General features: G+C 38.6%; 1 protein-coding gene across 4 annotated transcripts; it reads right to left on the minus strand.

Annotated features, from left to right (window-relative positions):
- Window positions 1–20095: 20095 nt before the first annotated feature.
- On the minus strand, window positions 20096–48417 carry LOC120484831 (NACHT, LRR and PYD domains-containing protein 3-like). 4 transcript variants are annotated; one of them, XM_089122354.1, is made up of 10 exons: window positions 48300–48415; window positions 43734–43767; window positions 43514–43627; window positions 42477–42602; window positions 33612–35339; window positions 31111–31182; window positions 26957–27130; window positions 23149–23322; window positions 21749–21922; window positions 20096–20573 (listed from the first exon to the last, which is right to left on the minus strand). In XM_089122354.1, the coding sequence occupies exons 3-10, from the start codon at window positions 43561–43563 to the stop codon at window positions 20567–20569; spliced, it is 2505 nt and encodes an 834-aa protein (XP_088978480.1). In that variant the 5' UTR covers window positions 43564–43627; window positions 43734–43767; window positions 48300–48415; the 3' UTR covers window positions 20096–20566. The 4 variants fall into 4 exon arrangements, with proteins under 4 accessions (XP_088978480.1, XP_088978486.1, XP_088978487.1 ...); XM_089122360.1 differs by lacking the exon at window positions 42477–42602 and having other exon boundaries at window positions 48300–48417; XM_089122361.1 differs by lacking the exon at window positions 21749–21922 and having other exon boundaries at window positions 48300–48412.
- Window positions 48418–72089: the final 23672 nt, after the last annotated feature.

Below are 72089 nucleotides of genomic sequence, written 5' to 3' on the forward strand. Positions count from 1 at the left end.
TCCTACGGCGTCATCTAACTGACGCTAAAGGAAAGCGTCAGTTAGAGGACGCGGTTAGGTTTAGGTGTGGGGTGGGGGTAGGGTACACGCGATCCTAGGGCGTCATCTAACTGACGCTAAAGGGCGCCTAATATTATTATTGATAGATATTGAAGCATGTCCAAATGCTTCCCAAGGCGTCAGTTAAGTGACGCCTTGGGGGTGAGAATGGGCTGTTAAATATGTTTCACCATTTAAACAAAAGACAAATTATATATGAAGAACACAAACTATTGTTTGTTCTGCCCTAACTTTATGTAACATGCAACTTTATTTTTTCTTGTAGAGCTTCCAGGGATATTAGCATCTCTCAAAGAGGCCCTGGAGTCCATGAAACAAGGTTCATTCAGCTCAAGCCCAAGATCATCTGAGCTGTGTCTTCCTGAAACCTCAGAAATGGTTAGAAAATTCTTTATGATAAAGAAAAATCCTATTTATTATAATAATTATATCTGACTTTTTGTGCATTAATACTTCAGTAAGTGTTCTGAATTAAGTAACAAAGTGACAGCTTTTTATTAGTATTATAAATGAACAAGTTTATACTAATGCTTGTTTTTTTTTTATTCTTGCCAGATTTCCCTCGGTGGTTCTGATGTCCCCAAAAGAGTCTATGACGGACTGAACAAGTCAACTTCTCTTTTTACTCAAGAATTGGCCACTTTACTTTTTGCTATTGTATTTCACTTTGTTTGACTTAAAGGATTAGTTCACTTTAAAAAGAAACAACTTTTGCTGATAACTTACTCACCCCCATGCCAAGATATCCATGTCATTCTTTCTTCAGTTGAAAAGAAATTAAGGTTTTTGATGAAAACATTCCAGGATTTTTCTCCATATAATGGACTTCATTGGGAACCAAACGGTTCAAGGTCCAAAAGACAGTTTCTGTGCAAACTGTTCAAAGGGCTTTAAACGATTCCAGACGATGAATAAGGGTCTTATCAAGCGAAATGATCGCTCATTTAATAAATAAATAACAACGTTTAAGTTTTATAAGCTCAAATGGTCGCCTTGCTCTGTTCTTTTATGCATGTTCGTGACTCTCCTATTCGAACTCGTTCATCAAAATTAACAAATCTTTTTCCGATTCATTAGGTTCATTCAACGAACGAAATGAATGAATTGACTCGAAAAAAGATTTGTCAGGGCTGCCAACTCTCAAGCATTCAGCACAAGACTCTCGCAATTGAGCCAATTCTCATGCTTTCACGACAAATTGACTGTTAGCCATTGGACCTTGAACCATTTGGTTCCCATTGAAGTCCATTATACGGAGAAAAATCCTGGAATGTTTTCATCAAAAACCTTTTTTTTTTCGAAAAATTTCTTTTCGACTGAAGAATGGACATCTTGGAAGACATGGGGGTGAGTAAATTATCAGCAAAAGTTTTTTTTAAAAGTGAACTACTCCTTTCAGTTTGTTTATTTATTTATTTTTGTTCTGTTTAATACCTCTGCAAATCAATGCATTTTATGTTAAAGTATTTTGTTTAGTTTTCATAATGCTTTACTGATGTAGTGCATTAAAGTTTATCTTTCAAAGAGTGATTGTGTGTTTTGTAGAAATATTTTTTTACTGGGTGTTGTTGAATTAAAATGTTTAACTGTATATTTAAAAATATATTATTTTTATATTAAATGGTTTTTGGAAAAAATATATTTTTAATATGTTAATAGTGGGTCCTATAGTGTTCTACTAATACATTATTAATAAGCTGAAATTATATTTAAAATGTACTCAGTCAGAACGCATTAATGTGAAGCTAAAAATATACTAATGCTGTATTTCTAAAGTCGATTTAAAGTGTATTAAAATACACTTTAAATAAGTGCTATTATATTACATTAAATGTACTTAAAATGGTTCCATTTTAGCACAATTTAGTATAATAAAATATATTACTATTACCAACTTAAATACATATTAAAGTACACTTAATATACTTGAAGTTGTTTCAATTTAGCACATTTAATACATATTTAATACGGTACACTTAAAATACATTAAGTATATCAAAATAAGTACAAATTTAAATATATTTCTTTTTCACCTGGGAATTAGTCTACTATGTTGTTGTTGTTGTTTTTTTACAGTGGGTCATAATATATCATATCTTTTAGTTTGTCAGTGCGTTTTGTGGTGTTAGAAATTGTTTTTCTGTGCATTTCTGCACTAAATCAAAACATGCGTGCATGTACACCACCTCCTGAGCTGGCGTAGGATTCGAGCGTGCCGTACGCCAACGTCCATATTGATAAATCTCAAAGTCACCATGGTTTTGGGTGTACGCCAGGTGTGCGCTGGAAATTTGGTGTACGCACTTTTAATAAATAAGGGCCAATGTGTGGATTTTTTTCTGAGGGTTGTTGTAATTACCATGTTCATGTGGGTGATAGGGGGTGGGTAACTACTGGACCTATCTACGAATTGATATTACTCTGCCAAATTTTTATTTATGTTTGTTTTGGGATTTTATTTTATGGCGCGCCGCTTACCTCTCTGTATACACAATATGGCGGCCAATATAAATACAAGAGGTTATAATGGTTGCCCTGCTAACTTCATAAGTTGGAATGTTAAATCACCTAATCATCCAGTGAAATTTAAAAAAAGTATTCTCACACCTAAAACAGCTCAGTGCAGATATTGTATTCTTACAAGAGACACATTTATGTTCTTGTGATAGTTCTCTCCTAGTTAGGGGATGGCCTCGCCAGGTGTATCAATTAAATTTCTGCTCAAAGGCTAGGAGTATTGCTATTATGATAAGCAAAAATGTACAGTTCACACCATCTCATGTGCAAACTGACTCTACAGCACTGTAAACCCCAATAAGTTCATATTACTCAAAACTTTTGTAGAAACCGATTACATAATAACTTTTAAGGTAAGTACTTAATTTTTTTAAGTAAGATTTTCTTAAAAGTTACAATCTAATCAAACTTAAACATTTAAATATTATTTTTAATTGTTTTAAGTGAACCATGCTTAAAAATATTAAGTTTCTACATACTTAATTATATATTATTACAAAATAATATTTTGATCCAATGGTTCTTAAATAAAAATCTATTAACTCAAAAATATATTTATTTTATACAAAATATACAAAAATCAACTTCAGCTGTACATTTTCTTTTTTTTTTCTTTTATTCAGTCTTAAAATGTTTATACAAACATGTCAGAACACTTCAACAGCAGTCATTTTTTAAAACTCTGTTCTAGTTCAGAGGTGTCTAACCATGTGCCATGATCCGCTACTAGTTTCACCACCCAATAACTGTAAGTGTGTTAACCAGTGAAATTACCTGGTGAAGTATTCAGTTGGAATGAAAACCTGCATTGACACAGCACAATTAAACACCTCTGCTCTAGCTACAATTATAACTAACATCTTTTAAACTCAATTAGTGTATGGTTGTGTGTGTGTGTACACATGTCTACATATTAAACTGGATAAAGATAATAAGGAACTGAGCATCTTAAATCACTTAATATAAAAAGTATGGAAAGAAATGCTGATTTCTTAAAACTGCATTAACAGCCATGATGACCATGCAGGTGCAAAGTAAGTTGGTTATGTGGGCACAGATAAAACAATCAATATAAAACCAATCAAATTATGCAATCAACCTCTTTACAAGTTAATGATACAAAATATGATACAAGATTTGTTGTATACAAAACAAAAGTGTTAATGTAACTTACCAATAAAGTTGAGCTCTGGTGACAATGAATGTAGGTCTGCACATGCACACAAAAACAGACAGCAAGATAAGTTGTTATTCACAAATATTAGCTCAAGAGATAGTGTACGGCCAGCTTTATATGTTAATAAATTAGGCTCCAAATAAAAGAAATGGTGAAAAATAGGTTACAGCCTAAATGAGTCACCTTGACTTTGGGGAATGCACTTCTCTGCACTTCTTACGATTCAACCTGTAATGAAAAGACGTTTGTAAAGGTTTAATGAAAACTAGCAGAGTACATTTCGTTAACTTATTTCCATAACCTTAACTTGAGTAAAAGTTACAGCTAACTTCCCAGATAGCAAACTGACATTGAATCAACGTGGAAATATGACATCGAAACAACGTTGATCTGACATTGTTTTGCTCATCGAATTAACGTTGAACCAACGTCAGACGCGTCATTCTTTCAAAACTAACGGAAAATCAACTTGAAATCAACGCGTTGTTTTAACGTTATGAAAGCAAACCAATTTTCGATTTTCATTTAGCTTTGAAGAATGCCGCGTCTGACGTTGGTTCAACGTTAATTCGATGAGCAAAATCAACGTTGTTTCAATGTCATGAGAGACGTTGTTTCCACGTTGATTCAATGTCAGTTTGCTATCTGGGTTTAGCCACTGCTAGCTCATTTGGGTGCATGTAGGAATAACATCACATTCAATTTACCAGAGCAGGTCACTTAAAGGAGAACTCTGGTGAACAATTAACCTTTGGTCTAATAAAACATCAGTACATAGTCAACCGTTCTCTGAGATTTGTTTTCATGATAATCGAATGTAAAGAGTTTTATCTCTAAAAACTGTTTAGCGTATAATGCTAGTAATGGGGGCATTGAGTAAGTAAAATGAAATCGCTAGTTTATACCACTAACAAAGCTCGAAATAGCCCCACACAAACGCAGTAACATAATGAGACTCCATACATGCAAAACGAAGCATTGAGAACTTTGTAAGTGTACAGACCGTTTAATTAGAAGATCCTTTATGAAGACAGTTCACTTTGTGTATACAGACAGGAGCCATCTTAAAAAATAGTCTCGATAAGTCAAACCACGAACGTCGTGCTGAGTGATCTGAACTGTATGAAGTTCAGCGAACTTCTGAACTGTATTCATATTCAACGGCGTTCGGGGATCGACTTATCGAGACTATTTCCTAAGATGGCTCCTGTCTGTATACACGAAGTGAACTGTCTTCATAAATGTGCCAGTTTTGCGGTTGATTTGAGTGTCTGATAGTGTTGGAAATCATCGTCCAGCTGTGTGCGGTGCCAGGTTATGAACGCCATTTTCTTGGCCTTGATTGCCTCTTGGACGTACTTACTCCACCACCATACTTGTTTGTCTATAAATCGCCACCCTGGCTTTGTCGAGCCAAGGGCACCGGTGGCAGCATCAAGAATGCTGGAGAGGATATCGTCCCAGATTTTTTCAACTGATTGGTCGAAATTGATGTCTAGTGCTTGGAGGGCCATCGCAAGCTGCTGCTTTTGTTCCTTCAATTTCCACCACTTGACCGGCTCAGGCCCAGTGATTCTCGGTTTAGGTTTCCGCTGCAAATTAAGTTGGAAGTTGAGGACGAGTGGCCGGTGTTGGGGGCCGATATTCTCTGAGGGGATCACCTTGGCATCAAGTGCCAGTTTCAGGTCACCTCGTCGGATCATCCAGTAGTCGATCTGGGCTCTGTGGCTGCCACTGGTGTAGGTGGCCAGGTGGCTTGATCTCTTTTTGAAGAAGGTGTTGACGACGACGAGGTCATGAGCTTCAGCGCAATCCAAGATGCGGGCTCCCTCGTCGTTGCGTGTACCTAGCCCCTGTCCTCCATGGACTTGATCGCATCCTCCACGATCTTCGCCAACACGGCCGTTTAGGTCTCCTCCGACCAGGATGTATTCGTCTGTGGCGATTATCTGTAGGTGGGTGCCGAGGGTTTCCCAAAACTGGTCCTTCTCCTGATCGGTACAGCCGACTTGAGGGGCATAGCATGAGATGACTCAGAGGGTGGTTTGGGCCGGAAACAATCTTGATCGAGATTAGGCGGTCAGAGATGTTATCAGTGTTGTGCATGAAAGCGTTCAATGAACGACGTTCACTGAACTCGTTCATATTTTCGCAAAACGCTGAACTGAACGAATCACTTTTCATACAATGAACGTGAACAAGAGCGGCGCTCACTCTGTCAGGAATAAACGAGCAGCACGCACAGTTCACGTTCACGCTCATTTGAAAAGTCAGGTTTTACCTCCAACCCCCGTTTTGAGTCGCCAAATCCACCCCCCGAGAGTATAGTGGTGGAGACTTTGTCTATTATCACTGGGTATGTTAGACGAGGTCGAAGTATTCATAGTACGGATAGGGGGTAACTTGAAGGGAGGGTGGGGAGTCGCAATAGTGTGCATACTTGGAGTGCGCGCGCGAGGCAGATCTGGCCGCGCTCGCGCTGCACGTATCATTATGATCTGCGCTTTTCCATGACGAGTGATCTTTTGAACTAAACAGGTCTTATCTACTTGTGTTTGTGTGTCATATGAATAATAAATGCCCCATACATGGAATCAGAGTGCCTACTGTATGTAGTAAGTTAAGTTGTTCAGCTGCTAGCTGGTCATTTTCTTTAGACAAATATAATCAGGAAGATTGTTTTATTATAAATGAATGTAAATGGCATTTTCATCGTTTACTCACTGTTTACTTCCTTTTGAAGGTGTGAAAATTTGTTGGTTGAGTATTGCACATTGAGCAGGGTAAGCCCAAGCTAATTTGACATTACAGTACATGACTACTTTGGCCTGGTTTACATAGTTACTGCCGTTCAGAATATGCTGGATTTTTGTCAGTAGACTGATCTTTTCCCCATGAACCTGAATATACCTTTTTAAAGTCCTGGGTAATTTGGTTCATGCTGGCTAAATAAAAGTTTCATTGAACATACAGTATACCTTGATTGCACCTTATATTTTCCAATTTCCATATATCATGATTACACATTATTTAAGGGGTAAATATATTCTCTATCTCAACATTCTTTTTCTCCTGGCTATAATTATTGTCTCTTGTTTATTGGTACAATAATTTTGATTAGTTTTGGAGTGGCAGTGATTTGCAGCTGGTAAAGGATGGTAAAGAGGTTCTATTGAGTAAGATAGTGGCCTATCTTAAAAAAAATTAACTATGAACGTGAACTAGTTCATTATCATCTGTGTGAACTGAACTTTGAGCTAGTTCTTTTTAAGTATGAACTGGCACAACACTGGATGTTGTCGACTTCGACTATGCTGTCTCGTAGTTGTTGGCAGACGGCCATGTCTACTCCATTTCGGCTTGATGTGACACCATGATAGATGAGTTTGTACCAATGTTCTCCAATGTCTCTTGCCTTTCTCCCCTTCCACTTGGTCTCTTGGATACACGCGATGTCGATGCGTCTGGTCTTAAGAGTATCAGCCAATTGCCACATGAAGTGCCAGACCGTCCATGGGCTAAGCTGGGTCCTGACATATTTACTTATAATGGAACAGATCACATACTCGTTGTTGATTATTTCTCTAAGTACCCTAAAGTGGTGAGTCTGAGAACCAAGACAGCACAAGAGATCATCAACAAGCTGAAGTCTCTTTTTGCCAGGCATGGAGTGCCGGACATGCTGGTGAGTGACAATATGCCATATGCCAGTCAGGCTTTTCGCCAGTTTGCCGCAGATTGGAACTTTAACCTGGTGACGTCTGGTCCTACATATCCTCAGTCTAATGGATAGAGTGAGAGGTTTGTACAAACAATAAAACAGCTTATGATTAAAGCAGCAGAGGATGGCAAGGATGATGTTTTTAGTGCATATCACCTCATTTAGTTTGGCTCCAGGTCCGTAGAACTGAAAGAGCCCAATGTTCCCCACAGAACAAGCCCACACTTGCTGGCCTGAGCGAAACCTCCAGCGGGAGTGTAAACACACTCGTATGAAAGCATCTCTATCTGCGTTTAGCAGGAAGGGTGTTGATTTCCCGGTGGACGAAACACTGCGTACACAAATCTTTCTCTCTCTGACCCACTGTTATTGCTGCCCCAACATGCATCATCTTTGAGCAAATAAATAAAAATGCATTTGGCGTTTTTATTAAATTCCTGCATAAAACCCCTTAATAAACACAGTTGGACTTTTTTCTGCAGTTGGGAGCAAAATCTTTCTAGAAAAGATTCCGAGGCTAAACAGCAAACAGCTGAAAAGCTCTGCCGGATGGGAACTTTCCAGAAATCCTGGCCTTACTGTAAAAGATTATCATGATTTTAATGGCAACAGAGTGTAGTACAATGCTATGGTGACAAACTGTTAATTGATTAACAGAAAGTTCCCATACTATTGTGACGGATCGTCTGCCTCTCCCTTGTAATCAGCGCTGCCCCGTCCCTTAATTCGCCACCCTCCACCAGGTTCCCGACTGGAAAGGGTGTAATTGAAGAGGAGGGTCGCTGATGAGGAGAATTGGCGGCGTGTGATGAGGCATACCTGACGAGAATGAAGCCTCATCACTGCCACCTGTTAAATGCTGGACGGGAGACCAGTCTCTTCCCTGAGCATGCACACTGGTGTCCTAGTGGGTCCAGGAAGGGAGCGCGGAGGGATCCCCCTTGTCATTTACACAACTGCCATTTCACTGAGGGTGAACTCACTCAATAAATAAAAATAATAATTAAGCACTGAATTTGGTGAAGGTATTTTAAAGCTGTAGTTTTTGCTATGTTAAGTGACTAACATACCTTGTGCCAGTTGGTGGGAAAGAGAAGAGGCCCGAAAGATTCTGGAATCATGCACTGAGCCAGGCCATTTTGCCTCTACATTTGTGTTGATGCAATCAGCATCACAAATCATCTAAATAATTAAAAATGTAGGTCACTACATTGTGCGCACACGCACACACACACGCACACACACACATATATATATATATATATATGAGAGAGAGTTGATAATGCATTTGCTATGAATAGAACACTGGTGCCCAGCTTATTGTAGAGAACAATTGCTTCTAGTCTACAATATAACCTCAGTGAGACTGTACCTGTACATTGATACTGTGTAATAATTCCTAATAACGAAATCTGCTTCATGCGGACCAGACGGGCGCTTTATGCGCACGTGGGTGCAGTCCAGAGCTCTGATAACATTTGGGAAAGCCACAAAAGTTGAGAGTGTTTTTTTAAGTGCATTAACAGACAATAAATATATTCATTTTCTATATAGTTCTTATTTGAACTTACCAGCGATTCCATAAAAGGCTGTTTAATACTGTGAATCGCTCTGTGGCCAGGGAAGGTGATGAACACATTAAGTCGTTTTTTTAAAGACAGGTAGGCTACACAATCCGTACAGAGCGGCAAACCGATGCTTTGCTGATATTCTCTGCATCTCCAACTGTGTACAAAAATGTTCCGCTGGCAAAAAAGCGCTTTATTGCGCCGTGTGCTATTTGCGATGTGTGGGCTCAGTAATCTACAAATATATGTTATCCCTTCCCTCGAGAGTCTATACCGCTCATGCAGGTAGTAGTCAGAAAAAGCCAACGGGTCTGCCCTGTCCCCGAAAGTACGTTCTCTTCGAAATGCTCTGCGTATGATTATCGCTCCCTCATCCTCATCAATGAAAGGACACGCCATGACTACGAGTCCTCCTATATGGGTGGAGGTCCCTATTTATAGACATTTAATTGATTCATTACAAAAATCACACCAATTAAACAAATAGGCCTATTCCTTTACTTACATTAGTTTTACTTTTTGTATGTTCGAATGTATTACATTTAAACTTTTTAAAGTGCATTTGTTTTTATTGTTGGACGGATAGTTACATTAAATATAAGTGGCAGCATGCCAGAGAGCCCAATGTCACATTCCCAGTGGGTCAGTATTAAAACGGTAGTCTGGTTAAGCATCATTAGCCTGACAGTTAGCCTGCCCCGGACCAGGCTAGTTTCCCAGCATAAGTTTCCAGGGTAACTGAGTTTAAACTATTTTAAGTTTGCTTTATGAAACAGAAATCACCGACAATAAGTTTGACTAACCAAAATAAGCCTGCCTTATTTTCTAATCTTGTTTTATGGAACAACCCTCTGGTATCTATGTTTTCGGCATTATCCAAGGAATCTATTAAGATCAGTTTCATTGCAATATGTCTTCAAAAGTTATTAGCATTTTCGGAAATTAATTATAACTTTGGACCAAGAGGTGGCGCTGTCTCAAAATCTTTTGAGTACCTTCAGGGCATGCTGCTTATGGCACACACTGAGTTTCGTAATGTTAGACCAAAGCATTTGTTTAGTATAGCATTTTATTTCACAAAAATGTATTGAAGTCAATGGAAATTTCATGTTTTGTTCTCTTATAGTGCAAACAAGAAGCTCAGTCTCACAATTTTTTATTATGTGTCCTCAGAGTGAGCCCATACATATGTGTCTCAATTTTAGACACATTTATACACATTTATATGAAAAAACACGTAAAAAATGACTGAAACATGACTTTGATTGAGTTTTACTACCCCTTAGAATCAATATTTTCGCTTTGGGCGTTTTAGTGTATAGCTATCAACCTATGTTTCCAATTTTCTGACGGTGGTTCAGTCTCGATCGGAACAGCGGTTTCAAAGATATCGCCAAATGTTTTTTTCGCACTAAATCGCTACGCTACACCAAACGTAAGACGAAACCCAGCATGTTTGGTATCGTTGGACTCGGCAACGATTCAGGAACTCAATGAGATGACTCCCATGAAAATAAATCAACCACAGTCAGAGTTATAAGCATTTGAAAAATTATTTTTACCACTAGGTGGCGCTGTTTCAAAACTTCTCAGGCTCCTTCAGGGCATCGTACTGATGACCCATACTGAGTTTCGTAACAATTTGTTCATGCGTTCAAAAAATACAGCATTTTAGCACATAATTCAAAATGGCCGACAGCCAAAATGGTCGATCTGGGAAAATTGGATATCAGTCGACTCGGCATGACGCCCTGAATCTAACAAGACCAAGTTTATGATTTTTGGACAAACCTTTCAGAAGTTATGAGCAAAAATAGCCATTTTTCATATCTCCTGACCACTAGGTGGCGCTGCGTTGAAACGCAGCATGTAGCCTCAGGTCATGCTTGTGATGACCAAGGGGGTAATCCATCAGCCGGATGTTGAAGCTGCCTACTTTCGCAAAAGTAGTTTTTTTGGACAATTCAAAATGGCGGCCATTTTTTTATGACGGAAAATGATGTCATAGGGTGCGATCGAATCGTCATGAGCTCAGGAATTTTGTTGATAGGCCTTACGGTTCAAAAGCTATTAGCATAATAAAAGTGAAACTTTGGACAGTTGGTGGCACTAGAGGGAACGAGTTAGAGACACCAAAATTGGTGTATTTTATGTTGGGACTGTCCTCTATCAGAATGTCAAAAAAAAAACTACTTTCCCGCAAACAATTCTATGGGCTGCCATAGACACCCAGTCGGAAGAACAAAGAAAAAGAAGAATAAAGAACGGGAACAGATACAATAGGTGCCTAAGCACCTGCGGTGCTTGGCCCCTAATTACAATACAAGTCAACTCCTATTTTCACTTTAGGAACATTTTAATGTAAAGCGATTTCAGACACCCCTATTGTGGACCGTACCATTTTTAACCACCTTGGCTAGAAGCAACGGAGATAGAGAACGGTTTTCTGCTGACGTGCATGTAGGTACAGTACATGCACGTAGGCACGTGCACAGGGAGGAAGGACTTTGGGTGCTTGAGCCCCTGCCTTTTTTCAAAATTAATCAAAAGTGCCCCTCTCAAACAAATAATGATAATATTGTTTTCAATAAATCAAAATGCATTTGATTATAATTAACATGAGTACAATGTGTACAAAACTAAAGTAGCCTAAATTCATGTTTATTTTTACGTTTCTGTCAGTCCAGACTGATCTCATGAAGTAGCGTGTGTATGACACGCCAATTCGTATTTCCATTTTTGGCGTGCTATCAACACGCATAATCGCCTTTCAGCGTGTTTATGAACGCCGTTGACTGAACGTTATATAAATATATGACTTACCTCAACCCCGTCCCTAAACCTAACCGTCACTGGGGTTAATGGCATTTATGACTGGAGATTTGACTGCGTGTACGGACACGCGGAATGACGCGGACGTTAATGGCGTAGACATACACGCATACACGCACATACACACATACACGTACTCGGTCGGGCTTTTCACTCGTGGGCGCGAGCTAAAAAGCAGCACTGGATGCAAGGGTGATGCTGACCTGGCGATCTTGTTGATGGATTAGTAAGTCAATCTTTCTAAGTTTGTGTGCATTTTATTTTCATTAAGTCGGGCCGCGGGCCGGGTTCGGGCAGATAATTCATGTTGATGTGTCGGGTTACATCGGTTCCGGGTCGGGTCGGGTAATAATTTTCAGGCCGGTGAGTGGGGAGTGGATATTTGCAAGTAACGGAGCAATACAGTTTTTTGACCATCGTTCCATATTTTGTTGTTATACAAAGTTTAAAGGTTGTTATTGCTTTGAAGTACAAAAATATACAAGAAGGAAAAAGGAATACAACAACTTGGATGAGTTCGTCGTGTCAAACTGTTTGCTTTGAGAAGAATGGTACATAGCATAGAAGGAGTGCCGTTACAAACCAAATCAATATTTCATGAAATAGGCAATAGGCTTAACTTCTAACTTTTGGGAGTTGATCAAAACAGTTCTCTGTTGGATATATAATAACAATGAGATATCCTATAGCCTGCTGATTATCAGTTTGTTGCACGTTTAGACCTTGTTTGTTGCACTTGCCGATCACAGTGGGGATTGATATGGTAGTGGACCATGATGGTCATAGAAGAAGTGAAGGATCAGTACCCCAAAAATATGGTGGGGTAATTCGCACTCTGCACACAGACACAAACTCAGTTCAAACACCAGATGTAATGTGTCGATGAGAAGTTCACTGACATGATGCTAAAAATGAAAATATTATAATCTGGAGATTGATAAAAACAAACGAGGATTTCAGCTGCGCTACACCTGTCTCTCAGTTATTGAATGGATTTATGATCAGTATTAATTTCTTATCCCGACATAGGCTACGTTCAGACTGTCAGTCCAAGTTCTATTTTTGTTCTTATCTGATTGAAATCTGATAAGAAATAGCTAACGTGAACAGCACATTAAATCTGTTTCAAGCTACATCCATATCAGGAAATCCACATCAGTCTGAATGCTCTGATTGGATTTTGCGTGGTTTATGTGACTGTCTCGTCTCTCACGCGTAAAATGTAAACGTCAGACGTTATTATATAGGAAACATGCTGAAAGTCGATGCCAGTTCAAAGTGCCGGAGCAGAAAATGATTACTTTTACAAACATATTTTGAAACCAGCGGTGAACAAGGGCACGGAAAAAAGGCTGTGTGCACACCAGCCTCCTACAGTTCTTCAGCAGGCTCAAGACACAGTAGTCCAGCGTGGCGAATACATATTTCCATGTTGTAAAATTTAAATAAGACAACATCTTTATTGCAAATGCAAACCTCTCCATAGAATACAATAAATCAGTTATGCAGATGACACGACAATCTTGGGCCTTATCAAGGGTGGGGATGAGACAGGGTACAGGGAGCTGGACAATGACACCGTGGTCTATGGAGAGGAAAATGACCTGTTCCTCCATGTAGACAAAATTAGAGAGCTCGGCATAGACTTCATGAAGAAAACCCTCCTCTGAGCCTCTCACCATCAAGGGCACTGTGGTGGAGAGGGCCGACAGCCACAAATTCCTTGGCCTGCATCTAACTTGAGCTGGACTACAAACACTGTTACCACTGTGAGGAAAGCACAAAAACATTTTTATTTTATTAGGCTTTTAAAGAAGGCTGGGCTTGGGATGTTTCTCGTGCCTACAGAGCACTCAGTCAGCATTACTAAAAACCTGGACTTGCGCAGATACTTTTTCTTACCAGAAAATTCAATGACAGGTCCCTGGCATAGGAACTCAGTACATTTAACTCTCATCCAGTTCTGTCCATTTAACTCTCACCAGCCATTCATGTGTGCATAAATTAGGGTCATCTCTGACGATCTAGCTCAGATGGGATTAAACACATATTGCACTCTTATTGCAGACCGCAAATCTGCTCTAAAGCTGCTATTTTATATTGATAATCATGTCATTCCAATCCTATTTTCTTTTTTTCAGGAAAAACAAAAATGGAGTTGTACACTATTTGTGGTAGGTAAAAAGTGTAGGGTCTGGACCAATCAGACACGGACTAATTATTCATATTCATTATGTTTACTGAATATAAAGGTCTATGAAACTCCTTACTTACTATGTCAGTCGGGTGTCCTGTTACAGAGCACCTTAAGACTGATAAGAGACTTTTATGACCTAATAGGAATGTAACCACATGCACACGAGAGAGACAATGGGAAGACAGAGACAGGCTTTGCTGCACTCATTTATGGATAAACTTCTCTATAAAATAACATGTATCTCCGGACATTGTATGTGATCAGTTACTGTCTTGTATAATTGTCTTTTGAAACTGTTATCTGTTTGAAACTGTTTATAACTGACTATCATGTACAGTATATACTATGGCAAGGCAAGGCAAGTTTGTTTATATAGCACATTTCATACACAATGGCAATTCAAAGTCCTTTACATGGAAGAAATTAAAATAATCAAAAGAAATCAGAATAATTAAAACAGTTTAGAATAAAAAATAAGAAATAATGAAAATAAAAATAAAATACAGTAAATTAAAACCATTTAGAATAAAATGAAGTGCAGTAACAGTCGGACGAACAGTGGCACAGTGCTCATTCAGTAAATGCACAGCTAAACAGATGTGTTTTGAGTCTGGATTTGAATGTGACTACTGTAGGAGCACACCTGATCTCTTCTGGAAGCTGGTTCCAGCATAATAGCTAAAAGCAGACTCTCCATGCTTAGAGTGAACCCTTGGTATTTCTAGCTGATGTGATCCTAATGATCTGAGTGATCTGTTGGGTTTATATTCAGTGAGCATATCTGCAATATATTGAGGTCCTAATCCATTAAATGATTTATATACCAGTAATAATACTTTAAAATCAATCCTAAATGTAACTGGCAGCCAGTGTAAAGACCTGAGGACTGGTGTGATGTGTTCATATTTTCTGGTCCTGCTCAGAATCCTGGCAGCAGCGTTCTGTATGAGCTGCAACTGTCTTATGGTCTTTTTGGGAAGGCCAGTGAGGAGGCCATTACAGTAATCCACCCTGCTGGTGATGAAAGCATGCACAAGTTTCTCTAAGTCTTGACTGGAAACAAAGCATCTAATTCTTGAAATATTTTTCAGGTGATAGTATGCTGATTTAGTTATTGCTTTGACATGACTATTGAAACTAAGGTCTGACTCTAGTGACACACCAAGATTCCTGACTTGATTTTTAGTTGTTAGACCCCTAGCGTCAAGGTATGCATTCACCTTGAGAACTTCATCTTTGTTTCCAAACGCAATAACTTCAGTTTTGTCTTTGTTTAACTGGAGAAAGTTTTGACACATCCAACCGTTTACTTTATCAATGCATTGGCACAGGGAGTCAATGGGGCTGTAGTCGTTAGGCGATAGGGCTAAGTAGAGCTGTGTGTCGTCTGCGTAGCTGTGGTAAGCGATTTTGTTCTTTCTCATTATTTGGCTCATTGGGAGCATATACAGGTTGAATAGGAGTGGCGCAAGAATCGAGCCCTGAGGGACTCCGCAAGTCATGGATGTCCACTCAGACTTATGGTCTCCCATACTCACATAATAGCCTCTCCCTTCTAAGTATGACCTGAACCATTTTAGGACTATCCCAGAAAGCCCCACCCAGTTTTCCAGCCTGTCAAGAAGTATGTTGTGATCAACAGTGTCAAATGCAGCACTGAGGTCGAGTAGTACCAACACGGATAATTTGCCTGTATCAATATTTAAGCGAATATCGTTTATTATCTTTATGAGCGCTGTCTCCGTGCTGTGATGCGATCGGAAACCAGATTGAAAATTGTCAAAGTATCCATTTGAGCTTAAAAATTTGTTCAGCTGATTGAAGACAACCTTTTCAATGATCTTTCCTATGAAAGGAAGATTTGAGATCGGTCTATAATTGCTCAAGATGGTCTTATCCAGATTGCTCTTTTTCAGGAGGGGCTTGACAACTGCAGTTTTCAGGGAGTTCGGAAAACTCCCAGAGCGAAGTGAGGCATTTACCACTTCTAGGAGATCTGCTTCTAAACAGTTTAACACACTTTTGAACAAAATTTAATTTATTTTTTTAATTTAAATATCAAATTTTAATAATAAATGCTTATTTAATTTACACAGTGACTTGCAGTGTTTTCATACATTTGGTTACTTTTCGATTTATTTAGTATTTCTTATTTCTAGTGCTTGAAGGTTTTCAGGTAGGCCCTTTTCACTTGTGCATTTGTTCTATCGTAGATCGTTTTCCAGTATGCTTGTAATTATTACCGTTTACTTTTTAGTAAACATGAAAGTTTTTTTATTTATAGGAAACTATTAGTTTAAATGATATGGAAAAATTTTGAAATTTAAAGTAATAAAAACCTTATTTAAAGCAAAAATAATTATATAGTGCATGATTGTGATGGTGAAATAAAATGACTCATCATCACGATCTACGATTTCGCTCCTGTTGGCCACCCCGAAGCGTTTTTGACGATCGGAGCACAAATGGACGATGATAAATACAGGTGTAAACGGGGTCTGAAATGTTTTGAGCTCGTCCCCTTTCCAACACTTCAGAGATGGTTGAAAACGCCTTCATTTTGCAGCGGATTGCTTTCGTAGTGTAAACGCTCATGTGGTGGAAGGTGTTCAAACAGCCACAAAAGGCCATCTACTGACCTGACTCGTAAACATTACAGGAAGAGTGCAAGCCAGACGGGGTTTAACCTTCGTCGGCTGGAGACACAAAAACCGTATCGAGCACAATGTTCTCTCCCCACAAACACACAAAGGCGTTTGGCGAAATCTTGCGTCTATCAGAGCAGAAACTAAAGCTGATGCTCTCTATATGTTTTTCCGCCGTCTCCGGTGGCGTGTAAACATGTAAATTGCGTGAGATAATATTAGGGCTGTGAAACGATTAATCGCATCCAAAATAAAAGTTTGTGTTTACATAATACATGTGTATAGTTATTTTGTATATATAAATACACACGTGCATGTATACATTTAAGAAATATTTGCATGTATATACTTTATACAAAATTGTTCCATCCCTAACAGATACACTGGATAAATTAAACTCGATCTCTTTTGTTACAAAAGTAGTTTAGGCACACACACTTGAAAATTACATATTGCAATCTTGAAGATTCCCTAAACACACACAGCACACACTTCAACACACCTGCAATTTATAAACATTAATGATGGAATTTAAAGAAATAAAACACACTTTCCTACGAATTATATTTAGTGATGCATCCAAAGTTATTTTCTACCAAAGCAGTGATTAACATTTTCATTTAGACGCAAACCGAAACCTGATATTAATCAAATTTATTTAATAATCAACAGCAGTTGCGTTATTTAAATAGCACTTAAAGTTTTTAATTATATAATTTAACTTGTACTCCGATACATAGTTGAAATGTAAACATTAAACCATTGCAATAAAAAAAGAAAATTGACAGATTTTTCCAGACATACTTTAAAAAAAGACAACAGGTGAAGTAAAAATATATGCAATAGTGCATATAAAATGCTCCTCTGCTCGCTTGTTATTTTTTTCTAGCCAACTAAAAAATGGTGGACATTGAATCATTTTTCTGAGGTAAATAAAATGTGACATGACACGTTCACAAGCTGTTTTATTGACATCTTTCCGCAGTTAAAACACAGATTGTGCGATTCCATGAAACATGAAACTAGTTTAGTGAGAGATACTCATTTTACTAAGTTGTTCTGCCTCTTTCAACATAACTTCAGATGTCCATTCATGTTTATTTGGTGCTAGAACTAGTAGAAAAGAGAAGGAGGTGATCGGTTTATTGTTTTAATTTTGTCAGAAAGTTTACAGAATTTGAAACACCAGACTATATTTCATATCAAAAGTAACTGTTAAGGCAAAAATTCAATGAAAAGACATCACCGCGTAAGAGACACTCAGAGTCAAATTAATAAAGAAAGAGAAGTTTATTATAAAGGAAAGACAAATTACCTCCTTCACGGATAGCAAAACCATAAGCCATTCCTCTGTTATTATATAGATCAAGGTTATGACAGATGCCAGAGGTGGTGTGAATCCGGGCCAGAACTAATAAATGGAGCTGGCCCAGTGCCTGTCCAGATCTGGCCCGGATCCAGTATGGAACTGGTCCAGATCTGGCCCACCTTTGGGCCAAATAACTAAAATAATTCTCATCCGTTCTGGAGCTGGGCCAGTGCCGGCCCAGATGTGAAAACCGGATCTGCACCGGCATTGGCCCGTTGTGCTAAAGGACACCGGCCCGGGTCCGTTTTACAGATCTGGCCCAGAACTTATGAATGTTCTGGGCCTGATCTGGGCCGCATGATTTTTGTTATATAGGAGGTGAACAGATAATATAAAATATCGAAACATAAGGCCCAATAATCATATGTAATACATGTGAGATTAAAGTTTCCCCAACAAAAGCTACATTTGGGGAGCGATCTTTTTCTTTCCTAGGATGGTGAGGGAACAGTCCTAAATGCCATTAACCCCAGTGACGGGTAGGTTTAGGGATGGGGTTGAGGTAAGTCATATATTTATATATACAGTAATAACGTTAAGTCAACGGTGTTCATAAACACGCTGAAAAGCGATTATGCGTGTTGATAGCACGCCAAAAATGGAAATACGAATTGGCGTGTCATACACACGCTACTTCATGAGATCAGTCTGAAATATAAGACGTGCGTACGAGCTCGGATCCTCTAAATGCCTATTTCTAAAGTGTGTTATAGCTATAACCGCATCATCTGTGCTTCTATTGCTCCTGTGTGCACACTGAAATGGGTCTGATAGAGCACTGACCTCTGTTTTTACTAAATGAATCATCATTTTCTCCAAACACTTCATTACTGTTGAGTGAGCGCTACTGGAGGATCATCATTGTTCTCCTCACAGCAAAGCTTGTTTGGGACAGGGATAATAGTGGAGCTCTTCCACATTGAGGAACTGTGTGTGTGTGTCTATAGATGTCTGATCAATGATAAAGCTCTTCTACTGCAAGATTTCAGTGTCCGCCCAGAGACGCGTCTGGCCTTGTTAGGACACACATGTGGACACAGTCTCTCCACCATATGCGGGTCAATGAGTGTTTTAGGAGAATCCAGTTCAGACGAGGCATCCAGTGGAGTTTCTGCTCCTGTGAGAAGTCTCTGACGGCAAACCTACAATAAACATCGCTCAACTCATTCGCCTTTGCCCCCTCATCTCTCACATTGATAGATCTTCTGGCTGGAGTCATATTTGTCATATATTTCAGAGAATCCCACAGTTTTCTGGTGATCATAGTCCAACAGCGGAGCTCAAATGTGTCCGTCTCCTTCCTCCCAGCTAACAGGGAACCTTCCCAGAACATTCACTAACGCTCTTTAAAACTTGTGGAAATGTTAGTACAAAACGTTTAAAAAAAGAAAATGTTCCTAGATGGAGCTGTGTGGAGGCGCTTGTGGAGCAGAGAGCACAACACTGAGATGAAGGAGCGGCGGACACTGTTCAGCCCAGTAGAAGACATGCTTTACGCCAGCGAGACCAGTACAGTTGAGTTGCTGAACCAGAAGCCCTGGACAACCCTTTGACCAACAGCTGGAGACAATAGTAGAAAGCTAGAGGTCGCACACACACTTTATTAGCACTTCTGAAGCCTGTTTTGAGGGATTTATTGTTGTGAATTCATTATTTGTCTGAACTCGCTACAGATACAAGAAGTTCCTGAGCGATCTACGGGTTCTCTACGATCCACGTGAGAGTTTGGCTCTCAGCTATAGGAGAGACTTGCTAACACGCGGCCACCAAACACACAACTATGTGGAGACGCAGTGTGTGTTTTAAAAGACTAAATACTTCACAGGACAAAAGCATTCAAGATCCCTCCATTATTCCAGCTTTTCATCCCCGACTAGAGATGATCTATGAGGCGCGAGTGACAGTCTTTCAGAGACTTTGAGCTTTGGATGTTTGCAGATCTTATACAGGCAAGAGATGTGCTCACGCCTCTTGAACAGCTTCATAACACACTAAAGAAAAAGAAAACATGAAAACACATCATATGACCCCTTTAATACATTAATACACGTGTAATGCAGCTATTATTAAAAACATGATTATACACTCAAGCTTCCTTCCATTGTTTTCCAAAAATGAGCTTGAACTGTTTTTTCTTCTCATAATTATGAAAAATGAATCTTTCATTAGTGTTTGTCTCCCTCTGTTGGTACAACACAAACACATTCAGGATCTATATTTACATTTTTGAGTTTATACTGTGCGTTTATACAAATAAAAAGGTTAATCTATGAATGAGAAAGTGTAATTTGCTGTGAAATAAAAGGTGTTTCACTGCCGCCTCATCAGGTCTGTCAGAGGATGGTTGAAATCTAAATGAAGTCTTAATTTCTAACAGTCAAGTCACTGTATCTTCAGTCTCTGTTGATTCTGTTGACTGTGAGTCTCTGTAGTGGATCCTTATTCACCATCAGATGATCAGCAGAACATCAGACTGTCATCTATAAACTAAAATAAAACACACACACAGTCACATATGCAGTATGAGATATTACATCTGTCACATCTTTTCATCAGAAAACTAACTAGATAATCTATATTAATTCCTTCTCCAACATGATAATATAGCTTCTATCTGATGCTCAAAGTCACTTTACAAAATCAAAAGCACATGAAAGGTCACTTTCACACAACGGACAGCTGATCCAGAACCAGCAGAAATCATCATTACACTCACTACAGATTTAATATCAGTTAATAACAACCCAAATCTCAGATTATCACACACATAAGGCGTCTTTACACAGAAAAAGCGGCACAGAAACCAAATCTGAAGCGCCATAAAATCACTAAATGTGCATTTACACAGCATGTTTATTGCTTCTCTGATGCGGCATAAATGCATTTACACAGAAAACGCGGCAAAGAAACGACAGGCGTCAGTTTTATTAGCGTGTCAGGCATGTCATGTGTGTGTGTGTTTGTGTATGATTACACACGTCGACGACTCTGATCTTTTGCTGGTTTGTGGTTTGAGTACAGGACACTTTTACTGTATTGTCTCTTGTTGGCCGACATGTTTTAATTTGGCTAAAACAATATGGAGCTCGGCCTATATGTGTTGTCTTCCGCTTCTTGACTGTCGCGCCGCGTGTTTGGTTGTCATGACAATGGCGTAGTTTAGAGCGGCACAAGTTCCCGCTCATTTACACTGAACCAAAACAATATCAGAGTCATCTTTGACACTAGCGGCTGAGGCGGGTCAGGCCGGCATATTCTCAGTTTGCTTTTATGCGGCATTGTGTCTTTACACAGAACTTTGAGCAGACACAGAGCCGCTTTAGAGCAGCCTTAACTCGGCTGTGTAAAGATGCCTATAGAGACAGTTCAAGGGGAAAAGATGAACATAACATTCATATTATTCTCACAATCAGTCACAACAGTATGAGCAGAATTACACTCATATTAAACAGTTTAAAGTTCAGAGACCGACAGAAACTGAAGCTGAATTTAAGACTCATTATATGGTGATCTCAGACACAATATCTATACATACAAACACACGCACACGCACACACAGTGTTACTGAACCAGAACCTTTACTTGTATTTCTAGCAAGAAATACAGTCATTTAAACTTTAAATGAAAATCTGATGATGAAATTCGTTAAGAATTATTCTTACTCTAGTGTCTCCAGTTTATAATGTGGATCATCCCTCAGATCCTCCAGCTGCTTCACTCCTGAGTCTCCTAGTTTATTATCAGACAGATTCAGATCTCTCAGGTGTGAGGGGTTTGATCTCAGAGCTGAAGCCAGAGCAACACAACCTTCATCTGTGACTCCACAATCCATCAACCTGTAGAGAACAATGACACACATTAAGCCTATATCCAGAGATAAACACAACACTTAAACAACACTTAAACCCGGGGGGGTATGCCTACCCAAGGGGAGGACTTAAGAATACACATATGGCCCGAGGGGCTTCATATGGGGGAATCACTGGAGTCAACCTGCCGGTGGCTAGAACTTAGCTCCAGGAATGGCAGATGGCTTGCCAAGGGAAGACACATGCTCAGAGAGGCTTACAGTGGATAATACACATCTGACAGCTACCGTAGGGAGCCGTACACACGGAGGCATCTAGCCGACGACCCAGTAATACTCTGGCGCCAGCGTCAGAAGTGCTGGAGGACTCAGGGCTTCAACAGAAGGCTCAGCTGAGGGAGTATCGCACTTATCCAGTCCGTGGAGTGGAATGGCGAGCAAGCGAAGACACCTGAGCGGTTCCAGTACTGGCCGGTTGAGCGAGTACAAGAGAGGACACAGGCTCCACTCTGAAGTTATAGAATCTCGCGAATGTGTTAGGTGTCGCCCAGCCTGCAGCTCTGCAGATGTCTGCTAGCGAGGCGCCATGCGCTAGAGCCCAAGAGGAAGCCACACTCCGAGTGGAGTGGGCCGTCACACCAAGGGGGCACGGTCGACCTTGCTGCTGGTAAGCTAAAGCGATGGTGTCCACTACCAGTGAGACAGCCGCTGCTTAGAGAGAGCCCTTCCCTTCTGGCTCCCCCCATGACAGACAAAGAGCTGGTCTGAGGTCCTGAAACACAGCGTTCTGTCCACATAAGTACGGAGTGCCCGTACCGGACAGAGCAGTGCCAAGGCTGGGTCTGCCTCCTCCAGGGTCTCTTACCGGATCTCTTAGCGCGGTCTGTTAACAGTGTTGCTTGATCGAGATCGGCTCGCGCTGCACAGATGTTGCTGGTCTGAACTGATAAACGATCCGTGAAGCACATAATGAGTAGCGCAGTTTCGTTCTGCTTTCATTCGCTTGCCATTACATGTTGCGCAACATTGTGTTGGCCGCGCCAGCACAAATTTTGCGGCAGGAAAAATTTTCCAAGCAATCGTTCGGTTTATATGCGTACCGAACCGGAAGCCTCGAACCAAAACGGTTCAATACGAATACATGTACCGTTACACCCCTAGTAATAATAGTTATTTCCCTGAATTTTATTCCATTTGATTATACTTTATGAATTCACAGTGACAGTTTAATGTGAGAGTTGTGTATGATCTTACCACAGTGTCTCCAGTTTACAGTGAGGATTCGCCAGTAGATCAGAAAGCTGCTTCACTCCTGAGTCTCCTAGTTTATTATATGACAGATTCAGTTCTCTCAGGTGTAAGGGGTTTGATCTCAGAGCTGAAGCCAGAGCAACACAACCTTCATCTGTGACTCCACAATCCCACAACCTGTAGAGAACAATGACACACATTAAGCCTATATCCAGAGATAAACACAACACTTAAACTATAAATAACACAGGCAAGGCAAGTTTATTTATATATTATTTAAACTATGGCAATTCAAAGTGCTTTACATAGAGAGGAAATAATCACAAAATAAATGCAAGGAAAATTCAAACAGTAATTCAAAAGCTTTACATAGAAAGGAATCAGCAATTCATAGAGCTTTGCATAGAAAATAGACAAAATAAAAGCATGTTTAATAATGTATTTCTAAGCATTTTAAGGAACGTGTGTGTCTGTGTTAGGTCTGCGAGAAAAAAAAACTATTCACCAAACTATCTAAATTTTTTTGATTATGATTTTAAAATAGATTTTTTTTTATTCCAGAATTGATATTGATTCAAATTAAATTGCTTTATTGTTGTCGTTGCTTATAGACGAGCTTGACAGAAGTTCGCCACTCTTGCTACAACAGAGGATGAAACGTGTCGTTATCTATGAGTGCCGTAATATAAGACATAAGACAGTAGAGCTGCACGATTCATCTTTAAAATACTGTGATCCCCATTCAAACACACACACAAGATCTTCTTCCAATTCCTCTGTCTATTAAACCTTTGACCAAATCATACAGCGGCGGATCAGTTATTCACTGTGCAAACGCATCATAATATGTGAATGCACTAACAGCACGCTCCTGCACCGCAACACACACTGCAAACGGGTGTGAAACGGACGTTAGATCCACTACAGTTCTGAGAAACTTAGATGTGTTTTAGAACTCTTTTTTTCGTACAACAGCAGCACTCATCTTCTTTGTTTATTAGTGGATGCGGATGACCAGTCGTAGACCGGAAACTGATACGCCAACTTCTGACAAAAGCGGAAGTTCGAAACTACGGTTGTGCACATAGCCTATTGGATTTTCAGGTGAGATTCTCAATTCATTCAGTTAACGGATGCTCTGAAATCACTTCATACGTTTTCTGTATCCGATCTTGAAAAGACCAGGGGCCTCATGTATAAAACTTTGCGTAGATTTCATCCTTAAAGTGTGTGTACGCACATAAGGCAGAATTTGCGTACGCACAAAAGTTTTCAGATTTATAAAACCGTTCGTACGCCAGAACCTGCGCAGAATTCACTTTATAAATCCCAGTCAGCGGGAGATTATGCGCATGTGCGTCTCCTCCCCGAAATAACCATATATGGAGATTACAACGCCTTGTTTAAATATGCATATCCTCATCTGCATATCATTTGCATATGATTATTCATCCACGTGATACCAAGTTTAACGGTACAAGACGTTAGGAAAATATGAATAGGAAAAATTAATGCATGTGTATTGAATGTTAAACAAGTTCATAACGATAACAAGACTGTTTTTCATGGTGATGTGTAGCTTACAGGCTTCACACAGACAGTGAATGAAAGAGATCGGCAGAGCGCGTCACGCGCTGCGCGTGCAATTGATCTTTCGCCGGCCCCTCCCACAAAATGGCCATTGTCCAATCACACATCATAGCAACCGTTACTGTGTGAGCTGTTTCGTCAAACAGTAAGCGGTGCGCCCACGGCGTTAGTAAATCGGACACATGATACCCCGAGAGATTGTCTGGAGAAGTTGTGTTTTTTCCCTTTCCAAAGCCCAAAACACAACGCGAGCGGTGCCTAAGATGTATTAAACAGTGTGGACGCCCCAATTCCAGTTAAATGTGTCGAACATGGTTAACTCGTCTCGCGTGCAGCGTGCGTGCAACTGAGATTAGTCAAAGAAGCACGGAGAAAGCAGATCAAGAGGATCCACAAAGGACTTACTGTACATTTTCTAAAGGGTTGTTGTTAACATACCATAATATTCTCTGGGAAAATGAGCAGCAGTCAGCTAAGTTAGCAGTGCAGCACCGTAGACTTACAGTTTAGAGGACGTTCGCAACGGGGAAAGCATGAAGCTTACATGACAACATCAGTTCATATATCAATATCGTAAAGAATAGAAATAACCTTAAATAACGTATGGTTCTCTGCCTCTTTCCGTCTCTTATGCATAACGTTAGTTACTTTTTAAACACGAAAATCGCATTCAGCATGAGCATGACACGCAATCGGTTGCTGTGGTAATGAACAACCTGCTTGTTAAAGCGAACGTGTACTCCTGTATCGGAGGCAAAATGAATCAATATGCAGCGCAAGTTATATATTTCGAACTCCAAACAATTAGCCACTGAACCAGTTTATAAAATCTTCAAGGCTGTGCTGGTTGCATTTGAGGTAACTTAGCATGGTCATGGGGTTTTTCTGATTTTTCTTGAGACTGGTAAGCATTAGCATCAATAGTAGTCATGTCTCATTCATTTCTTAATTTTATATTTGGAATAAATCCCTCCACCGCATACCGTAACCCCTTTTGCTTCGATCTTGCTTGATATCGCGGAGGTATTGCTCCAAAAAAGGTCACTGACACGCACGGGAATACCCTTTGCCGTCATGGCAATCTGTCGCGCTGCCCGTGTTTGACCATTTGTTTGACGGAGGTATCAACAGTAACTAAGGGGGCGGGGCTCGGCGAAAGGCTAATTACCTGCGTCTGTCTTTGAAGTCGTGAAAAGCTTGTCGTGTCAAAGGGAAGCGAAAAATTTGTCGCATCATCATTTTAACGTTCTCTTCACGGGTATTTTCCCATAAATCCGCGTCAGCAGCAGCTCTGGTCAGCATCCCACAACACAAGGAAGCCGAAATAAAATCAGTGAGTCACGCATTGAATCAATGGGTCTCTAATAAGTGAAGCATCGGCTTCAGCATTGCCTATGCGACGCATTGCTGCTCAGCTGAGCCTTGAAAAGTTGAATCTCAAAGTTAAAAATAAATAACATCTTGTTGAATCAGCTTTTTTAAACGTGTTCGTTGAATGAACGGTTCAATGACTCGCTCAAAGTCCGTTGTCATAACAATATGCGCGCTGAGTGAAAGTCTTACAATGCGCATATACTGTAGACGCTGTTTAGTTTCGGTTACATTGGTTACTGAAAATGTCCTCGTTTTTGTCCACATCGTAAACATTATTTATATAGCAACAAAAACATATAATTAAATAAATAAATAAATGGCGGTAATACCGCATATCGCGCTATTGAGCCACTCAACATTACAGCAAGGGAAATTCCATAACCGCGACAGCCCTACCCACCCCTAATAATTACTATGTTGTTGGTTTTTTTTCGTTTTGTTTTTTTACAGTGGGTCATAATACATCATATCTTTTAGTTTATCAGTGCGTTTTGTGGTGTTAGGAATTTCTCTGCGCATTTCCGCACTAACTCAAAACATGCGTAAACCACCTCCTGAGCTGGTGTAGGATTTGAGCGTGCCGTACGCCAACGTTGGACGTTTGGTGTACGCACTTTTGATAAATGAGGGCCACTGTGTTTTGTGGGATAATAATATAGTGAGATGTAAATGTTCCTCTTCAGGGAGACTCCTCACCGCTGTCTTCTACCGCCGGCAGGATCTGACGGTTCAAGCAGGAATCTGTCGCTGAACCACCGGATGGGGCTTACGCCAAACATATATTGTATACACTATCTACATATTAATCCTTATTCACTCAGAGTCTTTATGGTAGAGATGATCTTACCCCAGCCTCTTCAGTTTACAGTGAGGATTCCCCAGTCCATCAGAAAGCTGCTTCACTCCGGAGTCTCCTAGTTTATTATATGACAGAATCAGTTCTCTCAGGTGTGAGGGGTTTGATCTCAGAGCTGAAGCCAGAGCAACACAACCTTCATCTGTGACTCCACACTCAATCAACCTGTAGTGAACAATGACACACATTAAGCCTATATCCAGAGATAAACACAACACTTAAACTATAAATAACATAGGCAAGGCAAGTTTATTTATATAGCACATTTCATACACTATGGCAGTTCAAAGTGCTTTACAAAAAAAGGCAATAATCACAACATAAAAGCAAGGAAAATTCAAACAGTAATTAAAAAAAATCATTATTTCTATGGAAAATCCCCATAAAACAGGGAAACCCAATGGTGTGTGTGTGTGTTTACTGTATTTGTAAACATTTAAAAGAACGTGTGTATGTGTGTGTGTTAGGACTGGGAGAAAGAAAAAAAAAAAAAAAAAAAAAAAAAAATCGATCCACATAACTATCACAATTTTCTGGTTAAACTGTGATAGTTATGTGGTTAAATTGAATTGCTTTATTTTTGTAAAAAATATTTTAAAAATTACTTATTTTACATTTTTTTTGTTGCTTACAGACGAGGTTGACAGAAGTTGGCCAATGAAACGTGTCGTTATCTATGATTGTCGTAATATCCTGTTCTGGTGGACGTGTGGAAGCGGCGTAAGACTGAATCACTGAAAAGCCCTTGCGCTACTCATATGCTGAGAGAGAGCGATAAGACAGTAGATCTGCACTATTCATCTTTAAAATACTGTGATCTCCATTCAAACACACACACACACACACACACACATGATCTTCTTCCAGTTCCTCTGTCTATTAAACCTTTGAACAAATCATATCGCAACATTTTAAATCTGTGTTGGCGCTGCCGCTGACCCAGAGAGAGTTGTCATGAAACAGCTTAAATAGAAGTAATGGGATAAAAGTGTAAAGCACAAATCTAAACACTGATGTCTAGCGATCAAAATAGAGGAAGTCAGATTTTGATAGAAACAATCATCAATACATACAATCAACAATACATATCATATCGTATCGGCACCCAAATATCGTGATATCAAATCAGCAGATAGGTGCATCATCCCAGCCTAGTGTCTATTTGCGTGTGTGTGTGTGTGTGTGTGTGTGAGTGAGCTTAATGTTTTGTAAACACTGAGAAAATTGCTTAAAGTTATTGAAACTTTAGAGTGATTTAGAAGCACAGATAAATGAACAATAAGGAACGGGACGTGCTTGATGATTTAAAGCACATTAGACACACAATGGCTTCTTGTGCCGCCTGTCAGTGTGTCCCGCTTCCTGACGTTTGATTGGGCAAATACACACACAATTACGTAATAAACACACATCTTGCTTCTTGTGCGATCGCTCATTATTTGAATGACTTTTCACAACAGTTTGGAAATGATGTAATCGAGTCACATGACAATGGTAAGTGCTCGCGATCTTGTATATTAAGATATGAAGTATTTCTTATGGCCAGTTAGATTGGCATATGCTGTACTTCATGGATTTATGTATCATAAGTCTGAGGTGTTTTATCTGCACCATCGCCTGATGGGCTGATGGGCTATAATCCTGTACAGTAAAATAAATAAGAGCCTGGCTATGTGCCTATGTCTGGCAGGTAGTGTATTCGCCGCCATTCCCCGTATCAGAGAAGACAACTCCAGCAACACAACTTTAGTCAACTTTCCACAAAAGTAGACGATGGAATCAAAGGGGCTGTTTATACCTGGCCACTTCATGCGTTTTCTGTGATCGGATAGCTATTCGATCGTTAAAAGACCAGGGTGTTAATGCCCTCCGAAACGCATTCGAGACGGATTTGAATCCGATCGCTCAAATCACTTGAGGACGTGGTCTGGGCCGTATTCCAGACAAAACTGGACAAGTGTAAATGCATCGGGTTGTTGAAAGCAGGCTATATGTCATGTTATTTTAGTCGTATATGATGACGCGCATCACCTCAGATGAGCAACTGAGCATCATAAAGCCAGCGCGCCGCAATCTATCGCAAATCAAAGTGAAAGTAAGTCGCAGACGCTTAACACTACCATCTTCATTAAAAGTAAAGAAATTAAATGATCTTACCAGTTCTGTTGCCGCTCTTTCTTATTGCCGTCTTTGCTGATTTTGAAATTAGCCGATGATTAATAAAATGCAGCTCATATCTGTTGCTTTCGGTGACGTGCCCTTCATGAATTCTGTAGCCTATAGCCTATAGCGCGGGAATTGAAGATCAGATTATATCCGTTTAGCAAAAACACATTTATGTGAGCAGGTGTAATGGAATCGTTTTGATAAAAATCAGATAGCAATCCGATCTGAGAAAACATGAAGTAGCCAGGCGTAAACAGCCCCAAAGAGACCGGCTTTTAGTTCATTCCAACCCCAACGCAAACTGTCCAGTGCCAGGCGTCGGAATAAGACGAGAGTCAACATCGGGAAGCTTTCAACAAACGGAGAGATCTCCGGTCTGCTCTAGGGCTCAAACGGGTCCTATACAAAGTAATAACTTGTATTGTTCATGAACGTGTTTCCATAATTATACAATCATACAGTAAGCACATAAAACAGTTCAATAAGGAAATAGATGAAAACAAAAACCGAAGTTTTCTACTACCCCTGTTTTCCCCTCTCACACACAGTGTGTAATTTACTCGAATGCCTTTCCTTTCATAAATGACCTGCAGATTTATAACTCTATTACCTCATTATGACTGTAACAAGAGATGTGTGCCGCACAGTGTGCGGCTGATGCTCCTTTGGTAATGAACAGCTCGTGAAAACGTGCGTGTGTGTGTGTGTGTGTGCGAGCGCGCACGCAGTTTTGCTTTTCGCCAGAGGGGGCGTAGTTCTGCAAAAACTCAGATACTTGCGTTTTGCTCTTTTAAAAACAAAATAAAAAACAAATAAATTAAAAAAACTGTAATATTATGAAATATTATATTCCAATGTAAAACAGCTCTTTTCTATGTGAATATATAGTAAAGAATAACCTCAAAGAATCCTGAAAAACAATTGTACACAACTGTTTTCAACATATAATAATAATGAAAGTTTTCTGAGCATCAAAATATAATTAAAAATTAAATATAATAATGATTTCTGAAGGATCATGTGACACTGAAGAATGTAATGAATGCTGAGACTTTGATCACAGGAATATCATTTTTAATTACATTTTGAATTACATTTTTAAGAATATTAAAATAGAAAACAGTTATTTTAAATTGTCATAATTTTTTATAATATTACAGTGTTTTTCTTCTATGTTCTTCTTTTCTTCTAGTGTTTTCAAATAAATACACATTGGTGAGCAGAAGAGACTTCTTTTAAAAACATTAAAAATCTTCCTGATGCAAAACTTTTGAAAGGCAGTGTGTGTGTGCGTGTGTGTGTGTGTGTGTGTTGTGATTTAATTGACGAAGCGAACGCAGTTTATTGAGAGCACAATCAAAAGTCATAGTCCATTAAAACAGGCAGAAGGTCAGAGGTCAGAAAACCAGCCCAAACACACACATCCAGAGGGCAAGACAAGAAGGAGAAACCCAGGGATTATTCCAGAAAGCGGGGTATGTGACAGACCCAATGGGTGTGTTTAAGGGTGAGTAAGTGGATAAGCACAACTTTCGGCTCCACAAACAGAGGGAACGTTCAGGGTATGTAGTAGTATTAAAACATTTCCACACTGAAGGCACTCTCTGTAATTTCACTGAGGTCTGAAAAATGAAATGACTGATATCACAGAGCTGATCAGCACAGCTCCTCAAAACTCTCCCACTGACTTTATCAAGCCCAGGGCTTTTATGTTTTTGGGTGGTTTGTAAAACCCTCAAAACAGAACCTTTATCAATGTGCAGATATTCCTCTGTTTTCAAACTAAAATAAAAATCCCTACTAATTTCATTAAAATCTTGTGCATCAAATCGCCTATAAAAGTCATTAAATTCATTATCTATCTCTCCAATAGCTATCTCTCTCAAAAGTAGCAATATTCTTTGTTAATCCATTAATTTATAATGTTTAAGAACTGTTGTAATGTTTTAGCAGTGATGCTTGTTCTCAGTGTTACTTACAGAGCGTATCTAGTTGCTGTAACCACAGGCATCAGCTTCTGAAGAACTTCATCTCCTGTGTTTTGTGGGACACTAATAGAAAATAAACAAGTTAATTAATAATGCTAACAATAATAACAATAATTCATATCATAAATAATACATTACACACTTTTTTTAATGAAACACTGCTTTATAAAGGACGTGTGTTAAAGTTGTTTAGTATCTATAACTGTAGAAGTCTCGTATTCAGCAACACAGATTTATTTTCTCTTTTTCTTGTCAATGTCGTTTGTCAAGGTCTATTAGTCTACATTTACACTACAACATAGGCATGGGCGGTATCCAAATTTTCATACCGTCAAACCTCCTCCCTATTTTACCGCGGTATACGGTATTACCGCGTGACTAATTAAAAATTACGAGATAAGGCACGTTCAACCAGAGAGTGTCGGTTCCAATAATGTATCTAAAAGCTGTCAATCAACTATTAGAAAACAGGAGATACACATTGTCTCACACCAGAGAATGTGAGCAGAGTGGTGATATTTCCTCTAGAGAGGGGAGCGCATTTCTGAAGATCACGCGCCACGAGCTCTCGACGCGAGCCGAGTGGAGCCGAGATAAAATTATTTATTAATAAACTAGTGTTTTCTATGTCAGTTGCTGCAAAGATAAAGATTGCATTGACGATGCAAACTGGCATCTTCATGGTATGAAAACACGAATAAAGAGTAGCCTAATGCACACTTCATATGAATAAGCCTATAGCAGAGAGCAGCCCATTTCTTTTAGCTTGTAATTGTTTTGTTTAAAAGTATAGACATTTCAAGCTTACATATATATACACTTCTCAGATCATTAAGACATGTATCTTATATGCCAAGTTTCAGTTCATGTATGAATCGCGCTCCAGTCACGCGTCGGCGCGTGTCCTAATTACTATCTTTGCTTTTTATTTATTAGCCTTATCCAGGCAATTCGTTGATGAAAAAAATAAATAAATGAAGATGCAATTTATTCAAAACGAAATTCGTTATAAAGAAAGGCTTTGTACAAAACAAAATGTAATAAGTGGCCATAATCATGTCTGACTGACCCAACGTGTTTTCTATGTCAATTGCTGCAAAGATAAAGATTGCATGCAAACTGGCATCTTCGCGGTAGTGGACGCGAATAAAGAGTAATGCACACTACATATGAATTAGCCTAAACATAAGCAGAGAGCAGCCAATTTCTTTTAGATTGTTAAAGAAGACATTTCAAGCTTACTATATATATACACTTCTCAGATCTTGTTTCTTATATGCGAGGTTCATTTCATGTATGAGTCGCGCTCCAGTCACGCGCCGGCTTATTTGCTTATTATTAATTAAGGAGGCAATTCGTTGATGGAAAAAAAATTAAAATTAAGATGCAATTTATTCAAAACGAAATTCGTTTTAAAGAAAGGATTTCTACAAAACAAAACGTAATAAGTGGTCATAATCATGTCTGACTGACCCATTCCAAATGTTTTCCGATAGGCTATTGCGCATTTTATGATCTTATCTTTGTCATCTCATGAAGTTCCCTTTTCATAAAATCAACATACATAGAAAAACATCATATTATAAAAAAAATATGAAAGGAATACGTTTTTTTTTTTTCAAGCCTAGCTTATATTTAAGCGTCACACGGTCCGTCCCGCTGTAGACTACATGCATGTGGCATGCATGTGGCGTGCATGTGGTGGTGGGGCGCAAATTTCAAATAATAATCGAATAATACCAGGCAATCTTTAAATATTATTTTTGCTTGAAATGCCCATCCCTGCCAAACTGCAGAAGTCGTGTTCTTCTTCGAGACCAAGTCACTCGGTGCGCAACTTGCAATCTTTGCCCTCTCTCCCCCACTCTCTCGTCACCACACTGTCACGTCATGAGAACCAGATATAAGCATTTTAGCCATTAAATAAATTGTATTTAAAACATTGCACTTATATAGGAGACAAGGATTCCTTGTCTCCTATTTAAGTGCATTGTTTTATTTTCTGACGGTATGACGATATTCAAAATGATACCGTTGCTATTTTTAGATCCCGCGGTATACGATATTACCGTAATACCGCCCAAGCCTACTACAACACTAACATTTCATAATGAACTCAGATAAACTCAGTGCCGACTCGTTTTCCAGCAGTTCTTCTACATGAACTGGAATGTGTGCAAAGGATTGTGGGAGATTGAAGAACACGAAGAACACACTTGATGCATCCTTCAAAATGATCTGAATTAAAGACACAAAATGAAGTCTGTCTTCAAAAGAGCCTTCAAACTGAGACGGCCTTCAGAGGCGCTTGATGACGTGGCAGTCGAGATATGCAGCCTTACTAGGACACAGCCACGGTTTGAGAAACACCCGCAAATTATGGACAATATCCCAGAAATCAGTCTGAGCCCGTGATTTAAACACCTCTGATCTCTGAGTTTCTCTTCTTCATAATGTTTTAGACTGTAATGATTGCACTCAGTGTTACTTACCCATCATTACTGCCTCCAATAAAGTCGTTTAGGTCAAACCTCTTCAGTGTCTCCTCTGAGGACAACAACACAAACACTAAAGCTGACCACTGAGACGAGGAGAGTTTCACAGCACGTAATCCTCCACGGCTCGCATGAGGTTGAGCTTCGTTGACTAGAGAAAAATCACCCAGTTCATTCAGACAGTGAAACAGATTTATGTATTTCTCTGGAGAGGGATTCTCCCTGATCTTCTCTTTAATATAGTCAACTGTTTCCTCATTGTTGTGAGAGCTGTTTGCTGTCTGTGTCTTTAGTTCTTGTAAGAGACTCTGATTAGACTCCACTGACAGACCCAGAAGGAAACGAAGGAAAAGGTCCAGATGCCCATTTCTACTGTGTAAAGCCTCATCCACAGCTCTCTGATGGAGATCAGATAGGGACACTTTGCCTCCATTAGTTGGTTTGGTAATCTGGTCAAACACATTGATGTTATTGTTGATAAAGGAGAGATGCACATATAGAGCTGCTAGATGTTCCTGAATGCTCAGATGAACAAAGCAGAAGACTTTCCCCAGACACAAGCCCAACTCCTCTCTGAAGATCTGAGTGCACAATCCTGAGTAAACTGATGCTTCTGCCACATCAATGCCACACTCGCTCAGGTCTTCCTCATAGAAGATCAGGTTGCCTTTCACAAGCTGCCGATACGCCAGTTCCCCCAGTTTGACGATCATGTCTTCATCTTTCACTTTCTTCTCATAGTCCTTCTCATGTTTGATGTTGGTCTGAATGAGCAGGAAGTGTGTGTACATTTGAGTGAGAGTCTTGGGAATCTCTCGTCTCTCTGCTTCACTGCACATCTCCTCTAGAACAGTGGCTGAGATCCAGCAGAACACTGGGATGTGGCACATAATAAAAAGGCTCCTTGAGGACTTCAGTTGTGAGATAATTCTTTTAGCCAATCTCTTTTTACGAATCCTCTTCCTGAAGTATTCCTGTTTCTGTGTGTCACTGAAGCCTCGTACCTCTGTCACTCGATGGACACACTCAGAGGGGACGAGATCCGCTGCTGCTGGTCTGGAGGTGATCCAGATGAGAGACGAGGGAAGCAGATTCCCCACAATGAGGTTCGTCAGCAGCTCGTCCACTGAGGCTGATTCAGTCACATCACACAACCTCACATCGCTCTGAAAATCCAGAGACAGACGACACTCATCCAGACCATCAAAGATGAACAGCACTTTATACTCATCACTGGATATGGCCATTTCTCTGCTTTCAGGGAAGAAGCGATGAAGAAGATCTGAAAGACTGAGTGTTTTGTCCTTCATCAAGTTGAGCTCTCTGAAAGCCAGTGGAAATATGAGCTGGACGTCCTGATTCTCTTTCCCTTCAGCCCAGTCCAGGATGAGCTTCTGCACAGAGACTGTTTTTCCAATGCCAGCGACTCCCTTTGTCAGCACAGTTCTGATGGGTTTGTCTTGTCCAGGTAAAGGTCTAAAGATGTCACTGCATTTGATCGGTGTGTCCTCTGTTTCTGCTCTCCTGGACTGTGTCTCAATCTGTCTCACCTCATGCTCATTATTGATCTCTCCACTTCCACTCTCTGTGATGTAGAGCTCTGTGTAGATCTCATTCAGGAGTGTTGGCTTTCCCTGCTTTGATATTCCCTCACACACACACTCAAACTTCTGTCTCAGATTTGATCTCAGTGTGTTGAGGACTTCAGCAGCTTTAGAGTCATGGCTGGAAGATTACAATAACACATTATTACACAAGTCAGAGAAGTAAATAACCATAAATTACAACATTATTTGTTTGCAACACCTAAAATTATTTCCCTTCCTGCTCAGCTACCGTTCGGACGCTCCTGCTTACTGCTCCGTGCTTTGCTCTATCGCTTTAATATTTTTTATATATTTTATCTCCTTTTCACCTAATTTTAACTTCAGCAAATCAGCACAGTGCTCAGACGCTGGGATTACTTAAAAAGTACTTCACACTTTTATTCTACCAGCCTCTCACTGCTTACATTCCGGGGAAGAGAAAACACAACTCCCTACATTTATAAGGATAAGAAAATGCCTCTTCTGGAATCTACTTGCTGCTCTAACTGCCACAGACTTTTACAAAGGATTGCAGTTCTTGAAACAAAGTTAAATTCGGGACCGACAAACCAGACGGAAGGCACAACAGAGCTCAGTCATGGACGCCCTCAGCACACAGCCGGTGACTCCCATGAAACTAGTGCTCCTCGACAGGCTATACTGACTGTAGAGAAACAAGCCGATCGACTTACAAATCGATGGCACAAACAGGGAGCGAGACCCAAAGGCACTCGAGACATCAGATTGTCACGAGCACCACATATTTCAGCAGTAGCTTCATCTACCCCAGATATGACTCTGACAAGGATTGCAACCACTGGTCTCCTACCACCGCCTATTCATCTTGAGAACAGATTTGAAGTATTAATGAATGAGGAATCCCTGAATTTGACGAATGTGATCGAACACAGACTGAGTCAGCCTGTAGCTAACACTGATGCTAACCGGCGCTCAAGGTCGAGCAGACAGCGGCACTCAGCTCAGAGCACAGCGGGGCCCAGGACTCTGATAGTGGGCGACTCCATAATCAGAAACATTAGTAGCAGGGATACAACTACATGCTGCCTTCCACAAGCAACAACTTCTGATGTAAACAGGGAACTTCAGAACATTCTGGTGAAACATAAGACTGCAAATCGACTCATCATTCATGTGGGGAAAAATGATATTCATAAAGAGCAGTCGGAACTCCTTAAGAAGGATTTCAATTAACTTTTTGAAACACTTAAAAGACTGAAAGTTGAAACATTCATCAGTGGACCACTCCCAGCAAGAGGAACAAACAGGTTTTCACGGTTGCTTGGGCTCAACACATGGCTGCAAAAAACCTGCAACATAAAAGGAGTGAACTTTATTGACAACTTCAATCTTTTCTGGAGTCAGAGGCAACTGTTTCAACGGGATGGCCATCACCCAAACAAACTTGGTTCTAGAGTACTAAAGGACAATATCTACTTCTCCCTCCATCATCCTTCTGCTGTGTGTGCCAATCCATTCAACCTGAATGGCACTCACACACCTGGACACAGTATGAATGACCACAGGACTTCACTTCAGCACCTGAATGGACATATTGCTGACACATCACACAAGGACAATGATAACACCACTCAGCCACAACAACAACCTCTGCTCACAGATACAATCTCAGCAGAGCCCTGCCCACAGAGCTCACCACAGACAGACTGTGACATATCAGAACTGCTCCCAGATTCAGCACCCAAGGACGACTTTCTGGAAAACAACGAGGGAAACCAGGACAGCATTTTACACCCTCCAATAACACCAGAGCAACAGCCCCTCTCACCTGACACGTTATCCGTCTCTCCAGCATCTCCACTTCTGTGCTTCTCAGAGAAAATGGAACAACTGGTGTCTGCTGGAACCAAACTGTCCCACTCTTTTGCTGCAAGCCCCCAGATACCAACCAAAAAACAGCAGGCCCCAAAACCACCAAAGCCTGTGGGCCCAGCTCGCCCTCTCCCTCCTTCTCCGAGAGCTCTTCGGCCTCTGCCACAGCGCAGGGCTCACAGCCTCCCCCATCGGCTCGAGGTGAACCAAAAACAACTGATACCAACTCTAAATGAAATACTTCGGGTCCTCGCTATGAAAACAATAACTTTATCAAATGTTTACAGAACAAGCGGGAACCCAGTGTGCCTGAATCTTTCTCTATTGCTGTTCATTTACATGATAGAAAATCTAAGGCCTTCAACAGCCGTACAGCAAACCCATCTAATCTGGTGCCTTACACGCCAAACTAAGACTGCTGTGGGGACAAAAAGTAAGACTATAATGTTAGCACTTTTAAACATCCGCTCCATTAAAAATAAATCACTTCTAGTCAATGACTTAATAACCACATACAACCTGGATTTCATGTTTCTAACTGAAACCTGAACTGCGCCCTTGATACACTTCCCACATCTTTTTTCAAAACTGTGTTAAACTGTTTAGAAGCAGATCTCCTAGAAGTAGTAAATGCCTCACTTCGCTCTGGGAGTTTTCCGAACTCCCTGAGAACGGCAGTTGTCAAGCCCCTCCTGAAAAAGAGCAATCTGGATAAGACCATCTTAAGTAATTATAGACCGATCTCAAATCTTCCTTTCATAGGCAAGATCATTGAAAAGGTTGTCTTCAATCAGCTGAACAAATTCTTAAGCTTAAATAAATACTTTGACAATTTTCAATCTGGTTTCTGATCGCATCACAGCACAGAGACAGCGCTCATAAAGATAATAAACGATATTCGCTTAAATACTAATACAGGCAAATTATCCGTGTTGGTACTACTCGACCTCAGTGCTCAAATTATCCGTGTTGGTACTACTCGACCTCAGTGCTGCATTTGACACTGTTGATCACGACATACTTCTTGACAGGCTGGGAAACTGGGTGGGGCTTTCTGGGATAGTCCTAAAATGGTTCAGGTCATACTTAGAAGGGAGAGGCTATTATGTGAGTATGGGAGACCATAAGTCTGAGTGGACATCCATGACTTGCGGAGTGCCTCAGGGCTCGATTCTTGCGCCACTCCTATTCAACCTGTATATGCTCCCAATGAGCAAAAAAATGAAAAAGAACCAAATCGCTTACCACAGCTATGCAGACGACACACAGCTCTACTTAGCCCTATCGCCTAACGACTACAGCCCCATTGACTCCCTGTGCCAATGCATTGATGAAGTAAATAGTTGGATGTGTCAAAACTTTCTGCAGTTAAACAAAGACAAAACTGAAGTTATTGCGTTTGGAAACAAAGATGAAGTTCTCAAGGTGAATGCATACCTCGACACTAGGGGTCTAACAACTAAAATCAAGTCAGGAATCTTGGTGTGTCTCTAGAGTCAGACCTTAGTTTCAGTAGTCATGTCAAAGCAATAACTAAATCAGCATACTATCATCTGAAAAATATTTCAAGAATTAGATGCTTTGTTTCCAGTCAAGACTTAGAGAAACTTGTGCGTGCTTTCATCACCAGCAGGGTGGATTACTGTAATGGCCTCCTCACTGGCCTTCCCAAAAAGACCATAAGACAGTTGCAGCTCATACAGAACGCTGCTGCCAGGATTCTGAGCAGGACCAGAAAATATGAACACATCACACCAGTCCTCAGGTCTTTACACTGGCTCCCAGTTAAATTTAGGATTGACTTTAAAGTATTATTACTGGTATATAAATCATTTAATGGGTTAGGACCTCAATATATTGCAGATATGCTCACTGAATATAAACCCAACAGATCACTCAGATCATTAGGATCACATCAGCTAGAAATACCAAGTGTTCACTCTAAGCATGGAGAGTCTGCTTTTAGTTATTATGCCAGCCACAGCTGGAACCAGCTTCCAGAAGAGATCAGGTGTGCTCCTACAGTAGTCACATTCAAATCCAGACTCAAAACACATCTGTTTAGCTGTGCATTTACTGAATGAGCACTGTGCCACTGTTCGTCCGACTGTTACTGCACTTCATTTTATTCTAAATGGTTTTAATTTACTGTATTTTATTAGGGCCCGAGCACTAACAGTGCGAGGACCCTATTGAAACTGTTAGGGTTATTTTTTTTCTTTTTTCTGCAAAGTAAGCGCCATTTTCGGGGCCGCAACATGCTCAAAAACTCACCAAATTTGGCACGCATGTCAGGACTGGTGAAAATTTTTTGTATTTTGTGGGTTTCACGGATGGGCGGGGCAAAATGGCTCGCTAGCGCCACCTAGAAAATTGAAAAAAATTAGCCCCTCGTCCATGTTCAACCTACATGCACGAAATTTGGTGGGGATGTGTATCATTTCAAGACGCACAAAAAAGCCTCAAGAAGCCATACCCTAAACTCAACAGGAAGTCCGCCATTTTGAATTTGGCGACCGATTTGGGACGATTTACACACTCCGCACTTTAACGAACTCCTCCTAGGGATTTAGTCGGATCAACTTCAAATTTCTGCTGTACCTTCTACAGGCATTGACGATGTAAAGTTGTGCTCTCTGTGCATTTTTATCGATGGGCATGTCCGTGGCGTCGATGATTTGCCATGAAACAGGAAGTTGTAGTAACTTGGCTGTAAATGCCCAGATCTGCATGAAATTTTACACATTTGACAAGAGTCCCGCCCTGAACAAATCTACATGCCGACATTCACCCTCAGTCATAGCGCCACCTAGTGGCAACAGGAAGTGACCTTTAACGAAGCAGCCCCCGCCGCACCTTTGACCGACATGTACGAAATTTCTGTGGTACATCTACCATGTCCACATGCACAGAAAAGTCTCTTGGAGCGATGCCCTAAACTCAACAGGAAGTCAGCCATTTCTATTATTACCACAATTTTTGGATGATTTACTCATTACGTACTTTAACGAACTCCTCCTAGGGATTTAGTCGGACCGACTTCACATTTCTGCTGTGCCTTCTAAAGGCATTGACGATGTAAAGTTGTGCTCTCTGTGCATTTTTATCGATGGGCATGTCCGTGGCGTCGATGATTTGCCATGAAACAGGAAGTTGTAGTAACTTGGCTGTAAATGCCCAGATCCGCATGAAATTTGACACATTTGACATGAGTCCCACCCTGAACAAATCCACATGCCGACATTCACCCACAGTCATAGCGCCACCTGCTGGCAACATGAAGTGACCTTTAACGAAGCAGCCCCCGCCGCATGTTTGACCGGCATGTACGAAATTTCGGTGGTACATCTACCATGTCCAGACGCACAGAAAAGTCTCCTGGAGCAATGCCTTAAACCCAACAGGATATCGGCCATTTCTAATTTTACCGCCATTTTTGGATGATTTACTCATTACGTACTTTAACAAACTCCTCCTAGGGATTTAGTCAGATCGACTTCACATTTCTGCTGTGCCTTCTAAAGGCATTGATGATGTAAAGTTGTGCTCTCTGTGCATTTTCATCGATGGGCGTGTCCGTGGTGTCGATGATTTGCCATGAAACAGGAAGTTGTAGTAACTTGGCTGTAAATGCCCAGATCTGCATGAAATTTAACACATTTGACAAGAGTCCCTCCTTGAACAAATCTACATGCCGACATTCACCCTCAGTCATAGCGCCACCTGCTGGCAACAGGAAGTGACCTTTAATGAAGCAGCATAGCAAATTCACAGCCGCACCGGCTGAGCTGCAAAATATGCAACGCGGCCGCCTCACACCCCGATGCGCTACAGGTGCGAGGGCCCGCCCAACGCTGCTTGCAGCTTTAATTTTTATCATAATTTTTATTTTTCATTATTTCTTATTTTTTATTCTAAACTGTTTCAATTATTCTGATTTCTTTTGATTATTTTAATTTCTTCTATGTAAAGCACTTTGAAATGTGCTTTGAAATTTGTGCCATTGTGTATGAAATGTGCTATATAAATAAATTTGCCTTGCCTTGCCTAAAATTACCACAGCAACAAAAGTCCTGCATTTTACCTGAAACCAGGACACATGCGTTCATTAAAGTCTTGTGGTTGAATCACATTATTACACAAGTCAGAGAAGTAAATAACCATAGATTACAAAAATATAATATTTATGAGACACAAAACATCATTAGTGTTTCTGAAATGTTAAATCGTTGATCATGTGTTTGAGTGATGTGTGATGTGACTTTCAGCTCCTAAAATTAATCAACAGCAACGGCAGTCCTGCATTTTACCTAAAACCAGGACACATGCGTGCAGTTTTGTTTTTAACTGGTCTGGATGGAAGATTTGACCTTAAAGGGTTAGTTCACCCAAAAATGAAAATTAAGTCATTAATTACTCACCCCCATGCTGTACCAACCCCGTAAGACCTTCGTTCGTCTTCGGAGCACAAATTAAGATATTTTTGATTAAATTTGAGAGCTGTATAACTACCACATTGGCTGCCTAAGGGACTGGCTCTTGACGACCCAGAAAGTCAATGAAGAAAATGTTTAAATATCCCAAGTGACTACCGTGGCTCAACTATATGCTTATCAAGCGACGAGAATACTTTTTGTGCGAAAAAACAAACAAAAATAACGAGCTTATTTGACTATTCCTTTTCTTCCTTGTTGGCCTGAAACGAGACTTCCTTAGATTTCCACGACGCATGCGCGAGAATTGCGATCTCCTTCAACTACTTCAGTTCAGTTCTCGCGCATGCGTTGTGGAAATCTAAGGAAGTCTCGTTTCAGGCCAACAAGGAAGAAAAGGAATAGTCGAATAAACTCGTTATTTTTGTTTGTTTTTTCGCACAAAAAGTATTCTCGTCGCTTGATAAACATATAGTTGAGCCACGGTAGTCACTTGGGATATTTAAACATTTTCTTCATTGACTTTCTGGGCCGTCAAGAGCCAGTCCCTTAGGCAGCCAATGTAGCAGTGATCAGCTCTCAAATTTAATCAAAAATATCTTCCTTTGTGTTCAGCAGAACAAATAAACACATAGAGGTTTGGAACAACATGAGGGAGAGTAAATACTGACAGAATTTTCATTTTTGGGTGAACTAACCCTTTAAATCAGAATGAAGAGGATAAAGAATCAGACACACTGATATTGATGTAATTGTGTCATTAACTGAGTAACACACCAACAGCTTTTACAGTGTGTGAATGTATTAACAATACAATACATAGAGCTTTACACAAGAGCACAATGATCATCATTAATAGACTCAAAGTAACACGATTTCAACTTATAATTCATTGCTTCAAATCCAGAGAATTAAACTGCTGTATATTAATAATCATTTCATTTAAAAAAAAATCAAATACTATAAGCATAACTTTTATATAAATGATATACCTGAGATCAGGCTGTGTGTCTCCACTCTTAAACTCTATTGGTTTCTCCATAGAGCATTCACTCTTCACAGACACGCAGCTGGACTCTGGGTTTGAGCTCTTCTGCTGGACTGAACTGGTTTTCAAACTAAGTGAAATAAAAAACATCCAGACTTATAAATGTTGTGCAATTTTACAGGAATATTCTGTTTTAGGAAAGACCAGAGAGTGTTGTTACAAACTTTCTGAACAATCTTCTTAATTATAATACTACATTATATAAATGTGGAAAAATTCTCAGCGTACATTTACTTGATGTCATTGCTAGCAATAAACTGACTGACTGATGGATGTTGCTTCTAATTCAAAAATGTCAAACAAGCAACACTTTTATAGAAATGATGGTGGAGAGCAGGGCACAACCCAACACTTTTTAACTTTCTCAGTTTGTGTAAATACACTTGGGGTTCAGAGTATTTATTTCGCCCATTAATTTCACAGGTCTAGAACAATTATGTGGTTTTGTTTCATTAATATAGTGAGTACTTTTTTCTTTATTTCCACTGAAAGAATGGAAGTGAAGTGTGACAACATGCCCCATAGGTAAGGCACATCATAACACGACCATATGAGAGATTAAAATATTATCTTATCTGATCAGAAAAAATATACAAGACAAACTAAAATATTTTGTCAATAAAATACAATTCGTGAGCTTAGAATTATAAGGTTCTATCTCCGTTTAGGGTAGTTCTGAGATATTGAGCATCAAAGTTTTTACATCCCAGCTGGCAAAACTGTTATGTACTATAATCTTCTATTATAGCTTTATCTATTAATCTATTTTTTTAACAAAAATAACACCACACAGGCATTAATAAACACCTAATGGATCATATTATGTCAAAAACTCAATTTTGACCAAAAGTGAAGATAGAACCTTATAATTCTAAGCTCACGAATTATTAATTTTTCATATAAAATAATAATGATTGCTGTATATTAATAAAAATTTCATAAAATATCAAATACTATAAGCATAACACAGAAGTGATATACCTGAGATCAGGCCGTTTGTCTCCACTGTTAAACTTCATTGGCTGACCCATAGAGCGGTCACTCTTCACAGACACACAGCTGGACTCTGGGTTTGAGCTCTTCTGCTGGACTGAACTGGAACAGAGAACAGATTCAGTTTAATCCTCTACATTACTCATCAGATCATTTGATCTTTGTGTATGTGTGTGTGTAAATATTGAACAGTGTTAGTTGAAAGTACCTGTGTCCTTGAGAGAAATCTCCATCTCTGGATGCTTGTGAACACACAATATTAAATTATTAAATAACATTCATAATAATTCTGGAGTGTGTGAGAAAAATGATCATGTGACTGTGTTAACTGAAGCCAGACCCGGCTCCCACCCAATCAGAAGCTTGGCCCACCCAGGCCCCACACCAGGACTTCATGAAGCCAGAACATGTGTTGTGGATAATAAGAATATTAACACTCTTTTAAAGGTTTCCAATGATGACAGTACATCAGTTGACTTTTCAAAACCTTGCTACTCTCTCAGCTGAAGCGACGCCATTATTTTAAAAATTAGCAAATTTCTGATTCATCTTCTGGCCGTTTTAAAAGCAGCAAACGTCATCCTACAGTCTCAGCATGTTGATTTGAGCAGTGCAGCTGAAGTTGTGCAGGGATGTCTTGGTTCACTGTAAATCTCAGTGATTGAAAATGGCAGTGGATTTCAGCAGTCCGGCGCTGACATGTCTACTGTTGAGCTCTCACCAAACCCTGGAAGGACTGTGAACCCCTCCTATGGGGACTCTGGCATTGCTTCAGCTTTAGGGCAAGAAGGGTCCGCTTCTGAATCTGCCACTGAAGCTCTGAGACGACACATGTTGAACACACTAGATACAGCTGTATCAGAGATAGAAGACAGGTTTAAACAGCTGATGCAATCCTCTCAGGTGTAATGCCGAAATCCAACACATTTCTGGACATCCAGTTGCTTGAGGCTCTCTGTAGTCTTGCAGGGGTTGCAGAAAATGAACCGAATGAAATTCTTGTTGCCACACCAATGCTGTCCAAAAAACCTCCATCGGATGCTGAATGTCCTGCTGTTTGCAAACTCTTGCAGGAATATAAAGATGCATTTGTAGGTCTTCATCAGTTGTGTGTATCTGCTGTGGTCACGGGTGTCTCGACTGCTTCATGGAGAGCTCATTCTCTACTCTGGCAAGAACGTGGACACCGTTACGCAGAACAATGATTCATCAGAGGAAAAAAAACTTGTGCTTTTAGCTCATGAAGAAGCAACAACACACGAACCGGACATGGATGAGTTCGTAACAGAGTTCTCTAAAACGAGTTGAAAGCTAATGCAGTAAATATTATAGTGATAGAAGTAGTCATTTAAGTTTTCAAGACCTGCTCTGTTTTTAGGAATGCAACAACACAGTTTTTTCAAAACCGATCCGATAACAAAATTCTGCGTATCGGCCGATACCGATACCAATCCGATACCAGCGCAGTTTTTAATCAACTAGCACTCTGTGTTGAACTGATAATAATCACTCGTTTGTGTGTTAAACACAATCTACTTAATACAGACAACTTCATTATAAAGATAACAACAAATCAAAAAAATATATGATCATACTCTGACATAGGGCTGGGCGATATGGCCAAAAAATCATATCTCGATATTTTTTGGTCAAATGGCGATATACGATATATATCTCGGTACTTTCTACGTTTTATATTTAGATAAAGAAAATCTTTATATTTAATATATATATATATATATATTCACATTCGGCCCAATGATATCCTACAAACAATGTTGATATTGAAGGATATGGAAACAAATATAATATAGGCTATGCAATATATTATGTGCAGAAAGCTTTTGTTTTTATATTGACTAAAAGCTAAACTAAAAATAAAAAATAAAAACAAAAACAAAAGCACAAACTAATTATATTAGCCTACATTTGATTACCCCATTATAATCACTTTCACTTTCATTAAAAATACATACTTGTAGGTTTAAAATTCCACATATGGCACATTTATTTTCTCCAACAACAAATATTTTAGCAATATGTTTATTTTAGTCAGAATTATTGCGTACTACGTAGTACTATTCACGCGCATGCGCGCGCCGGCGCTCGTTCAAGGAAGCATGAATTTTAGCGGAGATTCACTTGCAGAAGCTCGTCCTCTTCTGACATGGACATATTTGTTGTGAAATGGCCATATTTGCTTTACTTTCTATCATTTAGAGATGGAGAATATACCTGTGAAATGTAAGTTGAGCACTGAGGAAAGCACCACATCTCAAACGCATTAAACAGCGCAAGTATATCTGTCAGTCAGCAACAGTGTCTGTCAGAGCATTTGACAGGGCGGCAAGCTGCCTTAAACTTGTTAACTATATCAAAGTGATTTTGACGCAATTAATATAAGCTTGTGTCATGTTTAGGACAAATTGTACTACGTAGCCTAGCTACTTTCACTGCAGCAGCTCACACTGCAACCTCCGCTATTTTTCAGATGTGCTCATATCAAACTACTGTATCGATATAAACGGTATTGCCTCATTCCATATCGTTTCAAAAAATATAACGATACATCGTACATACTCGATATATCGCCCAGCCCTACTCTGACAAATGCTATTATAAACTAGATTAGTGGATAATTCAGCAGTAAAATTTTGTCTAGAAAAATCACGAGTGCACAATAACTGTATAAAATCTGGACATTTAGTGAAAAAAAACTTGGTGCGGAACAAACGAGAGACAATAAGTGTAGCACTAAATCTGGTAAAACTTTACATATTGCTCTTTGTATTGTTGTAAAATACATCCATGAAAAACAAGATAACAAAAATAAAAAAGATCAATTATTAGGCTATATAGCCTAGGCTACTATAAAATTGAGACATGTTGTAAATGTATAGCACAGCTGTTTAATGAGGCAGCAACATCTGATAGGATAGAACAAGAAAGGCTATTAATAATCTGTCATTGCGTCACTGCATTATAATATGAAAGGCTCAGTACAGTGCGGCACACAGCGCTCATGAGCATCCCGAGCGCTTTCAGCAACACGAGTCACAGCGCCAGCGCGTCGAGTCCGCATTGAAAAGTTCAAATCACAAATGAAAGACATATTGATGCGTAGTGTATTATTCAGTATCTATCTATGTAATAGTTTATGAGCCTTTTCTTTTAACAGTTTCAAATGTCTGTGCACATGAAGAACAATTATAGTGCTCTGATTCTAGTGTTATGATCTAACACAGTGGTTCCCAACCTTTTTTGGTCTGAGACCCCCTTTTTCCCATAAAAATATTTTAGGGGCCCCCTTCACATTTAATGATATTATCGCTCTTGTAAGCTTGGAGCATGTTTACTATAACCAGATATGTTTATGCACAAATGATAGCCAATAATATTTAAAATACAATAACAAAAACATCAGTGAGCTCGCTCATTATATATATTTTGAACAAAAAAAAGTTAAGGACTTTTATTTAATGTACATTGCTAAAAACTTTTCAAAGGCCTTTGGTGTGAGAGACCCGGGTTCGAATCCACTGTGAGACACCAATGTGTCCCTGAGCAAGACACTTAACCCCTAGTTGCTCCAGAGGCGTGCGACCTCTGACATATATAGCAATTGTAAGACGCTTTGGATAAAAGTGTCAGCTAAATGAATACATTTAAAATGTAAGAAAGTAAAAATAAAAGTAAAAGCAAAAAATAACAATGGACAAATATCTGTAATGTATCTGTAAAATAACTCTTAAGAAAAACATAATTTCAGATACAATTTACATTTTTAGTTTGAAACAGTTTCCTTACATGAACAAAATGCTGATGTTGTAAATGGTACAGTCACAGTGATGTAAATAGTTATTTTAAATCAAATACTTTATCAAATTTACTTAATTACTTTCCTTAATTCAAGATCTGTGAACACATACATAACTACACAAACAGGTTGTACTTCTTTAGTTTCTGCATTTAAAGTATACTACTAAGTTTCCAATTAGCTTATAGTATTTATGCTTGAAATAAACCATTAACTGTACTTTAAGCATGCAGACTTGATGTTAACTTGCATGTGAAAATTATTTAATAAAAGAGTAAACACAAGCACAAGCCAAGAACACTTAAACTTTCAGTATTCAGAAAGAATACTGTTCTTTAGTATATCTTGATCAAATGATTAAGTACAAGTATACTTAGACTTTTCTGTATACTTGTCAGTATAAGCCAAGTATACTTAAGTATAATTTTGTTAAGTATATATCTGAAAAGTATATTGAAAGTAGACTGAAAGCACACTATCTTATTTTTAGTTTAAAACAAGTATTCTAATAGCACACTTGAATAAACTTATTTTTCGTAAGGGTAAAAAAAATACACAGTTACAAAATATACACAAAAAATATTAAAAATGAAAAAACACAAACAAACGCAAAAATAACAAACCTACCAATTGCCTTAAATGTGTGATATTAAACTAGATCAATAGACATGAGAGACTAAAGCGTTAAAGAACACGTTGATAATCTTATTTGTTTTTGTTTTCTTTCGTAGACTATTGTATTATTATATCGAAATGGCGATAGGAGAACTAGTTTCACTTTCTGTGTGTGTGTGTGTAAGTTTATTGGCGTTTAACTGTGTGTTAAATCACAAACATCACGAAACACGAAACCTTGAATCAAAAAAGTAACCCTTTATAAAGATTTCGTATCAAACAATCAAGTAAAAAGTCCTCCAGAGATTCATATTTAAATATGAGGAAGTCACGAACACTCACCTTGATCAAACTAGTTTTACAAGATACAGGATCTCAAATCCTCCAGCTTTCACATTATAAAACTACACGGAAGTTTATTCTTAAACGTTGATTAACAAGTTGATGCTCTGTTTGTTTTCCGGGTCGTATTCCTATTTTTCCTGCTTAAAATGGCGGATCAGGTGTTACAGGCGCGGCTTGCGCATTTCCTGTGCAGATGTTAGACAGCGACTATGCAATGTGTGGGTATTCGCAGATTATTTTTATAATGACAATTTGTGGCTTAATTTAAATTGAGGAATAGCCAAGACAACTGTGGATAGGGACATGTTAACATTTATTTATTTTAATAATTAGTCCACGCGCGCGTCCCCATATAACATCCTCATCAACAGAACTTACTTTCACTTTCAATGTATGACGTGAGAGAGAGAGAGAGAGAGAGAGAGAGAGAGAGAGAGAGAGAGAGAGAGAGAGAGAGAGAGAGAGAGAGAGAGAGGCGCGTAAAAAGAGACGCGCGTTCACGAGAGCGTGTACGTGAGTATTGTAGTTGTGTGAACGTTTTAGATAAAGTGGTATTACTATGTTGATACAATTAGAATGCATAACACGTCAAATGAAAATAGGGAAATGATGATAATATTACTAAATATTATTTACTTCACTAAACAAAATGGTCATTATGGGAAATTCATTTTTAGTTTTGTTGATGTTAAATGTAATGTATGTATTATATGTGTGAAAGTGTTAGATATCATGAATCAGTAACACTTTAATATTTCATTAGTTAAATTAGTTAACATCATGAACTGCACTTCTACAGCATTATTAATCTTAGTTAGGGCTAATATTAATTTCAGCATGTACTAAAACGTTAAAATCAAAAGTTGTATTTGTTCTCATTAGTTAATGCACTGACTGTGACATAACATGAATAAACAATTAGCCTAACAGTTGTATTATTAACTAAGATGAACAAATACAGTAACAAATGTGTTGCTCATGGTTCATACATGAATAATGAACAAATGAACCTTATTGTAAATCGTTACTATCAAATCAAAGATATAAATTCCTTACAATTTAGAGTTGGACACGGACTTAAGATTTCATTTAACTCGATGTGTGACATATTAGATCTGTTCTACATATATGAGGTTATGAGGACATCTAGTGGTCATCTGTCATCATGTCAGAAAGAGAGCACAAGTTGCTAAACACAGCAGGGAGACTGCAGAGGTCAAGCTTCAAACGTCTGACATATTCTGGACACAAGATGGCGCCACTGGGCAAGAAAGCACTAAATTGTGTGTCCAAAGGACAGAAATACAAAATCCTGCTGGAAATAATGAAGCATGATGCACCTGTCATTCTAGGACAATCTGCATGTCAAAAATGGGCATGATTAAAAGACTGTCTGAAACTGAAAAGAGCAGAGACATTCTCCAGGATTGTGGCGATCTATATGAAGGACTAGGCTGTTGACCAGGAGAACACCACATACAAACTGATCCAAATGTCAGAGCAGTTGTGCATGCGCCAAGAAGGAGACCTGTAGCTCTGAGAGAAAAAGTGCTTGAAGAACTACATGGATGGAGCAGATGGGGGTCATCGCAAAGCAAACTGAGCCGACTGAATGGGTCGACAGCATTGAACCTGTAGTTACATCCAAGAAAACGCACATTTGTGTGGATCCTAAAGATCTGAATCTGGCAATAAAAAGAGAGCATTATCCAATGCTGACAGCAGAAGATGGTCTCAAGAATGCCGAATGCAAAGTACTTTTCTGTGCTAGACGCGAATCAAGGGTTTGGGCAGATAAAGCTGGATGAACGGCAAGAGGAGAGACATTTTGTCCTGGCCAGGTGTGTCGACACACAGAGATCAGTCTCCAGATGTCTACAAGACTCATCCTGTGACATACATTCTCCAACTCATCTGAAGAACTGTTTCTTGAGGCCGTCTATCCAGATTTCCATCCGTAACTGTATTAAAATCACCTCCCCATATATAATCTTGGCAGTAGGAAAAGTTGTAATCAGCTGGCTAATATTATCTTCTACTGTTGTAAATAATAACTTGTTGTCTTTTTTGTTACATGCATAAATGTTAATAATAATGAATTGGGAATGATCTGCATCACCAACCAGTATTACCCATCTCCCACTTGAATCTGCTAAATGTTTAAAGTTTCCCTGTAAAATAGCGACCCCTGCTGACCGGTTACTCCCAAATAAAAACCATATATTTTTCCCCCATTGACTCTTCGAAAAAGAAATATCTGAATTAGAAGCACGAGTCTCCTGTGTAAAATAAAAATCAGCACCTTTGTTTTGAAAAAATAAAAATAAACATTTCCTTTTCAATGGGTCTCTAACACCTCTGGCATTTACAGAAAAAACAGATACAGACATAAAAACTCAGAAACTGTATGAACTTCTTTGCAAAAACTGCAGAGATTCTGCTCTAATGTAATCATGAGCTGCTTCAATGTCCCTTATAGACCCCTTTTGCGCCAACGTCACAGTCACGTCACGGCTCTAGCTGGAGGCAAAACAAGTGAAAACTGGAGGCGGCCAATACAAACCAGCACAGATTCGGCTACATAATAAGGAGCTTAAATTATTGTTACTATTATTAAACGTCATCTTGTTGTGTTTGGTGCAAGAAGTGATTTCTTTTATTTCTAAAAAATATTCACATGATTAAAATCACACTGTAATGTCACTCTTTATATTGTCGTGGTCTCAGCAGAACTAGGGATCGTACACACAAGTCTTGTACAGGACCATATAGGCATCTAAAGATTTATATGCCCTCAGTTTCTCTTTACGATCGGTTTCTCTATAAGGTAGGTGTAGAAGTCAGGCCACTCGACCGAGGTAACGTTCGTTAATCCTGTCAGATCATCCATGCATTGAGTGAGTGTGTAGGCGGCTACGGGTCGGCCAATCGGGGTCATTCTAAAACGCTTACCAAAACCAAAACTTGCCCAGAGCTTTACAATGTACCCAGATATTATCCAGAACTGGCCCAAAACAACGCCGTAATCCCCATATGTCAGCCAGACAAAAGCCAAACGGACACCACCTTTAAGCCAGAACTCAGACACATCTTATCCAGAAGCTGCAGAAAACAGACACAACTGGGCCAATATTATACCACAGTCCCCAAAACTGAACCAGAAATGATCCCTGTGTAATACTTCTATATTGTGCAAGAAATAATAAAAAAAGACACGGAAAAACAGACAGACGGGCGGAAAAGAGGGACATAAAGACAAACATAGACCGAGAGATGGACAGACACGGAAAAGACAGACGCTTTAAAACCCTTAAAAAAAACACCCATACAAAATAAAAATGCGATAAACATACTTTATTTTAAACACAAACAAACAAACAAAGAAGAAAATGGCCAATAGAAATAAATGGAGGATTTGTTCAGAAATGATCCTGGAGTTCACCTGTGGAGAGAGAAGTGGTTTGAGAAAGTTCATTAGTGGTATTGCCTCATAACAGCAGATACACAGTCAAACGCTTCGGGAAAGACGCTCGGCACAGTTACTTCTATTGCTCTCCCTAAACACACACAAAACACTCGTCTTAACCTACACTTCATTATTGTGCCTATTAACCATACATTTAGTCTAAGGAGCCATTTACACGACACCGTTTCCAACTAAAAACGGATCACGTTTTTGAAACGGTCTCTGTGTAAAAACGCCAATCTCTGAAAATGATGATGTCATGCGTATTGTGTTCAGTTATAGCAGGGATCTCAAACAGTTTTTCATTTGAGAGCTATACTTTTTAAAAACGAAAGAGGCCGAGAGCTACTCATGTAATACACTACTTAAATCTCTTACATAATCTCATGACTCATTAACAACCATCCAAACATCGAAAACTCGTCTGACCGTGGGAAAACTTCTCCTTTTTAGCCCTGATTCTGATCAAGCAAGAGCTCCCAGCTCAACTGAAGACTCGTGAACAATTTCCCCAACTCTAGTGGTTTGTACCAGTTTGGCATCGGAGGTTTTGGACGGCTGGTTGCGGGGACGTTTTCTCAGGCCCCCACTGGCCCTTGGGTTTGCAGGGGTCTTCATGGAGCAAACCACCTCCACCGCTGCTCTCAGGATCAGGAATCAACACCACAGACTGCCTTTGCTTAGACTAGAGATGAATAGAGTTAGGAGTGTGTGTGTGTGTGTGTGTGTGCCACCCTGGACCACAAAAACAGTCACAAGCACAGGTACATTTGTGGCAATAGCCAACAATACATTGTATGGGTAAAAATGTATGCCAAAAATCATTAGGATATCAAGTAAAGATCATGTTCATTAAGATATTTAGTACATTTCCTACCGTAAACATATTTTTGTAATTGGATGCAGCATAATCACAAACACAAAAGGCGATTTTCTCAACGTTTAGATTTTTTTCCCAGATTTTCAAATAGTTTTATCTCACCCAAAATATTGTCCTATCATAACATTTAGTCATTTAGCGGACGCTTTTATCCAAAGCGACTTACAACTGAGGACTAAACCAAGCGAGTCATCATGAAGAGCCAAAACAACGCAAGAAGTGCTCAAAATACAAAGGTTTTTTTATGTTAAGTGCTCACTGAAAAGATGAGTTTTCAGTTGTCTTGAAAGCTGTGAGGGATTCTGCATCGGTGGCCGGATCATTCCTCCAGCATGGTATTGTGAATCTGTGGCTCTCTGTGATGGTAATGTAACTGGTCTCTTTTCTGCGTTGTGTTTTTCATTCATGTGAGAAGAACAGGACAGGACTCAGCAGTTTCAGCGATCTTTTATTCTGATGCACAAACAAAATGTAATCAGCCTCTTAGTGAGAATCGCCCTCTCTAGCTCTATAAAACAAATGTGATGTACACTTGTCACACGTGCTCTCATTTCACGTTTAGGCCCAGATGTTAAAACATCACTTAATCGGGACGAGACATTACGAAAATAGCCACACAGATAAGTAAAATAACATTATACACAGGAATTAGAATGAAAATTTAGACATAAAAGCAACAATTAAGATTACGATTAAAGATGATTATCAGGAGCCCAAAATAACCTCACCTCTCACTGCATCACCAGTGCAAAGAGGAAGAGGAGGGGACAGAACAGGAAATTATATTGACTCATGACATCACATCAATTAAAGGGAAAGACACTCGACTCCACTTAGGCAGTAATATCAGGTATACGTCAACAAACAATTTTGTGGGAATTCTAATAAACTATAAATACATTTAACAGTACACTTTATGTACCTGTTACATTTATAAGTCGAGGCTTTTGCTTTGTTCAATGTCTCAGTTCATGGGTTGAAGCCGGTTAAAGCTCTTAATTTTGAGCTCTCAAAGTGCACCAGATTGATGCATTTAACCTTAAAATGTACAAAATTTTCTACACAAACTATACATCCTACAAGACATTGTGCCCAGTTGACATTGTGCCCTACAAGACATTGTGACGGAACGATACTGAATCCAAAGCTGTAAACATAAGACACATGCAACCTATTATAAAGTGTTATGAAAGCCACAATTATATTTGACTCTTTTCTTTAGATCATTGTGATATGAAAATAGCATTTCCTCACTAAATCTCTCATCTTTGACAAAGTTCATCATTGATATAAATTATAAAATTGAATTTGTCTGAACATTGGCTTGTTAGAGAGCATAAGCTAATAGAGTAGAATAATGTTTGTTATTGTACAAGCCCAATAAGATGAGGTTTCATTCAAAATGCCCTCATTAATTCAAGTTTGAAACTTTCAAATTAATTTTTATAATACAGCATAAAAATACAAATGATTGGCTATATAAAATAAGCAAATCTAAAAAGTATCTGGCAGTATATCAATAATGCAAATAGCTCAGATGTGCATTAAAACCTAAACAGAACACACACACACACATACACACACACACACACACACACACACACACACACACACACACACACACACACACACACACACAAACGTACAGGTAAAATACTTTCAACAATGCTTTTCTTGTGCTAATTATTTTATTCTTATTTGGCAGATGCTGTGATGATGACCAACTTCCCAGCAGCAACAGAGTTTTCTATTTTATTATCTTAAGTTGTTCATGTTAAAATAATTTTATATTTTTAATTTTAATATTTGTTTTGGTAATTTTTATGTTTTGAAATTACGTAATGTTGTTCTTTTGCTAAATAAAGCCTTTTATATATATATATATATATATATATTACTATATATATATATATATATATATACACTCTAAAAAGAGATGTGTTAAAAAACAACACACATCATGTGTTGATGGTATTTTGACACAAGTTGTGTAGTTTTTAACACACAATGTGTGTTAAAATGTAACTGGATAGAATTTTAATGGGTGGAGGGAAGTTTGTGTTTATGAACCTAATTAGAGGTAGTATATTTTATATGGTATCCCATAACAAGCTTTAAAATAAATGAAACAATACGTTACAATAAATAAATAAAATCTTAATTCATAAAAAAACTTCAGATTAATGAGTGTTTTTGGCAGCCAATCACATCATGCCTCGGTTTCAATGTTTTTTCAAATGCTGATTTCACTTGTTATTGATAACTAATTTATTATAACAAACAATTTATTTCTGTCAGACATCTACAGAAACACTTATTGAGAATTACCAGGTTTTGTGTTGACGATTCATTGAATGTTTGTTTTGATGTCACCAGAATCGTGATTAGTGGCAGCTTTATTTGGGCTCTTGACCCTTCACTCTTTATCATTCGTTTCTCTGTTTGCTGTTTCTGTGTATTTATATTGCACATCTGAAACAGTTGAAATTATCTTGAGGAAAAAGATCATTAAATGATCAGTTTTCAACATGATGTTTTTTAACATAGCAAGAGAAGTTTAATGTTTAAGAGATAACGTATATTCGATCACTTTTATTTGATTACAGATACTCAGTTTTTACATGATATTATGGTGTATGTTACCTTATGCTATAATTCTTAAAAAAATATGTTTAGAGAAAGTTTAAAGCTGCAGCAGAAACTAGTCAAATACAGACATCAAGAATCAGCATATGACTCTCAACAATGGTGGCAAAGCTTCATGTCTCTATAAAGCTCATCCATAAGTACCAGCATGCATTGCGGCCTGAAATTTTTCGTTTGTCACCATTATTGAGATACATACGCTGATTCTTGATATCTGTGTTTGACTGGTTTCTGCCGTAGCTTTAAACTTTTTTTTGTCATTCTGCACTTTTTGATTGCTGGATGTAGTTTCACAAAACTTTCAGAACTAACAATAAATCATTAAAATAAAGCACTCCATCCATATACTCAAAAACTTGATCATAACTTGCTGATTATGACATCATCAAGAACCGTCTGATCATATTTTCTATCACCATAACAGATGTATTTTATTAAAATACAGTTACAGCAGCCAGAGAAACACTAAAACAAGAGTAAAGGGTCAAGAGCCCAAATAAAGGAGCCATTAATCACGATTCTGGTGACTTGAAATAAAACTGAAATGAAACATCAAACCTCTGTTAATTCTCAATAAGAGCTTGTCTATGTAGATTAATGATGTTTAAAACATCCAAATGTTCAAACAAACTCTATTAAACATCACTGGACTACATAAACACAAGTTACCAATACGTGTCAGTGTTCATCCAAACACTTTTGTAAGCACACGGGAAGTAACTCTGGCAAATACTCTCCGACTACAGTCACATGTGACGCATATCTGACACAAGTTGTGTTACTATAACACATTAGTGTGTAAAAGGTTTCAACAACACACTGCTGCTGTCTAACACATTAGTTGTGTTAAACGCAACACAAAATGTGTAATCCTTATAAACACAGAGATGTGTAAAGAAACGACACAGGTTGTGTGTTAAATTTGACACAACATGTGTTGTCCTTGAGCAAACACACTAAATGTGTTAAAATCTACAAAACGTGTTAAAATCTACACAAAATGTGTTGTCCCTGAGCACACACACTACATGTGTTAAAATCTACACAACATGTGTTAAAATCTACACAAAATGTGTTGTCCCTAAGCACACACACTTTATGTGTTAAAATCTACACAGCATGTGTCATTTTTAACATCTCTTTTTACAGGTTGTGTTATTTACAAAATCATTTTATAAGAGTGCACCAGTGTAAATAAAACTTATTTACACACAATATTTTGTCAGTTGCTACATTTTAATCTAATTCAAAGTGCAAACTTAGTGAAATCACACTCCCTGTGTTAAGAACAATAACACACTGGTTGAGTTAAAAGTAACACAAAATGTGTTGTCCTTAACTAAACACACAGGTGTGTTAAGATATAACACAGGTTGTGTTGTTTTTAACACATCCATTTTAAGAGTGTATATATATTACGTGTGTATTCATGTTCATTATATATATATATATATATATATATATATATATATATATATATATTACTGTATGTTTTGATGCTTCAACTTAAACTTATTTCTGTTTATTGTCAAGAAATATATATATATATATATATATATATATATATATATATATATATAATCTAATATTTATATATATATATATATATATATATATATATATATATATATTGGAGTTAATAATAACAACCCTGGAAGTGATTCACTTCTTAATAAATATTGTTAACACTATCCTGTGTCATGCAAGAACTGTGTGTGTGTGTGTGTGTGTGTGTGTGTTCCAGTAAAAATCCAGATTTTTTAATGCTCTTTATTTAATGATCAATAATAACACAAAAGGTGAATAGAAAGCTGTGTGAGCAGAATGAAGACATCTTCACATTAATTCCTTTTCAACAGTGGTTTGATAAAGTGATAGAAGCAAAGCTGAAGAGTGACATCATCCATCATCTCATTTCTGCCGGTCACAACACGTTAAACACTCGTCAGGAATAAAGCGTGTGTGTGTTACAGAGCACTGCAGTCTGGTTGATTATTATCTGGTTCAGTATCATTTCTATTTTTCTCGAAATGAATAGGTTTACATGTGTTGTTGACTTTTTCACAGCCAAGAATCACATATTGATCTATTATTTGTTTGACCTTCGTGACCTTCTTCCTCTTAATGTTGACGTAAACCTCGTAGAACTTGATAGGCTTCTTGCTGATGCAGAGGTTTACTGTGTTCGGATATATCTTTCCCGCTTTTGAACACACACCTAACACATTGTTATGTTCTGATAAAGGAAAGAAGCTCTGAATCGGCCGGTGCCAGGTTTTAATGTTGTTAATGATGAACGTATTCCATTGACCGATGTCGTCACTCTTTGGGACGTTGTTGTTTAGGTGATGTTTAAGGAATGTCTCATATTGTTCTCCATGTAGAGTTGCATTCCCCACATCATCACAGCGCTGCTGACCCAGACCCAGAGCCGGCGGGAGTGTGAGAGTCGAGATGACCACGAACAACAGCATTATTAGCATCTGGAGATATTATTGTAAGATTAACATCTCATATTGTAGATTCACTGTTGCCACAAACCATAAAATCATAGAAAAGTGCATTTTTACTTGTTTAATTGCAATACAAAGAAACAGAAAACAAAATAGTTGATGGTACCTTGATGCATTTTAAAAATCAAACCCTTTATAACCACAAACGACAGATTTAAAAGATCTAATAACATTTCCAGTAACGTAAGAGCACTACAGTCTCTAAACATCAGTTCAACACAGTTGATGTTATAATGATGTGACCAAACCGACTTTATGACTTTTGCAGTTGGGTCACTGTATTTTTAAAGACAGTCATACATATACATTATTCAGTTCAATGCTGTAATTGCAGTGAATACAGTAGTTGTGATTATTATACATAATTGCAAAATTGGTTTTCTTTGTCACAATATACTTTCTTTCTGTAACTCCATGCTTTGGAGGCTGTTCTCCAAGTTTGTATACCGCAGTAATCATTCTACAACATTTCTATAAGCGATTACAATCATAAATTGCCTTTACCTGCAGGTCAAAGATGATAGAAGTAGTTTCAGGGTCCTCGGCGGTTCAGTTCAGTCCTGGGTCCGTTTCACTGAGCGTTTGCTTAGTATTAATATCTACAACCAAGTAAAGATACTTCTAGGAAAAGATCCCCCTGAGACTTGTTTTGAAAGTTTTTCAAATCAGCAAAATTGGTTTCTTTTTAATTAAAAAAAGTTTCAGAATAATACATTTCAGGAAAAAAATAACATCAAATGCATATAGATCTTCACCCGACTTGTGGCCCCGAACAACAGAAAACAAAACCTTTTATATGTTTTAATTGGGGCCGTCTTAACAGTTTGGGGCTGTATATAATACAATCCCTTACAAGGTCAAATAACTGGCCTGGAACTTTCACAGTTAAAGCTATTTTGTAAAAACCACACACGCATATCTCATCTTTTGCCACCTAGAAAGCTTAATATACATTTAACAGTTCCTTCATCTGCAGTTGTTAAAACAACATCCTCTCGGACAGAAGCGGCGTCTTTCTTTCTTCTTAAACTATGATAAAGGTGAGAAGCAGGCATGTTCTTAACACCTGTTGAGTGTGTTCAGAGAGAGGAAAACCCCTTATTGCAAAGCTAGCTAGCCTATATCATGATTCTAAACTACACAAATGTGTGTAACAAATGAAAAAGTGTTTAAACATTTGCAAGAGAAGACTTCCACTCTGCTAATAATGTGACGATGAAGATCAGGTGGATCCCAGTTTCAGCGAATGAGGAAGACTGTAATGTGACTGGAAGAACGATTGTTCACTGTAAAAAGTGATCAGTTGACTTGACTTGAAAAATTGTGAACTAATCTTGAACTAAATGTGAGCTAATCCTTTAATGAATTTAATGGTACCAGTCAAATTAAGAGAACTGGCATAATTTATATTACATAACAAGTTGCCCAATCACATTACATTTTATTTATAAAACTCATAGACCATTCTGTAATATTATATTTCTTTTGTTAAAGAGGTCCGCAATAAAGCATTTCCTATTGTTTTAGAGAGGGTCATGCTATTGTTGCGGCAAAAATCCTTTCCAACATCATCACTGCGTAAGAGACACTCAGAGTCGAGTTATTGAAATAAAAGAAGTACTTTATTCTTGCAAGAAGGTTCAGTCTGACACAGTCTGCCCCCTCCACACAGCTTTTATACCCAAACTCAAGGTTTCTTGTTGTACAAGTTAGCTCCTGATAAGGAAGTCTTATGCTACTAAAGAAAAGGTCAGCACTTGCTGACTGACCTAGTCAGGATGACATCTGGGGTCAGAGGTCTTCTTTCCACCTGTTTCTACACTGAAAAAAATGATGTGTTGGCTTTACTTAATTTTTTCATGTAAACAGGTTCCACCGGTTGCACATAACTTTGTTTTGTTAAACAAACATAATTTGTTCATGTAACTTCAACATCATGGAAGTCATTTTAAGCCATCCAATCAAACTCTGAGCTGAGTGTTAAAGTTAATGAGACAATTAAGTGAATAACTGAGTGATGATTGAGCATCATTGAAGACACCTGATGTTAACGAGCAGAATCACTGAAGGAGAAAACCGGAATTTAAGGTCACCATTATGGAGATGAGTATTTGTTTTAGTTGGCCCCCCTTGACCCCCACATTATTTACTTTTGATTTTGTCTGAGCTGTAACAGCCAGATAATCAACTAGAAAATATGATCTGTGGATGTTGGTTGTGTTTTCACATAATTATTATATCACAATGATTTGACCAGAATCGTTGAACTCATACAGATGCAAGTTTCTGAATTAAGTTTATTTTATGGATTATAGCAGTATATATATATATATATATATAGAGAGAGAGAGAGAGAGAGAGAGAGAGAGAGAGAGAGAGAGAGAGAAAGGTCACCTTTGAACTAGGGCTGGGCGATATTGCACAATATTGTTATGCACATCTAATCAGTAAAGCCGGTTCCTTGATAAGTAGTAAATCACCTTCACCTGCTTTCAGATGGACGATATGATGCAAATAGGAGTGTTAAATTAACACTCAAGAGTGTTAAAGTTAATGAGATAATTAAGTGATTAATTTAGTGATGATTGAGGATTATTGAAGACACCTGATGATCACAAGCAGAATCGGTGAAGGACAAAATCACAAATTGTAAGTCACCGTTATGGAGATCAGTGTTTGCTTTAGTTGGGCTCTTGACACTTATAATTTCACTTTAAATTTTGTTTGTCTGTTGATATTGACTTATAGCAGTCAAATGAACAAAGGCAACTGTGATCTGGTAGTGTTGGTTATGTTTTGACATAATCATGCAATGATCTGAAAAATGAAACGTATTCAGATGATTTGCTTAACTTGTTAACTATGGTTTTGTGGTTCTGCTGCATATCTGTATTGTACTTATAACCTAACATATTTAAAAAAATATTCTGATCAAATCACTGTCATCTTTATTCAGAAACACAGAGATCAATAATCAGCCTGTCTGTCTCAACCATGGTGACATGTTGCCACCAATCACAACTCAGTAATGTCTCCCATCATGCATTGCGGTATGAATAAATTATGACCTGAATTGTCAATGTAATTTACTTTTCCTACTTGAATATTCTGCTCGTCACCGTTGTTGAGAAGCATTGACTGAATCTTGAAGTCTGTGTGTGCCTTAAAAAAAGATTAAAAAAAAAAAAAACTCTGAGAAATGCATTATATTATATATTTAACATTCTGGATGATTATCCAGACTCTCAGTTATACATTAACAAAGAGAATAAATCACAGACATAAATTTTAAATGATGAAAGTCATTATATAACCAACATCATTTTACAATTTTTTATCTTAGCTCATCTGACAGGTTTAACTCAGATGTAACAGCAAATGAAAATATAACAATTTTGATATAAGTGTCAAGAGCCCAACTAAAGCAAACACTGATCTCCATAACGGTGGCTTACAATTTGTGATTTTGTCCTTCACCGATTCTGCTTGTGATCATCAGGTGTCTTCAATAATGCTCAATCATCACTAAATTAATCACTTAATTATCTCATTAACTTTAACACTCTTGAGTGTTAATTTAACACTCCTATCTGCATCATATCGTCCATCTGAAAGCAGGTGAAGGTGATTTACTGTTAATCAAGGAACCAGCTTTACTGATTAGGTAAGCAATAAGGTACGAGAGGCTGTGCTGTATCGTGAATAAGTAACGGCTGAAGGGCGTTGTTAGGCACGACGCGAAGCGGAGTACAATGCGCATAGTACAGATGCGCATAACAATATTGTGCTATACATTGCCCAGCCCTAGTTCAAAGGTGATCTCTCTCTATATCCATATATACTGCTATAATCCATAAGATAAACTTAATTCAGAACTTTGCATCTGTATGAGTTCAACGATTCAGGTCAAATCATTGTGATATAATGATTATGTGAAAACACAACCAACATCCACAGATCATATTTTCTAGTTGATTATCTGGCTGTTACAGCTCAGACAAAATCAAAAGTAAATAATGTGGGGGTCAAGAGCCCAACTAAAACAAATACTCATCTCCATAATGGTGACCTTAAATTCCGGTTTTCTCCTTCAGTGATTCTGCTCGTTAACATCAGGTGTCTTCAATAACGCTCAATCATCACTCAGTTATTCACTTAATTGTCTCATTAACTTTAACACTCAGCTCAGAGTTTGATTGGATGGCTTAAAATGACTTCCATTATGTTGAAGTTACATGAACAAATTATGTTTGTTTAACAAAACAAAGTTATGTGCAACCGGTGGAACCTGTTTACATGAAAAAATTAAGTAAAGCCAACACATCATTTTTTTCAGTGTATATGTCCCCTCATGCATGTTCCTCACGTAGGATTCGTAAAAAAGCACATGCTGCACATGCATCTTGTTCAACACAAACCTATCAAATCATTCATTGATCAACTTCTAATAATTAACTCTTTATAATTACTATAGAATCAAGCTAACTTAAATTTTTTTCCACTACAGTCCCTCCTTTTTATCATTCTTATTCTCAAAATCATAATAATAAACATTATTTTAGAGCAAATTTTAAGTCATATCATCACATTTATACTCTTCATTTCTGACTTTCATATAAATGATCACTCTTCTTAAACATTTGCGAAAACAGTGTTTTGAAAAGAAAGAGCTAAGGCTGTTTTTGTGGGGATAGCCCCTTAATAATTAGCAAGCAACTAAAGCAATTCATCTGAAGCCGGGCTAAATGAATAATCACTGTTATTGCACTCCTGATAAAAATCAGACCCGCAGTCACTTCATCATGAATAAGGAAAAGATTATAGATTAGAATTAGGAAAATAAAACAAATTTAACACATTTCACTGTAGCTTCCCCTACTTATATCATCATCAACTTTCTTGTCATTGTCAACACAATTTGGATAGACTGTCAATGTCATCATTGTAGCTGATGTCGCTGCTTTCATCAGTCTCTGTACTGAACTGGAAATAAATCTCACAATGCATGGTAAACAGATCAATATCATCAGCCCTATTGCTCGATTGGCAATATTGTTTGAAGTGTCTGGTACACCCATTAATCTTAATATGCCCATATCCATATTTTATTTACTTCTTATTCAGTTTAGTAAGCTATATTGAATGCACTATTTAACAAATCTAACCAGAGAAGTCTTATAATTTTATCCATTCCTGTAACCAAATTAGTACAAAATTAACTCTAGTATCTATAGTACAGACACATCAATCAATAGATTTGCTATATTTGCACCAATCAAATCAATACCTAGTTTGATTCAAACAAAATCATCACAAAAACAGATTATTCTGTTAAACTTAAACCATCAGTTGGCAGGTGGTTCCTCCAGGTGTGTTGATCATCTCGTTCGCCCCATGGACGTTCTGTGTTCGCCGGGGTGACACTTTGCGTGCCGTCGCAATGGTCTTTCCCACATTGGTGGAAAGGGAGGTACGTTACTAGCATGTCCTTTTATCCCCTCACTTTATACTCTATTGGATGGTTGAGGCCTGTTGGTGTTGTCTTAAAGGTGCCCTTTAAGGTGAGAGGCTTGGACCCTGGTGCCACAGTCTCCAACCATTTTCTGATCCTTACAAGGTTTTCCCTTAATTCACGACCGCATCCGCACCGGAGTGAACCATTTCTTGCCTGCTTTCACCTGTGAATAGAGACCTTAAACTATTCTTGTTAGTGACAACATCTATTAACTCATCTGCTTGTCTGGCCAGTCTTCCCTTTTAGTTTGACCTGTGGAATCAACAACCTGAAACATTATCACTGGATCATTTCTTGCACTTTTCAGGGTCCTTTTCCCCTGGAAAACATTCAACTCATATTGCTCATGTCCTCAACATAACGTTTATACATTTGGAACAGAATCAGTTCTGTTTGCTGCAATCCATCCTGAGATTCTGTAAAAGGAAAATCTTAGTTATGCGCTGCGCAGGTGTGACACCGTTCCGTCACACTAATAACCCAGGCCATGGTAGTTAGCCAAATTCATCCATAGCCATTATTTTATTAGACACATTCTGCTCATGTCTCAAAAGTCCGCATGATCTGTACAGAAAACAAATGGCGAGGTTATTTTCAGATAGTGAAGTACGCGTAGTTCCTTTTGTCTGCTGTGCTGCCATGGCCTTCGCTGCTGCCTCTGCCCTGGCGTCTCCTGTTGAAACAGTCCTTGCAACTGTGTTATCAGCGTGTGCAGCCCACTTACAGACAGCAACATTGCCCCACCTGTGCAATGGCTTTCAGCAAATTTGAACCCCTCAGTAAACCCTTATTTGGCAATTGTTACCATCCCCCTTTTGATGCATGACCTAGCTCATGCATCAACTTAATTAATCTGATTTGCCAATCAACACTAACCCAAACAGCATCCTTCAGCCAATTTTCGCCCAGACATCTTTCTCTGCCTCCGAAACAAAAATATTACTTAAAGGCCCAATCTCACCTTCTTATCGAAGGTTTTTTTGAAGGGCCCTGAGTCTCACAGCGAATCCTGCTTTTCAGGCCTGTTGTTTGGTCTCTCAAGTCAGTTATCTACAAACATTTCCAAAGTCATCAATTGTTTCTATCAGGTCAGGTCGTGCTGTACAGACTTAGTCTATGTCAGTCAAACATGTCCCCCTCAGTTCATAATTGTTAAGGACTCGATTTTAACTTAGCCAATTTTTTCTTTGTTGTTACCGTCAAATCTACACCCTTTTCGTTGATCTCAACCCCTGACAGACAGCCATCAATGAATACCTAATTCCAATTTCCAACTGAAACTGATCTTCAAATCTACATCATGAATGACAAAACTATTACTACTAGACAGAGCTTGATGACCAATCAACTTAAAGCTCGTCAGGATTTTCAGCTCCTTTAAAGTTTGTCATTTGCCTTGGCCCATCTGTGATGATAAAACTCACAAAAGCATAAAATGCTTTCACTATTAAACACACACACACACACACACACTCATACTTGACTATTAACTGAACATATTTTCATATTCAAATCTTTCGAATAAGATTTTAAACTTCACATTTTCTTGTAACCTTTACCTAATTTTACATGGTTTCTAAACCAGTTTCAAAGCATGTCTGTTCATTATTCATTCGAATTTAACATGGTCAGCTGGTTGTTTTGGTTCATTATCATTATTTTGCTTCAGTTTGCCAATAACAGAAAGACAGACACAGTTCCCTTCCTCCACTCAAGTCTCTCTCACTATAACAAAATAATCTTTTCCACAGCCTTCTAAGACTGTAACTTAGACATCTAAATTCATTACAATATCCTTTGACCATTCACATAGTCGTCTACTTAAATTTAGACCCTCAGTTGAATTTAGACAAGAGTTTTTCCCCCATAATGGACGGCAATCTTCAACTTTACAATTCCAGTTTATATAAAATACTAATCCAGCTTAAATCTATAATAGCTGTCTTCATCTTTAGTCACCATCATGTCTAACGACATTCAGGAGTCAAATTATGTTAGACATATTAGTTCTAAATCAACACTATAATTTTCCTTGCCCATAAGGACCGACATCCAAAAGTTTTATTGCTGTCTCCACAACAACTAATGGGAATCACTTCATGGCCCTGACTGAACCCCGAAAGCCCACTTCCTGTTAGCTCTTTATCTATAATCTCCATCAGGGTGTGGTCCCCTGGCATACATAGAGCTTGTCACAATGAGAAACAAGCCATGCAGTGAATGCGGTTTCTGGTGAGTGGGATAGAGGGACTTACGTTTTCTGGGGCAGACTGCCGTGACTCCTCACAGCTCCATCCCCCCTAACGATACAGGATGCTGTTGGCCTCGCAGACACCCGTCCACTCTCATACCCAACCTCACATAAACACCTCCATCAGGAGATGCCCAGTGTCTGCGTGATCCCCCTGCCTTAGGTTGCCTCCTATTTGGCCAAAGAAGGTCTTACCCGTCATCGAGATGACCACTCGTGCACACATGGTAACCACCATTTTCTCAAAACCGTTTTCTTCAACAAAATCTGTTGTTTCTGGAGCTTAGGAAAAATATTCGAGAGTCACCAGGGCCATTCGGATTGCCTAATAGTTGTAACACAGGGAGACAGGTTAATAACAACAGTATTCAAGCACTTAAATCCATTAACCATCTTAAAAGCAGCAACTAGCTACTCAGTGGATTTAGATCACAACCATACATTCAGTGCACTACATCTGTAGGCGGAGCCATCGGCCCCGCCCCCGTTTCATGGTGGGGACTAAGATTTTCAGACAAATAAGTTATTGGTTCACAAACAACCTAGTCAAAGATGTATCTTCATTTCGTCTATTATTATTTTAATGACTTCTTGAAAGTCCTTCAGTTTTACTTTTAAAACATTTAAAATACAAATTGCCTCTGAATGGCAATGATTTCTCTTAACATCTCTGTGTCTATGATCTTCAACTGAAACACTGTGTTTTAATACAAATAGGTTATTATCACTAATGACACAGGCTCAGATAACATCTGTAGCTGACATTGAATGAGAGAGAGACTGTGAGGGATTCAGTACTGGTACTGCTCGCTCATAAACTTCTAACATCAAACATTATATTCTATTCCAGCTTAAGGCATCTTTGCCAGAAATTACATACGGTTTCAAATAAACATTATTTACATTTGTCTTTTGCCCACATCAGGGAATTTAGGCATTACTAATTTCCTCTCAGATTGAGTCTCTGTTGCACTGGCAGTTTTCAGCCACAGTACACATCAGATTCAGATAAGCAAACTGTTACATTACAGCCCAAAACAAACTTATCTTTTTGAAAGCTAAACATCGGCTTCTAGTTCTTTCATGGTCAACTTCTCAAGTTCTTTGTTTAATCAGCATTCAACAACTGCCAATAAAGTACTGCTTCTGCTTATTTGTTCTTAAATAAAAATAATTATTCTAGTTCTCAATAACATTTCTCATTTCTCAATCTCAATTTTAATCGTCAAGTTCTCAACCATTGCTTAATATTCGACTTAAGTTTTCTCTTGGAGTTTATCAATCTCCAATTAGGATTCACACTAACTTTGACGAGGCAAGCACTCTCTGCTTGTGATACTTTTGCAGTTATTGTAAATCATCTGTGCGATTAGTCTCTCTAGATCATCTAACACCTTTTTAAAATGTTTAATTAAAACGCAATCATCCTTTTAGTTACTTTGATATATTTTGCAACTTACATTTGTTGGAGTCATTCATTTTACATCAAACTGTAGGCCTATTCATCAATTCACTTTTAAAAATTACTATTATAGATCTTTTCTTCAAAAGGACTCACTTTTTAAAACTTCAATCTCTTGACCTAGTTTTTATCTCTTATTTCTCAGATGAAAAATGTTAACGCAGTCATTTAAACACGGATCTACTTCCAAACCCACATTAATACCAGAAATGTGTTGTCTGTCACATTTTGAAACACCTTCTCTGTGGGCATTTACAGTTACGCGTTAAATGATCCTGCTGACCACAATTAAAACACTCTCTATCTGCTCCAACTTACTGCACACACTTGAAGCAGTGTGTGACCCATTCAGAAATGCACACAGAGCCACTGATAAGCAGTTCTCTGTATTCTTTTACAGTCCGCCATTTAATCACAATAGCCCAATCATAATCTTCTTCATTATTATTGACAGAACATTAATTTTCAGAAGCTGCATCGAAATGCTCAAAATATTTCTAAGTTGTTTTCACAAAGTTTCAGATTAACTTTAATCACTTGCCTAGGGAAATTATTCCCGCCCCAGAATTTATTCTACTTGCTTTTTGTAATGATCATTAGCAATATGAGGCTAAACATTTTCATCTTTCAGTTTCTTTATAACCAGTCAAGTTGTCGTTTAAATTTCCAATCAGACTCAATACCCTGACTACCATTTCTTAATAATTTCTGCAAATTTCTTCAAAGCGAGGGCTTCAGAGCACAGCTGTTTACAGCATTTGCTCTCTTCTGTCGCACTATTTGTTTTAGGACTGTTCAGATTACTGATTAAGTTATCCAATGTTTCTGCCATATCTTAATCATAGTTCATACTCACCTGAAGTTATTGCAGAAATGGAGGCGGCAATCTTTGAACAACTCAGCTTGGCTTCTGCGTGATGAAACTGCAAAGTATACTGCAAAATCACAGTTACATATACTGGTCCACGCCAATTTGGGTCCCAACTTTTTATTTATTTTTCCCCGGAATCGTTCCTGATGCATCCCTGGCAAACAACCCTGTTTTTGTTAGTATCCCTAACTGCCTAATCCACTAAATTCGGGGTACCCCTATCTGAGATGGAAGAGATAGAGTAGGTTCGCGGTGCCCTGGACCTCCAATCCAGGGACGTACTTTGCTGGGGTGTTGCTACACCAACAATGCCCAGGCCCAGTGGGGCCCCCACAAAGCACGCTTCACTTGCGCTGTCTGCTCTTGTTAACTTTAAACCTTAAACAATGCTATCAGCGACTTCATTTTATACTTTAAACTTTAGTATAATTAACTTCTTCACTCGCTCATCGGAGTGAAGACTCTCCCGACCTCCTTCAAAATCTCTTCCAGTCAGACAGCCCTAACAATTAACAAAAGCTTACTACCTTGTTTGTTGATTTGCCAGGGGTGTCACCGAGAATAATTGCCCGCATTCTCCACCAAACTGTTAGGGGTTAACAGTTAAAGGACCCAGAACCAGATATGAAGAATGAAGACCCGGAGTCGGAATTATAAAAATTAAAGAAAGTTTTACTGAACATAGTTTGCCATTTCATCAGCAGAAGTCAGCTTCAAGACTCCCTCAGGAGTTCGTAGGCCGCCCCCTTACAGTTACAAAGATCACAGCAGTTATACCATTTTCAAGGTCTAAGCTACGTCATTGCTTACACGTTGAATGATTCTCATTGGCTACGATATAGATAAACACAGTAATTTTCCACACATATACAGATAGACGAAACATATCTCCATCGATGAGGCACGTCATGACCTTCCAGGTCACAGATTTGGGTTGCTGGCGCCAGTGTGTCCAGAACAACAACTCATTCAATCTCCAATAATGGCAGTGGTTCCTTAACCTGCAACTAAGAAGACTAACACTAAACTTTAGTCTAACTGGAGTAAGACTTTAACAAAGAAATAGTGCCTTAAACTGTTGGCTTCAATGACCCCTTTATGTTTTAACACTCAAACATAAACCAAATCCCTATTTCCCTATTATTTTCACTGTTACTGCATTCACATAGGACACTAGCAAATAGGAGCTCCCATCAAGGCTGAAGAGAGTCTGAGCGGCTTATTATCAGTTAAGTGTACCAAAACATAATGGTAAAACATTCACTCGTTTGGGAGAAAAACAGATAACATTTGCTTCTCAGAAAGCAAATATAATAGAAAGAATACAGTTTAATATAACAATTAAAGTTCAATAAAGCAATGCTCAATATAGCTTGACCGTCTGTACAGAGAAGTATCATATGTGTTGCACATATGTGTTCACGACGCCTTTAGGATCCATAAACCTTTCTCCTGAGACCAGAGAAAGAGACAAATGGCCTTGTGCACCTAAAAGAAGCTGGTGACGTGCATCAGCATGCATTTAAGAATATTATTTCACAAGCAAAAGCACAAAGAATACATTTATGTCAATAAATGATTAAGTAACCATGAATATACTTAATTATTGATTTTATAAAAGAAATACATAATCATTCAAGAGGATATTATGATATATATATATGCTGAAGAGGCAAGGGATTTTGACCACCCCTTCACTATCAAGAGAGAAACTCGCAACAAACTAATTTAGAGGTCTTTAGAATCGCGTGGAAAGACAGTCACGTTATAAAAAGACACTAAAAACAGCCAGGGCTGAGCATCTCCGCAAACTAATCGAAAATAACCAAAATAATCCAAGGTTTTTATTTAACACCGTGGCTAGACTAACAAATAAACAGACATCACCAGACCAAAATATACCGTTACAGTTTAGTAGTAATGATTTTATGAATTACTTCAATGAGAAAATAGAAAGCATCTGAAACACAATTATAAATGTACAATCCTCTATGGTGTGATTCAGCTTCAATTATGGCCCCTCTAGAACAACTACACCGCTTTACAACGATAGGACAGGAGGAGCTAAATAAACTTATCATTGCATCTAAACCAACAACATGTTTATTAGATCCAATACCGACTAAACTACTGAAAGAACTATTACCTGTAGTGGAAGAGCCTCTCCTCAATATTACTAACTCGTCTTTATCTTTAGGTCATGTCCCAAAAATATTCAAGCTGGCAGTAATAAAACCGCTCATTAAGAAACCGCAATTAGATCCAAATAACTTGGCAAATTACAGACCCATTTCAAATCTTCCATTTATGTCCAAAATACTAGAAAAAGTAGTGTCCGCTCAATTGTGCTCTTTTTTGCAAGAAAATGATATCTATGAAAAAATTCCAGTCAGGATTCAGACCGCATCATAGTACAGAAACTGCGCTAGTTAAAATTACAAATGATTTACTTTTAGCTTCTGACCAAGGCCGTATCTCAATACTAGTCCTACTTGATCTTAGCGCTGCGTTCGACACTATAGATCATAAAATACTCTTGGATCGACTACAAAACTACACTGGTGTTCAGGGACAGGCATTAAGCTGGTTTAGATCGTACTTATCGGACCGTTATCATTTTGTCTGTTTAAATGGGAAAAAATCAAAGATAACGTCAGTAGACTATGGAGTACCGCAAGGATCGGTTTTAGGCCCTCTGCTATTCTCAATATATATGCTGCCACTTGGTAATATTATAAGAAAACATGGAATTAATTTCCACTGTTACGCTGACGACACTCAATTATATATTTCATCACGACCAGATGAAAACACTAACTCATCTAAAATGACAGAGTGTCTCAAAGATATAAAATGCTGGATGACGCGTAATTTCCTGCTATTAAATTCAGATAAAACGGAGGTATTACTTATTGGTCCAAAAAACTACTCACAAAACCTCTCACAATACAACTTTAATATAGACGAATGTCCTGTTACTTTATCCACTACAGTAAAAGACCTGGGTGTTATACTAGACCGCAACTTGTCTTTCGAAGATCATATTTCATATGTTACAAGAACAGCCTTTTTCCACCTTAGAAACATTGCTAAGCTACGTAACATGCTATCTATTTCTGATGCAGAAAAATTAGTTCACGCATTCATGACCTCGAGACTAGATTACTGTAATGCTTTATTAGCCGGTTGTCCTGCATCCTCAATAAACAAGCTACAGTTAGTACAAAATGCAGCTGCTAGAGTTCTTACTAGGTCAAGAAAATATGATCATATAACACCGATTTTATCATCTCTACACTGGTTACCTATTAAGTTCCGCATCAACTACAAAGTACTACTACTGACCTATAAAGCCCTAAATGGTTTAGCACCTATGTACTTAACGGACCTTCTTTCGCCCTACAATCCACCGCGTTCCTTAAGATCACTAAATTCAAGGCTTCTGGTCATTCCTAGGATATCGAAGTCCAGTAAAGGAGGGAGGGCGTTCTCGCATTTAGCTCCAAAACTCTGGAATGGCCTTCCCGATACGGTCCGAGGCTCTGACTCGCTGACACAGTTTAAAACTAGATTAAAGACGCATCTATTTAGTCAAGCATTCACATAATGCTTACCTTCTAGTCCTCTGTTATGCCATACGGAACCGTTTGCCACTGAAACTGCTTAACGCACCAGTGGGGCTCGACAGCCTTTTAGACAAACGGGTCGGCGCGTATGGTTGGGTTGCGGAGAGTTCGGGTTACGGAGAGTTTTCGAGTTATAACGGAAATCATTATGAACATCAGCTATGCTAATTATTTCCCATCTGCCTTTCTGCTGTTATCTCGGAACGCTTGTCCCGAGAAAAATGGCGTTCGTCAGGTCCAGTTTTGTGTCCAGCCTCTCAAGGGGATTTCGGATGCCCCAACGCCTGTGATGAGACGACTCAACGCCTGTGATGAGACGACTCAACGCCTGCGATATGTTATGGCGCCGTTTGATTCATAAACAATATTTATATTTAATATTTATATTTAAACAATATGAATGTAAGCCAGAGGAGAACTGGCCCCCGACTGAGCCTGGGTTCTCCCAAGGTTTTTTCTCCATCCAATCTGATGGAGTTTGGTTCCTTGCCACTGTCGCCTTGCTTTTGGCTTGCTTTGAGCTTGCTCAGTTGGGGTTATTTAGTGTTTAGCAATGT

This window comes from Pimephales promelas, chromosome 2 (genome assembly GCF_988280905.1).
Source record: "Pimephales promelas chromosome 2, fPimPro1.hap1.1, whole genome shotgun sequence".
Lineage (NCBI taxonomy): Eukaryota > Metazoa > Chordata > Actinopteri > Cypriniformes > Leuciscidae > Pimephales > Pimephales promelas.

Excerpts from the sequence above, each read along its gene's own strand:
- LOC120484831 (XM_089122354.1), bottom strand. The coding sequence starts at position 43,563 with ATGGGTCAGCCAATGAAGTTTAACAGTGGAGACAAACGGCCTGATCTC. Across the intron at positions 27,131-31,110 it reads ACAGCAACTAGATACGCTCT|GTTGATTGAGTGTGGAGTCA; the intron begins GTAAGTAACACT and ends TGTTCACTACAG. Across the intron at positions 21,923-23,148 it reads TGTAAACTGGAGACACTGTG|GTTGATGGATTGTGGAGTCA; the intron begins GTAAGATCATAC and ends TGTTCTCTACAG.